Consider the following 71,706-nt stretch of genomic DNA (forward strand, 5'->3'; position numbering starts at 1 on the left):
CGAAAGGTAGTTATTGTCTTTTCTTGAACATCAAGACTTGCTATTCGACCATCAAGATTGAGTGGAGAACATGTGTGCGAAATTTGATGAGCAAGTTAAAAAAACGTGGGACTTAAAGACCAAGGAAGACGTGGGTGTCAAAACCTGGAGATCAGGATTCTTCATGGTCAAAGTAAGGTCATGGCTGAGAAAAAGGAGGAGCTAAGATAGTGATAAAAAGGTTCCATGACAAGTCTATCCCCATGCTCTATAAATAGGAGAATTATAGATCATCACATAACCTCATAAAATTTTCAGTGTCCGCGATGCAACGGAAGAATATGGAGTATAAGTGCATGTGAGTGTTAAAAGTCATTTTTTTTATCTTGTTTTCTTTTGTTTATTTTATTATTTTTCATTTATTTTCTTTGAATTTTGTTATTATTTTTTTTATCAATATTTTACATTTTTATTATCTTCTTTATTTAATTACTTATTCCTTTTTTGTTTTTTTCATAATTCTGTCATTAGTAATTTTGACATAAAATTGCTTTGACACCATAATTAAGTAATTTTCGAGTCGAATTCACTCTTTTTCAGAAGAGTCATATCTGCTCCTTGATACTTGAGATATTGATACAAGCGAGTGTTAGCATCGGTCAGAAGAGGCATGTAGCTTACCTAGGAAAATAATGGAGTGTTACATAAGAAATTGTAATACAAATAAAGCATATAACAATAGAAAAAGTATGACTACCATTGGAGAATCAGTAGAAGCCTGGGAAGCTACAGTCGATGATATAGGCTGAATTGGACTTAAGAAAGGCAAAGATACAATAACCTTTAGGGGTTGAGTAACTTCGACCTCGACACCAGATAGATCGACACCTGATTCGGAGTAACTTTGTGTTTTAGCTTGAGACTTCGAGCTACATGTGACAGGTTTCGACTAAAAGAAGAAGCCGATCATTACAGTATGAAAAAATTTAAGTCTATTATCAAAGGTGAAAGGTGCGAAAAATACCTTGATGAGAGGAACTGGATCAGATTTTTGTATTTTCTTAGATTTAGCTTCCATGAGAATATCGACAGTTCCCCTTTTTTCGAAGGTATAGTAGCCTCACTCGACCGTCCTCTACCTCGACCCCTTTTGGACTTTGTTTTCTTAGAGGTGGTTTCTTCATCCGATTCCCAGTTCTCCTCGACCAGTTTCTTCATCCGATTCAGTTCTCCTTGACCAATTTATGGTCAGGAGCAATGCCCACTAAGGTTGTTGGTCGAGCAGCTAGAACATAAAAAAGTTATAAGAGAAGTGAGGGCTAAAAAAGATTGAACATTTTGGAAAAAACATGGTACCTGGAGGATATCTAGCAATCTTCGTTCGACCATGAATTTTATCCCTGGTGCTTGAGTAATAGATGGCACCGGTTGTGTACTTATGTTTATACCTAAGGTACTGGATCTTTCTTTCGGAGTCAATAATCTACTCCCAAAGCTCCTTTAGGAGGGTCAGGTAGTTGATCAGTGAGACCAAAAGGGGCATTGGAAAAAGGAGAACAATGTTTTCATAAAATAATTTTTCTACACAAAAGGATCTTTAGATAAAGCTTTGAAGTAACGATCAAGACATCTATAAAAATGTGCCTCTTTTTTCTTTTTTCACACCTCTGAGACCCCGATAAAAACGTACCTTACATTCCTAAAGTGTCATTTTACCCTATAATATTTTCAAAGACAATGATTTCGTCGATATGCACTCCTTTAGTTTTCTTCGATGCAGCAACAGTCTGTGCAGAAGGAAGAACCAGGTTAGAAAGTGCTTGCTCAGTTGAGGGGTAATGAGATTCATAATAGTTTGACCACCATTTGTGAAAGTCAAGAGTCGAGAAGAAACAGAATTTGAGGTCATATCGTTGGTATTGGGTAGTTATTCTTTGATGGTTCAAGTCCAAAATTTGGTCGAATTCTTCCAAATCTGACACTCCGTAGTGAACCATTTGGGCTCCAATTTCAAGAGAAAGCGGAAAAGGTAATGCTTGTGCAAAACCAAATTACCTCGACACATATTGTGGAGAATAAATGAAGAGTTTCTTTTTCATAGCCATGTTCAACTCATGAGGTAGTCTGATAGGAAGGACTTGAAGAGTTAGAGTTTTTGACCATAGCTCATCAAGGGCTTCTTGGTTTTTCAGTTTGAGGCTGGTGAGAGAATGAAAAATGTAACCCACGTTACTCTTTCGACATGATAATGGGTTAGGATGATATGAAGAATCATTGTTGTCTTTTATATTGAGGAGTTGCTTAATAAAATGACAAAAGACATCAACAGAAGACATACTCTTTGGCTTCGACCACGAAAGAGTGGATAGACGAACACCTTCAACAGGAGTTTTTGGAAACTCAAAAGGGACAGTGAATTGAGGTTCAAACACCGATTTAAGCCATAGATTGACAATCCAAAGAGGACCGAATGGATTAATTGAAGATCCCCTCATCGAATCTCACTAACTAGTAGAAAAAGTGTTCCATATAATTGACCTAGAATAAGAGAGAAAAAGTTAATGTATTTTTTGTGGTGAAGCATAATGGCTAAAGAAAGGTAGTTACAATTTGGATTAATTTTGGATAAAAGACAAAGCATTGAGCCACAAGAGGAGTAATGCTACATGTTCTCTATCTGTAATAGGGTCACTTTCAGAACCCATGTTATTTTGAATGAAGCCTGACATAGAGGTTGAGTCAAAATTAATGGCATAGACATCTTCAAGACATGAGGTTGTCCAACAAACATCTTCTCTGTTGGGAGATAAATCAGTCAGAACTGAGATTCCATTAGGGTCAGACCCATCATCCCATAAGAAAAATAAAAATTATTTCTGGCTAGAAACTAAAAGTATAAACTAGCTCCAAGCAAAGGGGCAGTGTAGGAGAGGTCATGAGTAGAAAGTCAAAGAGCAGATACTATACTTAGAGACTTCCATAAAAATTTGTAAGTGGGAGAAAGTCTCTACATTCAGGTCGAAAAAGATGAGCTCGACTATTTTGGGGGAGCAGACTCGAGTGGCAAAGTTAGTAGCTCTAGTGTTCTTACAAAAAATTAAAGGAGGGTGTTCCGGAGGAGAAGGAAAGAAAGAAAAAATTAACTCGAGTTGTCCTACAGTGGAGATTGGATCTAAGAATGAGTATGTGACAGTGGAGACTTGAAATGGAAGTAGTACCTGGCTATGCCATAAGGCGGTAGTCTTGACATCAGGATTGGGAGCTCTTAGAGTCCCATCATCATTATAAAATTGTGACACGCTGGTCACCAGAGGTGGAGGACCTACGACATGAACGTCATCATCACCCTCTTGGGATGAAGAAGTGGGAGTAGTAGAGGCTCCATCTAGAGTAGTAGTAGTAGTAGCTCTAGCGGCAGAGATAGAAGCAGATGCCATGGTCGTCCCTGCAGTAGAGGTAGTAATGGGAATGTTGGTGGTAGTGATTGCAGCTATAGTAGTGGATGAAAATGAGGCAGCCGTAACAGTTGGAATGCTACTAGAATGAAGGCTAGATTGAGTAGCCATGGAATGAAATTTTCAAATAAAGAAGGGTTTGCAAGAAATTAAGAAAGTTTTAAGAAAGATGAATTTTCTGGGAAATGTTTGATGAAAGTAATGAGTAATGATGAAGACTTAGGAATATAAAAAAAGTTTGAATCAATGAAAGGCCGTTAAAGCCCATTGGAAACGTCAATATTCCCAGAAACGTACGAACAGTTTTATCTCTTTATAACCATTTTTAAAATTTTGAAAATTCAAAAGAAACATGTGAGGAGCACGTGATTTGGTAAAATTAATTTGAAACAATGTTTCAAAGGGAAATATTGGGACTCTTTGAAGTCAAAAAAGTTTTCGATGTCTTTTGAAGTCAGGAAAATTGTTGATAGCAATACGTACAGAATAAGAGATATAAAATAGTAGTCGAATCATGCAAATAAAAGGTAAGTGTCTCAAAAGATATAATTGTCACTAAAACAAAGGTGAAAAGGCTAAACAAAATAAGTACAAACAAGAAGGATAAAGTAAGCTCCTAAACATAAGTATCAGATCTTGTTGACGTTGGCCAAGGTTCAAGGACTCTTGCGCTGCTTCTTGGACATCGATGGCTTGAGTGACTGCTTCGACTAGAGAATCTCGACCTGAAAGTTTAGAAGCCCGAGCCTTTTCAATCATTTCCAACAGAAGAGAAAGGGCGGCATTGGTAGATGCAATCTTATCTTTTCCTAATTTTAGACCAGCCAAGTCTTTCTCTAAGGATGCGATCTTCGATGTCATGTGTTGTTCCTTTCCCCAATCTTCTGACAAAACCTCAGCAACCTAAGATTTAGCCGTATCGTATTTTGTTAGCTGAATATCATAGTCAGCTAAAGTTTCAAATGACCTGTTCAGTTTTTGGTCGGCCTCATGAATTTTGGAAAAATGGGAGGAAATGTCCTTAATAAATGAACCAAGAGCAGAACATATGTCGGAGGAAATGTATTGATCAAGAAAGGCAAGTGCGTCAATAAGTCGAGCTTTTAGGGCAATATGGTCATTAATATCCTCAATAGAATGGTTCAGGCAATCGAGAATGATGTTGATTCTATAAACAACTTGAAGATCTGGAACTATGAGTTCAGGAGAGGCAAGTTTTTCAATAACTTCTTCTCCTTTGGTTGATGATATCTGAGTCAATTTCTCAGCTTGAGGGGCAACGGTACTCAAATCTAGACCAAAAGACTTCGCCATAGTTCCTTCAGAGGAATAAATTTGTCAAGCTTTAGATAGGAGATTTTCCAGGTTAAAACTGACGTCATCAAAATTCAAATATCCCGCTTTTGGAGAATGAACATTAAATGGTGTTTCTATATCTTGATCGACGATTTTCTATGTCGACAGTATGGGAGTAGTGTCTTTATTGATGAATTTCTATGTCGAATGTCCAGTGACAGTGGCAGCAGTCGACCCTGATTCATATACAGGCCCAAATTCTTGGTAAGCTTCCGCGTCACAAGGAAGATACATATAGTGGATCTGAACAAAAGAGGTACCAGTGGAGAAAAGGTCGAAATATGAGATGTTGTAGTCGATGACGGATTTTGAGTCAGAATAGGATGAGTAGGCTGAAGGAATTGTTTCAGCAGAAACTGGTTGATCCATCTCTCGATCAGAAGGGTTATCAATGTTAGCAACTCGAAAGGAGGTCCTTTTCTGAGATTGCTTCAACTGCAATATGTTAGAAAAATTGAAGGTGCGAGTCGAAACTTTTGAAGAGTAACAAATGTCATTAAGTACATACCTTTGAGGTGGCAGGATGAACTTTTTGAGGCTTTAGTGTGTCAGCTCTTATCAGAACATCAATCGATCCACGCTTCTTGAAGGTAAGGGTTGCACCACTCGATCGTCCACTGCTCTGACTTCTACCTTGTGCATCCCAATTTTTCTCAACTGGTTGTGGGCCAGCAGCAACTTGAATAATAGGCATCTATCGAGTAACTGAAGGAATTAAAAAGATAAAGTAAGTTGAGTATCGAAATTATGCCTATGAAAGTACGTAGTACTTAGGAAAAAGATTTTTTTTATTTACCTCTAGTTTTCTTAGACGCCATCAGTGCAGGAGAGAAGACCAGATTCGAGAAGGCTTGATCGACAGATGTACAATGGGTAGAAAAATACTTTGACCACCAAGCATGAAAATCAAGAGTTGATAAAAAAATAACTACTGATATTCAGACGTTGGCATTGAGTCGACATCCATTGGTGGTTCATTTCTAACATCTCGTCAAATTCTTTTGTATCCGACAGTAAATCTTTTGAGCCTCAGGGTCGAGAGACAAAGGAGAAGATAAAGCTTGAGCAAATCCAAATTGTTGAGCTACATATGGAGGTGAATAAACAACTAGTTTCTTTTTGAGAGCCCATATCGACTCATGAGGTAAGCCGACAGGGAGAATTTGAGGAGTTAAGATCCTAACCACATATCATCGACTGTTACTTGGTTTTTTGACTGGGAGCTACTAAAAGAGTTAAGGCATGAAATAAAATTATGTCAAAATGTGAATGGATTTGAAAAATAAGAAATATTGTTATCTTCATTGATGTCAAATAGAACCCTAACAAAGTGTCGAAAAGCACTAATGTGAGACATGATTTTTGGTTTCATCCAAGAAAGTTAGGAAAGACGAATACCGTCAATTAAAGTGTTGGGAACTTTCGAGTCAGAGGTTGTGAGACGAGGTTCAAGAACAGCTTTGAGCCACAAATTTACAATCCAAAGGGGACCAAAGGGATTGATTGAAGGATCCCCTTGACGAATTTCACCAACAATCAAAGAAAGAGTTTTGTAAAGTTGACTCAAGATCAAGGCAGGAAGGTCGATGAGTTTTTTGTGATGGATCATAATAGCCAGGGGCAAGTAGTTGTTCTTTTCAATTTTGACTAATTTAGAGCAGAAGACAAAAGAATTAAGCTAAAGTAAGAGAAAACTACATACTCACTATTAGAAATAGGATTTCTATCACAACCCATATTGTTTTGAATGAAGCTCGATATGGAATTCGAGTCGACGTTAATATCAAAATCATCTTTAGGCAATCGGTCGACCATGACATGAATTCACCATCAACTGGTAAACTGGTTAGGGTCAAAATGTCCATCAGAGTCGGACCCATCATTCCATAAGGAAAATGAAAGTTTAGCTCGTAGTAAAGGAGCAATATAAGAGAGATCAAAGGTGGCTAATTCTAAGGCATGCGCAATATTTAGAGATTCCCAAATTGGCTTATATGTAGGTGCGAGTCGAGACATCCAGGTTAAAAAAAGAGGACTCAAATCCTCAGAGGGAGTAGTTCTAAAAACTCGACCAGCAAAGTTTGAAGCCTTGATATTTTTGCAGAAAATCAATGGTAAATGTCTGGTGGTGATAGAAAGAAAGAAGAAACAGAATCAATTTGTTCTTGGATTGCCAAAGGACCTAAGAAGGAATACAATACTCCATTAACTGAGAATGGCAGAAATACCTAACGACACCAGAGATTAGAGGTTTCAACATTTGGGTTAGGAGATCTCAAAGCTCCATCTTTATCATAGAACTACGCTGTTTCAGCCACTAATGGAGGAAGAGGAAGAGGAAGAGCTTTATCTCCTTCTTTGTGAGAATGAGAAGTGGAGGCCATGAGTGCTGAAGAAGAGAATGCGATGATGATGGTTGGCGTAGAGGTTGAATGAAAGAGCAATTGAGAAACTGAGGAAGGCATGTCGCTTGGAGAAAAAATGATTATGGTTTTCAAGAAGCAAGTTTCTTAGAAATTAGAGATGATTTAATTTAATTTGAGAAGCAATGGTGGAATCCTCTATTTAAGGAACGACTCATTAAAATAATCCAGGGGACATTATGTGTTCTTAGAAAAGTGCGCGTCATTTTAAATGATGCGTAACTGTCCTTTCAAATTTTGAGAATTTGAAAAGGCTCCATGTGTCTGACACGAGAAATATTAAAAACTTGTATCTTTGAATAAAATAACAAGTTTTAAAGGACAAATTGTTGGTACAAAAAAAAGGATTTTGCTCGACAAGAGGGCGTTTTGACTACCAAAGGTTTCGACTACAAAAACAGAGATGGGTAAGCTGAAATCGAAGAAAGATGGTACAAAGAGCTTTGAAGTCAAAAGATAGTTATTGCATTTTCTTGAGTATCAAGGCTTGCTACTCGACCATCAAGACTGAGTGGAGAACATGGATATGAAATTTGAGGAGCAAGTTAAAGAAACGTAGGACTTGAAGACCAAGAAAGACGCGAAGGTCAAAACCTGGAGATCAGGATTCTTCATGGTCAAGGTAAGGTCATGGCTGAGAAAAAGAAGGAGGTAAGATAGTGGACAATAGGCTCCATGACAAGTCTATCCCTATGGTCTATAAATAGGAGAAACTCAAAAGAGTTAGGAGACTTCAATCAAAAACACTAGATCATCACATAAATTTATAAAATTCCCAGTTGCGTCTCCGCAACGCAACGGAAGAATATGGAGTGCAAGTACATGTGAGCGTTAGAAGTCAATTTTTAACTTGTTTTCTTTTGTTTATTTGATTCGTTTTCGTTTATTTTCTTTGCATTTTGTTATTATTTTACTTTGATCAATATTTACATTTTTATTGTTTCTTTATTTAATTACTTATTCCTTTGTTGATTTTTTTATAATTCTGCTACTAGTAATTTCGACATAAAATTGTTTTGACACCATAATTAAATAATTTTTTGATTGAACTCGTTCTTTTTCAGAAGGGTCATATCTGCTCTCCAATACTTGAGATCTTTATACAAGCTCGTTTTGATACTACTTGTCGAAGTCGACCAAAAAATGAGTAAAACAAAAATATTTTAACATTTTGTACTACAGACACTATATTATTAGTAATAAATATTATGTGTGCAACGTAGCCTTTTTCATTCTAAAATCGAAATGGTAATGACAACCTGACAAGAATTCCAGATACCTGCATGTATTTGCATGGAAATTTCGATCTATATACATGGTGTATATTTTATACTTATAAACACATGTCCACTACTATCTCAACAATAAAAGTAGCGGTGGGGGAAAAAAACACATGCATGCAAGAGCATAGAAATTTCGGTCTATATGGTGGCTATTTTAATTCTAAACTCAAATAATAAAGGGTAAGAAATATCTTTGGTACTCTTGAATAAATTTGGGGATATTAATTAAATATTAAGGGCTATTTTTTTCCAACAATAATCGACTGAATTTTTTCCCCTTAAATATCTTTCTTTTTTTTTTTTATGTATAATAGCAACCATAATCCTTTAATTATTTCTTTTGTTGTTATGTTAGTCACAATCGCTTAAAAGTGCGTTTGGTTTAGTTTGGATTTTTATTTTTTATTTTTATTTTTATTGTAAGTGTAAACAAAATATTAAATTAAAAAAAATCAAGATTTCATTGTTTTTACAATTTTTTTATACAAAATTTTTAAAACAAAAATATTAAAAATAAAAAGAATACAAACCTAACTCACCTTTAGCCATTGTCATTTGTCGTTCCACTATTTTCAGTATTTTATAATAAGTTTTAGAACATGTCCCATGCTTTATTTCAATTTAATTTTATTTTAGGTTTTACAAAATATTATATTAGTATTTGTGAAACACATGTCATAAAAAATTATTTGAAAATAAATACAAGATTTATCACTTTAATATTTAGTTTTAATTTATTTTAAATTTATATAAGCTGACAAAATTTAATTAGTTCTTCATTAAAGTAAAATCATCTTTCCAAAGTAAGATCGATCTTATTTCATCTATCAAGTTTAAGGCAAAAAAAAATTTAAAATAATTTCACTTCATGGACATATATTTGAAACTCCATAAATGCTCTCCTTGAGTTGCTCTTATGGACTTCAAAAGAAGGCGCACCCACTTTATGCCTTCATCAACCTTAGTGGAATTGTCAAAGATTTATTCAACATGCTCAACAACCAAAGAAAGACTTATGTTATATGAGTAGTAGTCATGAGAAGATGGAATGAAAAGAATATGCGACATGCATGGGACACTTGATCCCTTTACTTGAACTATATATATACATGTAGGAGAGTAAGCCAACACAAATAATACTCCAACAACCAGTAAAAAAAATTGGCAATCATTAACCACTATATATATGGAGGAGGAAGTTGTTGAAGTGATGAAGAAAAGTAGCAGAGCCTCTCCGGCCATGTCTTCTACTACTCATGTGCATTCTCCATCCATGGTGGATTCGGCACCCAAAACTCCTAAAAGCCCGTTTGCAACTCGTTTTATGAACACTCCCTTGGCCAGCCCCATGAAGAAGGCCTTTGAAAACATACACGGTTACTTGGAAGAAGTTGGGCGCTTCACTAAGCTTGACCGTCAAGATGCCTGGCTTCCTATCACCGAGTCGAGAAAGGGAAACGCATACTATGCTGCGTTTCACATTCTCAGCTCGGGAATTGGATTCCAGGCCCTTGTTCTTCCCTTGGCCTTCACTAATCTAGGATGGTGGGTTTTCATGTTACCTTATAAATTTCTGCTGTGGTTATTTATATTGTAAATACCGTTTAAAAAAAAAAGGAAAAAAGCTACATAGCCAATAAAACTCAACCTTTATTCAGTTAATGATTAAGACCCATTTAAATGAATGTAAGAAAAACATTTGTTGCATATTTCCGTGACATAATAGTACTGTGAACAACAATTTAAGACTGTGTCGTATATGTTGATGCAGGATTTGGGGAATCATATGTTTGTGTGGGGCTTTCATGTGGCAGCTCTACACGCTATGGTTACTAATTCAGCTCCACGAATCGGAGAGTGGGGTGCGCCATAGCAGGTACCTCAAGCTTGCAATGGCAGCATTTGGTAAGCACTAAGCACAGTTATATTAGCTTTTTAGCGCACTAAATGTTATGAGCAGTGCTAGGCCAGCCAAATTTGTGATATTTAGCTATCAATTAGCCATCATCAAAAAGTGCTAGCTCTAAATTTTCTCAAATTTTATTTAATTTAATATTTAGAGAAAATATTATTCTCCTCCTTTACGAGATGCTAAAATGACATTTCTCTCTTCTCTATTTATAAAATGTATATTTCTCTCCCTTATAATTTTTAAAAAACCTCATGTAATCCATTTTAAATTTTTTTGTGTTAACTAATGTTAACTTTATCTATTTTTTAAAAAAAATTATTTTTTACAAAAATACCCTTAAGCAAAAATTTTATTTTTTACAATTAATATATATTTACATTGAAAAATAATTTTACTAAGTTTTTTTATTTAATGTTAAAATAATATATATTGATATCGAAAAATTAATAGTAAAATATAAAAATAATTGTTAACAAAAATTTTGGTAAAATTATAATTTAATAATTAAAAAATTATTGAAGGATACCTTAGAAAAAAATAATTTAATTATTAATTTTTAAAAAAAATATTTTAGTAAAAATATAATTTAATCAATAAAAAAATAATTTATTAAAGAGTATTTTGGTAAGTAAAATGTAATGATAAAAAATAAAATTTTTGCTAAAAGATATTTTTATAAAAAATAATTTATTTTTTCTTGAATTAACACAAAAAATTTAAAACGGATTAAAGAGAAAATATTTTAAAAGTTATAAGGGAGGAGAATATACATTTTATAAATAGAGGGGATGAGAATATCATTTTAGTATCTCACAGGAGAGGAGAATGGTATTTTCTCTAATATTTATTCTCGAGTTGTAGTCTTGTAGATCTTTGTTAAGTACCTATATTATACTTGAAACTATAAACTTTTATTTTATTTTTTTATCAGTCATATATAGTTGAACCCTTTTTTTTTTTTTTTGAAGAAAAAAGAGTTTTGTTGTAATATTTAATTATCCGTACATCTATTTAAAACTCTGCAAGTAAGGGGTACTTTAGCATCCACCAAAGTTCATTATAAGAAGTATTATTTTGAATAAAATTTCAGGAGTAATAATGCAATGTTTAATGGCTTGTACTCAATCATATAAACTGTTCAGATTAAATGACACACATGATGTTATGAACGAAATTGCAGGAGAGAAGCTAGGAAAATTGCTGGCACTGTTCCCAATCATGTACCTATCGGGTGGGACGTGTGTGACCCTCATCATGATCGGAGGTGGCACCATGAAGATATTCTTTCAGATTGTGTGTGGAGAGGGATGCACCCTAAGCCCACTCAGCACCACAGAGTGGTATTTGGTGTTTACTTGCACAGCCATTTTGCTTGCTCAACTTCCCAACCTCAATTCAATTGCAGGGGTTTCACTTATTGGAGCCATCACTGCTGTGGCTTATTGTGCTCTCATATGGATTGTATCTATGGTCAAAGGCACCCTCCCTCATGTATCCTATGATCCACCAAAGGGTCCATCAAAGTTCACTAGCACTTTTTGTGTGTGCAATGCTCTTGGCATTATAGCATTTGCTTTCAGGGGTCACAATCTTGTGTTAGAAATACAGGTAATGTTTAAAAGAATATACCTTCTACGTTTGTTAAATATCAAGATCGCTACTGACATGTACATGTTTTCTTGTTAAGATAATAACTAAAATATTGTTATGTTAAATAGTTTAGTCAAATATGTCAAGCCATCTAATAATTCTCACTATCATCTTCACATTAAGACATTTTCATGCGATTCAGAGTACAATTAAGTGTCATTGTTGCAGGGGACAATGCCTTCGGATGCTCAACAACCTTCCCGTTTGGCCATGTGGAGAGGTTGCATGTTTGCCTATCTAATAATTGCCTTATGTTTGTTTCCCCTTGCCATCGGAGGTTATTGGGCTTATGGAAATTCAGTAAGTGCATCCTACTATCTCATTCAATAATAATAGCTCATGTTTCCAATGACTGGCTTAACAATAGACCAATAGCTAAAATAAATAAATAATGGCGTGATCTTTGAAATCAGATACCTCCCGACCAAGGGATGTTGAGTGCCTTGTACAAGTTCCACCAACATGATACATCAAAGTTGATCATCGCTTTGACAAGCATGCTGGTTGTCATCAACAGCCTCAGTTCCTTCCAAATCTATGCAATGCCAGTGTTTGACAATTTGGAATCAAGGTACACAATCAAAAAGAACAGGCCTTGCCCCAGGTGGCTAAGAGTGGCCTTGAGGGGATTCTTTGGATGCCTCGCCTTTTTCATCGCCGTAGCTTTACCCTTTCTGCGAAGTTTGGCAGGTCTTATCGGAGGCATTGCCCTGCCTATAACTCTAGCTTACCCCTGTTTCATGTGGGTAGAGATTAAGAAACCAAAGATTTATAGCATAAATTGGTGTCTAAATTGGACGCTAGGAATACTTGGTATGGTTCTTAGTTTAATGGTTGTCACAGGAGCCATTTGGAGCATAGTGGCTCAGGGAATAAAATTCCACTTCTTCAATCCACAGTAAGAACATGAAATGTACCACCTCCCAGGATGCATGGCCAAGCATGCAGAGCTAACATTTGGGATGTTCCCAATGGCCGTTACAGATAAATTTCGAGAATCATTATACAATCATGGGAAAACTTCATTCTAGATGTTGGAAGTAGAATAAACTTAATATTTGGCATCGCCCTACAAATATTACATTTCGAAATCACAATCTGAGACAGGTCATGAAACAGACAAGGATAATTTCACTTCTATTCTTCATATATGGCCAACAAACCAGAAATCAACCTAGCAAAGCTCCAACCTAGTTACCTTACTGAAAAATAATACACCTCTAAAACTCAACTGTCTAGCACACATGTTGTCATTACACAAGAAATCATCTGATGGTATTTTAACTTCCAAATGTAAGACTTACAAGGGGTCAAAAGCTCAATAGTAACTTGCATTAGTAGCACTTTGTATACAGAAACGTGAAAAGAAAAATGAAATGCAAATATATAGATACTTGATGATACCCTAGCACTACTAAGTTACACCATCTCCCATAGTGATCTACATCAGCAAGTTGGATAAGCACATGTTGACACAAGATCGTCAATTATGTACTTGTTTGACTTGCTATAGGTTGAATCAGGAGTTACACAAATCCAATTATGAATATGAAGCTGAATCAATGGAAATGGTCAAGAATGGCCATGATCCCTACTCCAGGAAAAGGAGAGAAGGGACAAAAGGAAACATGCCAAAGATCAAGACTTGACACCATTTTACATTGACAACGGGAGAAGCATTCTTCGTTTCTTTTTCCTTGCTAGTCTTACTTGCTTTGTAATTTTCATGCATAAAAGCAACAACACCGTGATACAAACTAATATAAAAGCAAGCCGGATGTGCTTAAAGTACAACGAGACTACTGAGAAAACCAGGAAAGCTAAAATAACAAGTTCCCATATTACAAAGACCACGACATCCACCCTGTGTCACAATAAAGAAGAAACGAAAGGCATCATTATCATCATATAATGCTATGTGGGAAAAAGAATTGCATTGGTAAACAAACAGCAATTATCCGGCTAAAAATCTCTAAAAACGCAGATATTATATGTTTTCACTTTTCAACCCACATCCTCCACACTACAACGTTTCTTAAGTGCAAAAGGTAAAACATGATTGTAGGTTTACAATTTGCAAATTGCAATAGGCTGAACAATCATAATAAGCATTTTCGTTAGATAACTCAAGCCTGCAGCTTCCTAAAAAACTGGGCAAAACTAATCTTAACTCTAGAGTCTCCTTTAGAGAACCCATATATAATCTTTCCATATAAAGTTCACCAAAAAAAGGCAGTCCAATGCACAAGCATCCCGCATTAACACATGGTCTGGGAAGAACCGCACCCAAAGGATATATAATAGACAACCTATCCTAATAATTACATCCGTAGCAACCTACCTGGAGACAACTCAAGCGTTGCTCCAAGACTCCCCTTCATAAAGTTTACTAATCCGTACCATATTTTAGAGAAAGCCCATTTTTCAATAGCAGGCACAACCAAAACGATCCCCAAATCAAGATGTTAAATTGAACAGAAGATGGGCACGTGCCCTGTGAACAATTTGAATAAAGATTCAAATAAAAAGCCCAACTGAATTTCCCTGCATCTGCCTAATGATTTATTTTGTTATAACTTAATAATAAATTCTCCCTATCCAAATCATATTAGGAACAGTCTCCGGCGTAATCGCAACCAATTTTTTTAATTTAAAAAACATGAAGTAAGGGAAAAGCAGCAAAACGCATTGTAGCTAAAGAGGAAATCAGAAGATATTCAAGTAAGCGGTTGAAATAAGAAAATGACAATTGGTGTTTTGATTGCGAGTTACACCATATGTGCAATTATTGCGAGGCACAAACAACAAACAGGGAAAAAGAAAGGAGATTTGATTATAAAAGGCAAAATATTCATAATTTACAAATATATTTATTTTGAAAATTTAGAAAAGAAAAAAAAAATGTTGGGTGTTGGCATACCTGGAAGAGGCGAGATTAGAAGAAGTGGAAGAGAAGAACGAGACAGAGGCCCAGTCATGCTTGGATCGAATCTGATACTCCCTTAGCTGCTCCGCCAGATTCGATCGTGTAATCATGGTACCTTCTCTCCTTCTCTCTTTCTCCTCTCTCAAAGCTCTGATTCTCTCTCTCTCTCTCTCTCTCAAACGAGAACGATGACTATGGCGACCTCCCCTTCTTTTGGTCTCCTTTTTCTCTGCAGAGCCAAAAAACTGATGGAGTTTGATTTCATTTGAGTTTAGTCGAGGGCGAACCAACCAGGCAACCACCAAGCAATCTATTTTTATTTTTTTTATACTTCTCTCTCAAACGGGCCTTAGGCCCAATTATAACATATATTAGCCCAAAGAGATACCCAACCAAAAGGCCCAATGAGTTTGCATATTGGTATCCTCCGTGTAAGGAAGTGGCAGAGTGTAGTAGAGTGAGTTTACCAAAAAATAAAAAACAAAAACTTGTGTCGTAGAGTGAGCTGGTTGTAGATGGCTTCCTCAGGCGGCGGCGACGGCGTGAGGCCAACAAAGAGGCCGTTAGGGTTTATGAAGCACGCGATGGCAAGAAAGGACAGCTTCATTCAGTGGTTTGCGATGACTGGGATTCTGCTTCTGAGCATGAGGTCTTTGGGTCAGAAATACCGAATCCATAGCCTTCAGGAGGAAAACTATACTCTTCAGGAGGAGCACGATTTACTCGCAGAGCGCATCAACAACATCAAGCGTGATCTCCTTCATGAAGCTTCTGAAGACTCCACTGGCGCCTTTGCTTCTCGCCTTCGTCTTCTCTTCTCCGATCACCACTGATCGCTCTTAGGTTTTCTTCTTTCTTTCCCTTTTAATTCCTTTTAGTCTCGTCATTCTTATGAACTATCTGTTACTACCTCTTATTAGCGATAATGAATGGATTGTGTTGTGCTATTGGTTCATGTGTAATTTCAATTAAGAATGAACGGAATTGCACTGTTGAAAGCGCTTCCCAATCTTGCTGTAGAGGTGTTTGTCACTTTGTCTTTAGCTGAGTATTTGTATCTTTGTGAATTGGACTGAAGTATGATTTCGACTAAATTATGACTAGAGACCTGAGCGGAAATTTTTGTTCACGTCTAGCGATTTACTATTGCTTTAGAAATCAGAACCTTATTATTGTAAACTAACTTCTATAGGGTATTCTCCCAAGATCAGCATCTGCTTCATGGTTTGAGTTGAATGATAATGGTGGTGGTAAGGGCTAGCAAAGGTTGATCAACATCATGGTGCAGAGAATTAGAACGCATACCATAAGTTGATTTGTTGATTATGAACCTTTCTGGGGACTTTTGAAATTTCATACGGGATGGAGCTATCTATGTGTAATCGGTACTAAGGCTTACAACTGGGCAATTAGGACTATGATGATGATGATTTTTGCAATTTATGTCCAAAGTTGGATGTTGGACGTTGAATTTGGACATCTATTTGGAAAATAGGAAGAGATAGAATACTGAAACAGACAACATTCTCTTTTGAGTCTAATTGTTAAAATAATGCAAGAAAAAAATAATGATAAATAAATTTTTGTAGAAACAGTAAAATGAAGACAATAACCAATCTTAGATCCCACCATTTCGAGTCTAATGTAGGGAGAAAAAATAGACCCATATAATGCATCACCCGACACTCATAATGATAAAAGGGATGCCCGGAAGTTATAATGAAAAATATTTACTTATAGCGACGAAACACTAGCAAGTTGCACCCTGCCGCTGTAGTTTGATAAGCAATTTATTTCGAATAAAATAATTCTTTTTCATCTATATTTTCTGTCTCTGTCATCTATTATTTTTCTTAATCTGGATTTTAATTTTAATTTTGATCTATATCTTATTTTACCTTCTAGCCCGCAATGTTACTTTAGCATTCTATGATATGAACGGTGTTTGTGGTTTGTTTGATTTTGTTCAGTTGTAGCTTGCTCCGTAAAATGTAAACCACAATTGTAGGAACTTTATTTGGCATACCTTAAAAGTTTGCATCCACTCCTCACCCACATCTGTGAACAATTGACTTTGAGTGATAATGGAAACATTTAGTGGATCTGACTTTTGAGTGTAAAATGAAAAATCACAAAGTAGTTGAATGTGTGATATTGTGTTAACTATGAGCGCGATTGCTGGCCTGTGAATTTCTCTCGTGAAGCTATAGGAAACCTGCATTACCATATAGTTGGAATATGGAAAGGTATATTTTGTTAAAGAACAAATGGACGACGGACATGTTCTGACTTATGTTGGTGGAGAATTAGATTGAAAGCGAGTATCAAGAATGCGCCAACCAATGCATCTTAAAAATTGAAAAGTGAGTGGGAGATGCTGCTATGGCCATCGTTATTACTATAAGATAAATTGTTGGGTCTAGCAACTTTTTGTATTTTTGGCCATCATTTGGCCAACACAAACTAAATTGTTATTTTACTAATTCATGTGTGCAAATTTAACGTAGGTGCAAATTGTTTTGATTTATGGGTATAAAATATATTGATTTATGTGTGTAAAATTTTAATAAATATAAGTATAAATTATATATTTTTTGTGTGTAAAATATCTGTAAATATAGATACAAATTATTGTTGGTTAAGTGTTGGCAAAAAATGATAATATTTGCTAGTCATGTATCATTGCTTTTACTCTAAAACCCTATTATAGTCTATGGTTTACCCGTTTATATATTGGCCAAAAATGATAATATTGCTCTTACTCTTCGGTATGATCCTGTGGTAGATTTAACTCCTGAAACATGAGTAAATGGCCAATGACGCATATTAGTTAGTTATTTAGTTGACAGCAGCGATGTTTGATTAAATAACATTTAAAGATCATCATTTAGGCTATCTAGATTGGTCTATCTCTTACCCCCACTCTATTTTCAGATAAAAACAAAGCTCTTTTAATAAAGTTAAAAGACATAAATCTCTAGTCTGTATAATAAATTTGAGTAAATTTATGTAGTTGCAATATGAGGAGATTAATGATGTCTGAGTGCGCCTTGTAGCATGTCTTTTTTTCATGTCCAAAAGCTGTAGTTGTGTAACTAAATTAGTTAAAGCTAAATTAATTTTCAAAATAATAATTGGACATTGTTTCATTTATAGATTCTTTTTTGCAATAAAGTGATAATTTACCTTGCAAAAGGAGGATTCTCATTGTCAATACAACGAATTGATAATAATCATTGTGGGATTTGGTTAGCACTAATCTCTGCACATTTATATGATCGGTTTCCGACATGAAAAAACCAGCAGCGTGTGAATCACATTTTAACTTTTTTTTTTTTAATAACTGCTAAGATCACGTGAACCTTTACTAGCTGGGACACTTGTTTTATTTTACCATAGCACGACTGACTCCAAAAAGCAACACCTTTAGAGTTCGTTTGGATGCAAAATAGAAATTGGGAGGAAAGAAAATGGGAGGAAAGAAAATGAAAGGAAAAGTTGATTTTTTATATGTTGTTTGGATGGAGAGAAAATGAATGGAAAGAAAGTAGGAGAAATTTTTTTTTTGTTTGGATGAAAAAAAAATAAAGAGAAAAAATATTATAACTAAGTAAAATTACATTAATACCCTTCTCTATATATATAAATTATAATATACTAATATATGTAAATTGTTTTTCTAATAAAGGATAAATATGTAATTGTATATTTTTTATTCTTTTTTTTTATTCTTTTTTTATTCTTTTTTTCCCGTTGTTTTCTTTTTCTCCAAATTCCCTTGAAACAAACACTGCGTTAACTATTGAAAAATTTCTGATTTCTGATGCCGTATGACAGTTGTTTGTAATTTTAGGCTCACACGACCCAGACAATGGATTGGCTCAAATTTTAACATTTTAATTTAGGTGCATTCCTACTAAACATAAATATTACCAATTTTATTTAAAATGTACTTGTTCACTTTTAGGAATAGAGTAAGAAATCTAATGCAGGAAAATTATTGTTTCTATTCTTTCTCTTATGGGGCCCTGAGTAGTCCATGACTCTTGAATCAACCTTGTCGGCTCTGTCTGAACTCTGGATGATAGTAACCCATCTTAGGAGGAAAAATGCTAACTAACCACTTGCGAGGTTAATGGAATGAGCAAGGAGATGTCACAAATCACGTAGTGGGGGCATTTGGTCTTTATTTGTGTGAGAATACATGCTATCTAGTTATTTAAAATTCACATTTTAAACATATAGTATATTTTATACTTATTCAAACTCATTAACACACCAAATTGATCGTATAAGTTCAAACAAAGATTTCCCTTTCAAGGTGTCTTCACCATATTAGACAACGTAAGCATTAAATGATGCATAAGATGATAAGAATATCTTATATCCTTAACTACTTGACCAACCTCTTCCGTTGGAACTTTTGGAAGTATCGCTTGCTAAATTTTTATGGCTACGCATTCATATTATGCTCGTATTAGTTAAATACCACTTGAAACAGCATGGCAGCCCATTATTAGATATCTATGTTTCTGTCTATAGCTATAAGTAACAATTATGTTGGATTTGGATGACAATAAGATGCATAGACCGAGTCCGAGACTGAGATGAGGGAGGGAAACAAAAGTCCAGTTTAGAAGTTTAGGCTTGAATATACGGGCGCAATTAAAGTTAACGAAGTGAAATGGAGTCCAATTGATTCTTAAATCAAACAACCATATGTGATTATTTTCCTTAAAAATGTGTAATTCAAAAAGCATACAGTGATCACATACGTTATTTAATTCAAAATTGACGAATCAAATTGTTTTTCTGCACTTCCATGAAGGGCGGCAATTAGAATCGGTAAGTGCGCAGTGTGTGATTCATCCAAGCCGCTGTACTGAATTCTGAATATGAACCGACTTTAGAATAATTCAAGAAGCAAAGCAACAAAGAGGGCCCTCTGCTCCTCCTCCTCACATGTGAGGGTCCTGGAAGCTGTAAACAACAAAACAAGGTACTTCACTCCTCCCCACCCACATCCACATTAGTAAGCGCAACAAAAACTAACCCATGTGGGAGACAACAGTACTAATCCTGATCCTATTTACTTAATTAACCTCCCTCTCAGTCTCAGGACCCCACGACCGACACTTATTTTCCATTCCTATTTTATTTTCGGTTCTAAGTCCCCCTAGATTTTCCCTCCTTTTTTTATTTTAACATTTTAAAGTTAAACACGGCTACTATGGTAGCATTACACATGCTAACATCACTCCTTCCCTCTGTACCGCACTAATGTGTCCCCATTCCTAATCATTTTATGACATCTCCCCTCTCTCACTCACTCACTCTCTCACTCTCCTCCCTTTTAAAGTCTCTCCCTCTCGGTCTCTCCTTTACTAACCACAACAAATAGAGTAAGTACAAAGTAGCATGAGAGAGAGAGAGAGAGTAAATAGAGGGAAAGAGAAAATGCCGCTCAAGTTAGGAGGAGGAGCTGCTGCTTTTGGCGCCTTCTTAGTCCTATGTGTTGGTTTTTCTCTCTTTGCAGTTACCTTGGCTGAAGACCCGTACAGGTTCTTCAACTGGAACGTCACTTATGGCGATATTTACCCCCTTGGAGTTCGCCAAAGGGTACGTACTTGTCAACATTTTTGTTCTCTTAATTACGTTACATCAATTACATTATGGATCTGATTCAATGTGATTAATTCATGAGATCAACACGTGAACAGGGAATACTTATCAATGGGCAATTTCCCGGTCCAGACATTCATTCAGTTACCAATGACAATCTCATCATCAATGTCTTCAACAGCTTGGATGAGCCTTTTCTCCTTTCCTGGTACATTTCCATTTCTCTCTGTTGAAGCATTTGCCACTTTCCGCACCACCTTCCGATCTGCTCCTTCTTTTTCTTTTTTTCCGGGATCACAATACATAAAATCAAGCATAATGACGAAAGTGAAAAGGAACTACAAGCATGTGATTAGAGTGCTTTGTTAAAACAATTAATTAATTAATTCAGCTTTGTGTTGTGATCCTCTGGCCACTAATAAGGAGTATGTCTTTATTCTCTTGTCGCTTGCACAATTCTTAGTACACTTCTCTAACACTATGAGAAGCCACCGCATTTCACACGGTGCTGGACCATTTGTTTGGACACGGATCTAGATCTGGCTCATTCACTATTGGTATTATATTATAATATTATAATAATATTCTGAAAGAGAAAGAAAAAGAAAAAAGCAAGATTTATTTAGCTATTACTTCTGGAAAGAGCAAACTAAAGTTACATGGATGATTATTGATATTAGGTGGCGCATCATCTACGACATAGACATAGACATGGAAGCCTGTTGTTATCAGCAAGCTCAAAGCTAAGTCATAATTTGGGGTAATAAGAAAGCGACCAACGTTAGTAGTAATAAAAGGAAGAATTAAGAAAGGGAAAGTTTCTAGAATTAATGTTTGAATTTCTGTTATGCAAAAGTAAGGTGAACAATAATTAAATATTATTAGGGTCCATTTCATTTCATTTCTCTTTCTCGCTTTACTGTCTTCAAGCAAGTATGGCCTATCAACTAATAAGAGTAGATCAATGTCATATAACATAAATCACATGCTTAATTTTTTTTTTTTTTCAAGATAAAAGAATGAGAAATGATGGCTGTATCACTTTTTATGTACACATTTCTTTTACGGCATAATTTTTTTTTCTCACTTCTAATACCAAAAGTGAATTAGTGAAAGGTGTACAGAGAGAAAAGTGATGTATATAACATTATTCTAAGAATATAATCAAGATGGAAGAAGGAAAAAAAAATAATTGAATGAGTTGCATGAGAATTTCATTCCAGATTTGTATGAATTGAAAATACAGGAATGGGATCCAGCAGAGAAGGAACTCATTTGAAGATGGAGTGTTAGGAACAACATGCCCAATCCCACCAGGGAGGAACTTCACATACATTCTACAAGTGAAGGATCAGATTGGAAGCTTCTATTACTTCCCATCTCTTAATTTTCATAAAGCAGCTGGTGGTTTTGGAGGAATTAGGATCCTAAGCAGGCCTAGAATTCCAGTTCCATTCCCTGATCCAGCTGGTGATTACACTGTTCTCATTGGAGATTGGTACAAATCCAACCACACTGTAAGTGTTACACTAACACTACCTGTTAATACTTCATTTCATTTTCCATCCAAGTTTAATTGAATATAGTACAATAGTATTACAGTGGGATGAATAACAAACATTTGACTTTTCTTGTGGGGCTTTCGTGGTTGGCAAGTGATTGATGATTGATGATTGATATCTCCAACTAATTTCGCTCACAGATAGTAGCGCAAAAGCAAGAAATAAATGACACCATCGCCCCACCCTAAAATAAAAGACACACTAGCTCACTCTTTTCCTTTATCTGATGTGGCCTAATCGCCACCTCGCGTATTTTTAGGTGAATAGAAGTATAGAACATTCAATTCAATATTCCAAAAAAAAAGAAGAAAGAAAACGTTACTATGTCATCACTCATCAGGGTTTACAAGTGGGCATTGCAGCTAGTACCAGCTGACTCAGCATCATAAAGAGAGACAAGGGAGTAAGAAAAGAGTATAATGAAGAAGAAAAATTGCAATTTACTACTCCTACTTTAAAAGAATGCTGCTACAAGTCTGCTATCTCCTGTAATGTTAAACTGACTAGGTAGAATCTTTAGTTTTGTTTGTATTAGTAAGTCAAGAGTGTTGAATTGCGACAACCGCCAATAGGTCCAATGAGATGGGTTTGGATCCTTGTAGTCATTAATTGCATTTGTGACTTTTAAATGCATATTGATCCTCGTGCCAAAGAGATAACCTTCATTGAGGAATGAGGATCAACCCCACCTATCCAATTACTCGCATCTTCTCAGCCACGGGGTGATCTCGCTTTTGCGGCGGTGTCCACGTTTCGTGCAAATTATTATCATAATCATAATAATAATACTACAATAATGAAGACATTATTTCTTCAATGTTAGATCAAATTTTTCTAGTAAATGCATACTAATATTTCTAGATCAACAGATACCGGTCTTCCACCAATTCAATACTTGAATAGTAGTACTACATATGATACTTCTTTTAAAACAAATAAATGATGCAATTAGATCTTTTTGTCCTTTTGAAGGGAGCACTTAAATAGTTAAAACTTTTGCTATTACTATATAATGACATTGAGATTTAACTTTAATAATCCTATTTGTCAGTGAATTTTAACAAAATCATTTCCTCTAATGTATTATGCAGACGTTGAAAGCTCATCTTGATAGAGGTAAGAAGTTGCCTTTGCCTGATGGCATTCTCATCAATGGTCGTGGGCCTAATGGAGCATATCTCAACGTCGAACAAGGTATGCACTTGTTCTAATAATAATAATATTGCATAGATAGAAATGAGGAGTAATTTTGATGAGGTCGATCAATTTGAATGGTCTTGTACAAACAGGAAAGACTTACAGGCTTAGAATATCAAACGTGGGGTTGCAACATTCGCTTAACTTTCGCATACAGAACCACAAATTGAAGCTGGTAGAAGTGGAAGGAACACACAGCCTACAAACCACATACTCCTCCCTTGACGTTCATGTGGGACAATCTTATTCGGTTCTAGTTACTGCAGACCAACCAGCACATGACTATTACATTGTTGTTTCCACTCGATTCAACTACAAGATCCTCACCACCACTGGAGTTCTTCACTATAGCAATTCTGGGGGCCAAGTTTCCGGTCCAATCCCTGGTGGACCTACCATCCAAATTGATTGGTCTTTGAACCAGGCCCGCTCCATAAGGTATTACAGAAGTGTTCGAATGACAATAAAAATCAATTCCTTAATTATATTTATTTTATTTTATTTTATATTTTTTAATTAGTGTCGGAATAATCGAGTAAAAATTTAGATGTGTAATTATAAATATTACGTATAAATATTAAGTTCACTTTGGGTTATTTGTTTCCCTAGCATAACTTAAGGTATTACTATTCATTCTTCCATAATCTTATTCTATTAGTTTATCATTCTCTAAATTCTAGTAGATATTGCTGATTGCTCACCTTGTAATAAATGCATATGATGAACTGAATCTCAGGACTAACCTTACGGCAAGTGGACCAAGGCCGAACCCTCAAGGATCATACCATTACGGTTTGATAAACACAACCAAGACCATAATTCTGGCAAGTTCAGCTGGTCAAGTGAACCGCAAGCAGAGATATGCAATCAACAGCGTGTCCTATGTTGCCCCAGACACTCCTCTTAAACTCGCCGACTACTTCAAGATCTCGGGTGTTTTCCGTGCTGGAAGCATCTCTGACAGACCCTATGGTGGTGGCATATACCTTGATACCTCTGTATTGCAAGCTGATTATAGATCCTTCGTTGAGATTGTCTTCCAAAACAACGAGAATATTGTTCAGAGCTATCATCTTGATGGCTACTCTTTCTTTGTAGTTGGGTGAGTCATCACATTCACATATGTCTATACATATATGTTTTTCTTTAGTCTTCTTATATTGGTCAATAATTTGTTGGCCTGAAGTTATTTCAACTATAAAATGTAGTATGGATGGAGGACAGTGGACAACTGCTAGCAGGAACAGTTACAATCTTAGGGATGCAATTGCACGTTGCACAACACAGGTGAGCCAATAATTTTAACAATTGTTAATGTTAAATTCAGAAACATTCAAGTGGTGGTTATGATTTATGAATGTTTATGCAACATGAATTAAATATACTCTAATGCAGTGTTATATTCATATTTGATTGTGAGCAGGTATATCCTTATTCATGGACGGCTATATATGTTGCACTTGACAATGTGGGAATGTGGAACTTGAGGTCTGAGTTTTGGGCACGACAATATCTTGGTCAACAGTTTTACTTGCGGGTTTACACAGATTCAAACTCAATTAGGGACGAATTTCCAGTTCCAAAGAATGCACTTCTTTGTGGTAAGGCAAGTGGAAGACACACACGTCCCCTTTGAGCTAGAAAGGATTATTTGATGGATCCATCCAGGTGTCCAAGGCATTCTAGCTTTAGAATATAAAGAGTAGCTAAATTATGTGCTGCTAATTTTATTGTTTGAGTGCTTTCACTTTTTTATGATATGCTCTGCTGGAATGTTTGAACATGTGTAATTTTATCTTTGTATGACCCCAGCTCGAGGTCACATTCTTTCCCAGGAAAAAGAAAGAGACAGAGAAAGAGAGAGAGAGAAGAGAGAGAGAGAAGCAATATATTTTATATTTTTATTCCCTTTGTATTATCTCGATTTTTACTAGCATTAAAAAGTAAGGTTATGCAGATTGCAGCAAGTTACCATTTGCATTTTGACATTGATTGTGTATGATTCAACTATTCAAGTCATTTTTCTGGATTTTAGAAGAGAAACCAGATTTGCTATAAAATATCCAGATTAAGATTGTCCGAAGAAAAGACGAACTCTCAAATCTTGTGTTCAGAAGTTGTATTAAAAAGATCTTTCGAATTTAAACATCAATATTAAGATTTTTAGGCAATCTTTTCAAATAAAAGGTTGACTATCCTTTATGTCATATTTAATGGTTCTTGGAGGTAAAATTAACCATCTTCTTAACTTGAGTTTTGAATATCAAATAAATCAACTATGATATAATTATATTTGTAAATTACAAGAGATTTTAAAGAACCATCAATTTGTAATTTTTCCCCCCTTTTTTTCAAAAGTAAAATCAAAAGGCAAAACAGGGAACAAGAGAATTAGGCATTTTATCGATGGTTGCAATATATTCCATGTTCTATTGAAGCAGAATTATAGAAGTTATGATCACTTGCTATAGTTAAACATTTCACATGCACTATGATACACACTAATTTTGTTAAGCTACAATATGTTGCAACCTATGAAGCACGGATACTTCGCTGGGTTATCGTGTCCGCGTGTCAAACACATTTCGGACACGACATTCACCGACACTCGTCCGACACGCATGTTTGCTATGTCCAACTGTGTCTTAATAAAAAATAAAAAATTCTTCTCCGGACACGCCTAGACACACCTAAATATCATCACGTGTCTGCGTGTCCAGTCTTATTCTTAACATATATTCTTAAAATAAATTTAAATATAGTATATATTATTATTTATTAAAACAAAAAATATTTTAAATACTTGATATAATTAAAATAAGACATTAAAAAATAATTAAAAATTTTATTTATATTTTAATATCAATAAAATATCAAAATATCATTACAATTTATCTAAAAAATACTTTATATTTTATATATATGCGTGTCTCCGTGTCATATAAAATTTTAAAATTCGCGTATCGCCGTGTCCCGTGTCGTGTCGTATTCCGTATCCGTGTCAGTGTCTGTGCATCATAGATTGCAACCATATTTTCAATAAATGTCTAATTCCCTATTCTACGATTTGGTTTTTCTTTTAATAGGTTCTTTTTTGCTTTTGACGGTTTTTATGGGTAAAAGGAAAACATTATAAATTGAAACTTCTATCAACATTTTGGATATAAACAGAAATTGGTTAAGAAAATATATATTTTGTATTTTTTAATTGATCAATGATTGTAATTATAGACTATATTCAAGAAAAAAAAATGTACATCTCATCATATCTTTTCAAATCTATCAAAACTTATAAAAGGTTCATAATATTAACGGAATGATATTTGTGTGGTGAGTTAGCACCTCTAAAAGAAAGTAAGAAAAGCGTGAAGAATAAGTGAAAAAAAAAAAAAAAAAAAGAGAAAATTGATTATTCCTTTTGAACTTTTGTATGATCTAAATATTGCTTGTCTTGGGACAAAGATGGTGACTGGTCCATATGCTCTAACTTGGATAAATTGGGATGAAAAAATTGGTTGGTAGGAGATTTAGTGAAGATGTCCGTCATTTGTTGTAGAAGGAGCAGAGAGCAATTTTATTATCCAATTTGAATTTTTTTTTGGTAGACAAAATGGCAATCAATTTTAGTGTGTTTGTAAAAAAATAAGATTTGTAATAATACGAAGAGCACTCTAATAAAAAAATAAGACAGATGGATAAGCATAAGAGATATTTAGGGCGTGTGTGGTTGAGGAAATTATAAATAATTTTTAAGAATTTTAAAATGAAAATATCATATGTTCATGTTTGGTTTAAAGTTTGAAAAATTATTCTCAAGCAAATTTGATTTCAGGGAATTAAAATACCATCATTTCAATTCTCACATTTTTCTTGGGTATATATGATTGCCATGGAAATAAAATTTTTATAACAAAATAATACTTGAACCACATACATCCTTAGGTAGGGGTGTCCGCAGATCGGATCGGATCGGATATGGCCGAAAATTCGATCCGATCCGCACAATTTCCATCAGATCGGATCGGATATGATATCCGCACTTTTTAGTGCCGAATCCGATCGGATCCGATCCGCACATTTGCGGATCGGATCGGATATCGGATATCGGATATATCCGTATAATTAAACCTTCTCTTTTTAATCATATTTCTATGTAAAAGAATTCGATAAAAATATTTCTTTCATACTTTTAAACTTATTTATTCCTAAAATATTTTTAATCAAACTCTCTCTAAATAACAAAAATAAAATAATACAATATGTGAATAATAGTTACTAACTAAAACATACAAACAAGTAAATATAATACCAAACATATACATATATATATATATATATATATATATATATATATATATATATATTAATTATTATAGTGCGAATCTGCGGATCCGCGGATCGGATACGCGGATGTAGAGCAGATATCCGCGATCCGATCCGCAAAGGGTGCGGATCCTATCCGCAAAAGGTGCGGATCCGATCCGATCCAATCCGATCAATTTGCGGATCAGATCGTATTCGCAATTTTTGGATCGGATGCGGATATTTACCGCAGATCTGTGGATACGATCCGATCCATGAACACCCCTATCCTTAGGAACCTTAACAAGTTCAGAATCCAAAGTAGCTCACAAGTGATATTGGCAAGTGTACAATTTCTGTTTTAGTGGAGGAGCGAGCAACAATTGTATGCTTCTTGGACTTTTAAGAAATCAATGAGTTCCCCAAGAAGAAACGGTAATTGGTCAAAGAACGACGAATATCTAGACATCCTACTCAATTGGAGCCACTGAAGCTATATATTTGAAGAGCAAAATTTTTGGAAAAAATTAGATCACTTCCTAGACTATTTTGCAAATACCTAAGAACTTGAATGGCTACCTTGTATAGTAACTAAGTGGCAAATGTTATGAATTGACTGAGGTGTTGAGTGGCACAAGTGATATTAGGTTGGATGCTGATGAGGTAAATAAGGCATCCAATCAAGTAACGATAAACAAAAGGATCAGACACAAGAGAACTAAAATCCTAATAAAGATTGGTGGTGCTATCCACAGTGGCAGATTTGACTCCTAAAAATCTTAGAGAGATGCCTTAAGTTGAGTGAGCTTCTTCAGTTTTTAGAAAATATCTCAAAGTACCAAGATTCTTAATTTTAAAATGGGCATCTAAAGTTCTTTATATAGTTGCTATTTTAGAAATAGAATTTTGAATAATTCCAATATCATCAACATACACCAACAAAATAGCGATTTCATTATCCAAAATTTTAATTAAAAGACAGTAAAAAATAATCTACTAATACCCACATGAAAGAAGAAGAATAAAAATCTATTCATACCATATCCTACTAGATTATCTCAATTCATATAAGAATTTAAGATGATAGCAGTATCGATTTGTACGGGTTATAATGAGATAAGGGAGAAGATCCATGTAAACAGTCTCTATTAAATCACCATATAAAAAATATTGTTGACATCTAACTGATAGATTAGTCATTTTTTGATTGAGGCTAATGCTAAAACTATTCTAATGGTTACTGGCTTGACTATTTGGGAGAAAATTCCAAGAATTCACCCCTTCTATCTAGTCCCCTTCACCACCACACAGACTTTGTACGATTCAATTGAACCATTCGAGTGGCACTTGATTTTATAGATCCATTTACAACCAATATGTTTTATCTTTGGGGAGATATTTGATGTGAGGATTATCGTCGGTTAGGAATTTCACACAAATAATTCCATTGCAAATATAGTCAAAACCATGGTTGTCAAACTCGCGAGTTAACTCGTAAACTCGTACGAGTTTACGAGTTTAGGTAGTGGAATCGAGTTGACTCGGACATAAACTCGTTTCTGGGTAGACTCGGGTTGACTCGGCTAGACTCGGATAAAATCGTGCAAACTCACGAGTTTGCTAGCGAGTCAGCGAGTTTAATTTCGTTGTCCATTTTCGCCAAAACGGCGTCGTTTTGGCCCAGAAAAAAAAAGCCTTACAGAAGCGGCTAACCCAAACCCGCAACCTAAACCCACACCCACTAATGAAGGAGTGAACTAAAGTTCGAAACCCTAGTGACTCCCTCAACCAAACCCTCACGGCCAGCCTCACTCGTCACACCCTCCACCATCTAACGGCGGCGTTGTCTATGCCGCCACGCAGAGGCCAGACGCCAGAGTCCAGACGGACCCCTCGCCTTCTCACCTCCCCTCGCCTCATCCCTCGTCCCCCACCGCTCACCCACGCAGCGTCGCAGAGCCCAGTGAAGGACTACCATGCAGAGTCGCATAGCGCCAGAGCCCACCACCAGTCCACCACGCCATTTGCCTCCCCTCCCCTGTTCTGCCCTCGTCGGCCTTGTTCTGTTTTTCTTCACTGAAGCACTGCCAATCTGCTTCAAGTGATAAAGTCTATCCATCTCCAAGGTAATTTTGTTAAACTAATTCAAATGCTAACAATTTTGGTTGCAATTATTCAATTCTGCAAATTTATTAAGGCCCTGATCTGCGTTTGATCTGTTGAAAATAAATTAATGTGTGAAAAAAAACTGATGCTGCTTGCTTGCTTCTGTAATATGTACTTCATGCTTCATGCTTCAATCATGGTTAAAATGTGTGGATAGTGCTTCTGCTATATATTTTTTTTTCTTTTGTTTTCTGCTTCTGTTATGTAGTTATGTTTAGTCTTTAGTTTATTGAAATTCTGAAGTCTGAATTAGTGAATTGAAACTCTCAAGTCTGAATTGTTAGTTAGTGTTACTGACTTACTGTGTTAGTTTAATTGAAAGTCTGAAGTCTGAATTGTTAGTTTAAATGAAAATGTATCTGTTGTGTGATAAAGTGAGTATTGGAGTATTGGTGGTTGACTCTGGTTGCCATTGTTTTAATTTGTTTGTGCTTGATCATATTGATGACCTCAAAGGGGGTTCATATGACAATGAGAATGGACTTTTGGGTTAACTCATAACTGGGTGGTATATTATTCCGAATCACAAAAGTATTGCTTGCTGTACTGCATTTGGAGTGATGATTATTGATTAAGTCTTATGATGCTGAAAATTTTTCATCTTTTAAACATTATTGTTGTAAGTGTAGCTGAAACTAGTGTTAGTTATGAATTTAGTTAGTGGATAATCTGAATCTAAATTTAGTTAGTGGATAATCTGAATCTGAATTTGTTGTTTGGGTTGTTGATTTTTAGGGATAAAAATACAAAATGTCTGAGAATGTTGGTTCAGGGACAGGGTCTTCGCTTCCTAGTATTCCTAGACCTACACCTACTGTTTCTAGGAGAAAAAATGCAACTGGAAATAGAAGTGATATAGGATGGAAACATGGGATTGATGTTCAAGGCAATGGTAAAAAAGTGAAGTGTAATTATTGCTCAAAGACTATAAGCAGAGGGATTTATAGATTCAAGCATCATCTTGCCGGTACTAAAGAGGATTCAGAGCCTTGTGCTTCAGTACCTGAAGAAGTGAAGGCTGTGATGTTGAAAGTCTGTGTGGAGGCTAAAGAAGCATCATTGAAGAAGAGAAGATTCGGTGATGATGAGGATTATCCTGAACAAACAGAAAAGGAGAAGGACAATTCTCAACAAAAGGGGAAAGATATTCGCAACTTTGTTACAAAAGGAAAAGGGGCTCAAGTTCAATCAACAATAAATCAAATGATGAAGAAGGATCTAAAGGAACAATGTGATCAACAATGTGCCATATTTTTCTATACAAGTGCTATTCCTTTCAATGTTATTAAGAATCCTGAATTTTTAAAGTTTTGTGAGATGGTTGGGAGATATGGAATTGGCTACAAACCCCCTTCTTACCATGAGTTAAGAGAAACCCAATTAAAGAAAGCAGTGAACAATGTTGATGAAATGCTTACTGAATTTAAAGCAGAGTGGAAGAGAACTGGTTGTTCAATCATGTCGGATGGATGGACTGATAAAAAAAGGCGTAGTATTTGTAATTTCTTGGTGAACAGCCCTAAAGGAACAGTTTTTCTTTATTCATTGGACACTTCTGACATCTCGAAAACAACGGATAAAGTTGTCAAAATGCTAGAAGATGCCGTAGAATTTGTTGGTGAAGAGAATGTAGTCCAAATTGTTACAAATAATGCTGCTAATTATAAGGCTGCTGGAGAAAGAATGATGGAGACTAGAAAAAGTTTGTATTGGACACCATGTGCTGCACACTGCATAGATTTGATATTGGAGGATTTTGAAAAGAAGCTAAAGGTGCATGAAACAACCATAAAAAAGGGAAGAAAAATCACCACTTTTATCTACTCTCGGAGTATGCTCATTAGCATGTTGAGAAATTTTACAAAGGGAAAGGACTTGGTTCGGCCAGGTGCCACAAGATTTGCCACTGACTCTCACTTGTCTTCATGATAATAAAGGACCGTTGATGACTATGTTTACTTCTGCTGATTGGAAGACAACTAAGGTTGCATCAATGCCTGAAGGAATAAGAGTCCAAAACATGGCCTTGGATAGTAGGCTATGGAAGAATATTGTCATATGCCTCAAGGCTGCTGCTCCTCTCATTACAGTCCTTCGCTTGGTTGATTCAGATGAAAAACCAGCCATGGGTTTCATCTTTGAAGGCATGAAAAACGCCAAAGAAACAATCAGGACTAACTTCGGTTGTGTTAAAAAGAGGTAATCTTGAGTCTTGACTAATTGAAAGCTTTAATATTTGATTATCAATGTATCATGTTACCATGTTTTCTTTTTATATTCAGTTATTTATTTAATTTTCTTATTTTTATTCATTTGCATTGTTATTTTTAGTTACGAACCTATATGGGAAATTATTGATGGAAGGTGGGAAAGTCAATTGCATAGACCATTGCATGCAACTGCGTATTATCTTAATCCTCATTATCACTATGAACCAAATTTCATGGTTGATGATGCTGACATTAAGATTGGTCTATATAGTTGCTTGAAAAAACTGGTTCCTAACCAGGAAGAAAGGAAAAAGGTTGGTCTACAGCTTCCTGACTTTCATTATGCTAGAGGCCTCTTTGGTAATGAAACTGCAAAGAGTAGTAGGAAGACCATGCTACCTGCTGAGTGGTGGGACTTCTATGGAGATAGTTGTCCAGAACTAAAGAAGTTTGCTATCTGAGTTCTAAGCTTAACTTGTAGTTCATCTGGTTGTGAGCGTAATTGGAGTGCATTTGAAATGGTAATTCCTTATTCCTTACTTCCTTAGAACTATTCATTATTTATTTTAATTTTAATTTTTGTATTTTTATTAACTATTGGCACTATATGTTTGTAGGTTCATACAAAGAGAAGAAATCGGTTGCATCAAAAGAAAATGAATGATTTAGTGTATGTGATGTATAATTTAAAGTTAAAGGACAAGCAAATTAGAAAAACTCCAGAACTTGAATTTGATGCAGTGCATTCTGATGATGAGTGGATAACTGAGGATGTTAATGAAAATATTGCTGAAAGTGTTGAGCATTCTCACTTGCCAACGAATGACAATACTAATGATGATCCAAATAGTAATGAATTTGCTATTCCAGATATGAATAGTAATGAATTCAACATGGGTGAGGGAGGTGAGAATGAGTTTATTGGGGGATCCATAACAAAATTTAATAGAGGAAGAAGATGAACATGTGAATGATGATGAAGATTTTGTTGGTCGTGTTGAACCTGAGGTTGAAAGAAATGATGTTTCTGATGAAGATGGTGAAGATGATGATGTTGATGCCATGGAAGATGAAGATATTGGAGGATTTGAGTTTTAGAGTTTATTAGAAATTTAATTGTTGCTTTGTTGTTTTCTTTTGTGTTTTGGTTATGTCTTATGAACCTTTGATTGTGTAATTGTGTGTTTTATGTTGAACTAGATAAATACTTGTGAAGGATTTAAATGTGTGATCCAAAGTACTTGTTGTAACTTGTAATTTTAGTATTAGGTTAATTTATTATGTGTTTTGATGTTGAAATTGTTAGGTTTGAATGTCTATATCTGAGTAAATATATATATTATACATGATATATATATATATTTTTAAAAATGTATAACAGGTAAACTCGTACGAGTCTACGAGTCGAGTCTAGATCAGCTCCACGAGTTTACCTAGACTCGCGAGTTTGACAACCTTGGTCAAAACTAACAAACAATTCTCAATTAAAGTTTAATTTTTTGTTGTCACAAGTTTAACCTAATAAAAATAACCGAGAGTATTATTCCCGAATCGTTCTACCTAAGAATTACAATCGAGTGCTCAATTATTGGTTGAGTTTCACAGGTTGAGTTGATAAAGAAGCGAAAATTTAAATGACAATAAAATAAAGAAAATAACTAAGGAAATCAATTACTAAAAAGAGGCATTCATGGCAAGGATTGAGAATTAAGGCTTTTTATTCTAGTCATTAATTATCATATAATAGTTGTCAAGAGCTAATTCTATTAAGTTATCTCCAACATTGGAAGAAGGTATAATGTTATCTTCACATTGAGAGAAAGTCAAATAGGACTAGTTAATCCCAATCCATAAGTAATGTTAATGGACACAAGACTAACTAATCACTCTAGATTGCTAACATAAGTTGGGTATTAATGACTCAAGATCACCAACTTTCTCTTTTCAAGTCAAGAATGCACAAAATCTACTTTAAAGTCCAACCAAGTATTTTGTCAAACACTTGGAAGGCATAAAAGGAAAATCATATTAAATTGCAAGAAATATAAAATCTACTACTACCAAATGTAAGAAATTAATAATAACAACTCAAATAAACAACAATAACATGAAAACATAAAATTGCATTGAAGGAAATGAAAATTAATAAAAGTGTTCATAAACTAAAAAGAGGCATAAAAGAGAAATTATCAAGAGAGCTAAGAAGATTGAAGCAAATCAACAAGGAAAAGTAAATGAAACTAAATCAAAACAAGTAATTAAACCTAAATCTAAAAGAAAATTAAACTAAGAACCCTAATTTCTAGAGAGAAGAGGGAGCTTCTCTCTCTAGAACTAACCTAAGGCATGTTTCCTACACTACACTAATTGCTCTCCCTTGATCCTTCTTGATTTCTATATCAAATAACCTCATAAATGAGTTGGATTTGGTCTCGAATGGTTCAGAAATCGCCCCAGCATATTCACTTTAACGAGGTCACGTGACTAGCGTCACGCATATACGTAGGTGACGCGTGCGCGTCGATGGCAAAATTCCCTCGTCACGCGTACGCGTGGGTAGGGGTGGCAACGGGGCGGGTAGGGGCGGGTTTTTGCTCTACCCGACCCCGCCCCGCCTTATAGAAAACCCGCATCAAACCCGCCCCGCCCTACCCGCGGGTTGTAAAATGTTAAATCCTAACCCGCCCCTGCGGGTACCCGCCCCGCCCCTACCCGCCCCTATAATTATTAAATCCAACAAATAAAATAAAATTTTAAAAATTATATAACCACTATTTACATACATAATATAAATTAAAGTAAAAATTTATATATGATATAATATTATTAATCATTTTACTAATTATTTTATATATGTTACGTATATTATATATTAAAAATATATATATTTACATATATATTATATATACCGGGGCGGGTAGGGGCGGATTCAACCTAAACCCGACCCCGCCCCGCTCCGCCCCGCCCAAGAACCCGCTCCATTAAAACCCGCCCCGGTGTGGGAGCGGGTAATTACCCACCCCGAGCGGGTAGAGGCGGGGTGGGTACTCGCGGGTTCGGGTAGTGTTGCCACCCCTACGCGTGGGTGACGCGTGAACGTGGCCATGAATCCTCCAAATGTTCATTTCTTCATGAATTCTCCACTTTGCATGCTTTTCTCTTCATTTCTTCCGTCCAATCTTTGCTTTATAAGGCTGAAATCACTCAACAAATATATTAAGGTATCGAATAAAATTAAAGTGAATTAAATTTAGCAATTTAAAGGTCTAAAAAGCATGTTTTTCACTCTTAAACATAATTTAGAGAGAATTACAAAAGAATGCTATTTCATTGAATAAATGTAAGATAAATTGATAAAATTTCTTAAATTCAATACAAGATAAACCATAAAATTGGGGTTTATTAATATTCCACCGTAGGTTAGATTTTGTTCAAATTTAAAGCAGCAAGCTCTTCTTCATGGAACAACGCTAATGAAAAACCTGATTAGCTTCTAAAATGATTTTGGTTCATGCTAAAATTAAAGGAATGAGACGAAAGTTGTGTGATTATGAGAAAGAAGAAAGAGATAACGGAAGAAAATGAATTCCAACACAATGAGGTAAAGGTTGGTGAGGAAAGAGAAGACTTGTAGATATAATCTTTGAAAGTGGATAGGAGGCTTGGTGGTGCGTTGGCTCTAGCAAGGATGAGAGATGTGAGAGATCTCAACAGTAAAAGGAATAAGGGAGGTAGGTGGTGTATCTTGGCCAGAAGAATGAGAAGGTAGTGAAGGCTGGTGTGAGTAAAGAGGCGAGGAGGCAGTAGGTGACGCAATGCCGGTGAAAGGCGTTGAAGAGGAGATCAAAGAAGAGATAAGGATGGTCCATGGTAACACAGGGACATGGGATTGTCGAGTTAAAAGGGGTTGGTTGAATGAGAGATAAATTGGGTGATGGGGAGGTTTCAGGTGGGTCAGCAAGGGGTGGAGGTCCAATAAGAATAGAAAGTTCATGTTGTGTAGCACGATTGTTTATTAGTTGTGGACTTGCAGTGTGTGGACAAATTATTTGGGTTTGGAGAAGGTAAGATGGAATTTTTTTTTGCCAAAAAAATATTGTTCATAAAATATTATATTTCTAGATACCATGATTTTTTTTCTTCTAAAATATAAATAATATACCCTTTAAAATCATATTAATAACAAAAGAAAATGACATTTTGTACTCTAAAATCAAATTTTAGAATGATAAATTATGAGAGTAAAAACATAACATAAACAACCAAAAATTTTAATGTCATAATAATTAATCAAATTTGTAAATAAAGTTTTTCAAAGGAGTTTTAAAATTAAGAACGAAGATGGAACTTTATTTATGAAATAAATAGCATGATGAATGGCATAAGGCTAAAAAAGTGAGAAATATTTTATTAAAACATAAGGTACAAATAACAATTAAAATATGTTGATGTTTGTATTGGACTCTCCTATTTTGTTGTTGGAAAATTTTAACATAATTATGTTGATGAATAATTCTCTTTAAAATATTGATGAAAAATTCAGCTCCATTATTTGAAGGAATGATTTTAACTTTAGAATTAAATTAAGCTTCAGACTAAAGTAATAAAATTCTTAATATATTGTGAGACTTCACTTTTTTATTTTAATAAAATAATAACCTAAGTGAAAAGACTAAAATCATTAATAATGGTTAAGAAATATTTACTATTATGAATTGAATTTTGATGAAAAAAATCTTATATATTTAAATGAAATAATTAAAAATGGCATTAGCTTTATTTAAATAGCTAGAGAATGAAAGTTTTTTTTACTTTAAAAAATGACATACATCACAAGCCTCCTCATGATTTAAGAAAATAAAAAGATATTGCTTATGCAAAATATTGAGTCTTTGTCTAAAAATGTGTTATAATATGAAATGTCACAAAGTTGAGGGAAAGATGAAGATAAGGTGTATATAATTTATTGAGTCTTTTGATAACAGTTTATTGTTGTGAAAGACTTTGTCTAGGATGTTCAACCTTGCTGTTAGCCAACCCAAACCAATCACCCTCAAGCTCTTAGATTCATGTAAAGTACATGAAAATTGAGAAAAAGTGCATTAACAAAAGAGTGTGAAAGTAAGCTTAGAAATAGAAATCGAAATCAAATTAAAATAAAATTGAGGCAAATATAAGATATAAATAAAATTAAAGATGAAAAAATTTGTCAATGCCCTTATAATGTGCAACAACTTGAGACCAATTAGGCATACGAACAATCACGAGTTTAATTTTAGAGTAAGAAATAAAAAAAAGTTTGAAATAATATGATTAGTTGCACTCGAATCAATAATTCAAACATCATTAAAAATTAAATGTAAAGAAATTTTATTTAAGATTGAAAAAGTATGAGTGGAACAAAAGAAATGAGTATCCAAATTGGACTTGGAAATAGTCCAATTTGAGAAGAACTATTGGCCTTTTCATCCTTATTTTCTAAGGTGGATACTATAATGAAGATGGCAAAAATATTTTCTTATGAAGATGCTTTGGTTAAAAGTGTGGTTTATTTATTTAGTCACACTTTAAACAAAAATAACACTTCTATAAATATCAAAATCTAACCATACAATCTATCATCTAAGGGTAAAAAAAAAATATATTCACATAAAGACAATTATACCATCTTCATTGTAGTATCCACCATTTTCTAAAGCATGTGTTTCAGTCCATTTTCAAAAACATAAAAAGGTGTTATGCTGTTGTGGAGTCAAGCCCATAAGAGCTTATGATGAATACCCTTGTGCAGCCATTTCTTTTTACACTAGGGTATGTGAAGGTTAAAAAAGTGCAAATGATGTGATTGCGCTGTTGGTAGAAGAGGGGACGTGATCATGGAAGCGGAGGCAGCTTGGGTATCTTGGGTCGTCCTGTGGATAACTGTGTTTGCCATAGCAAACATCTACCGTGTGGCCCGCATGAGCACAATAGGTGCACCACTTGACAAAACTGCCATGTGTCCAGTATTGAAAGAAGGAGCAGCATGGCCCCGTTAATAGGAAGAGCATCAAGTCTTCATGGTGCGATCAAAATATGCTGGTCATCAAGGATTGCTAAGGTGAGTTGCAACTATCGTTCATGTTTAATAACTAGAGCAAAAAATTTGTTTATTGAAGGAAAAGGGTCGAGCAACAAGTGTTGACAGCAGACGACAGCAAATCTTTCATCGAGTCCCTTTAGAAAGTGGGTGATAAAGTCTTGATTTTGGTATCTCTTAGTTGGACAAGCACAAACAAAAAGAGGGCATAAATTATCCAAATGCTCTCACAAAGTTTTTAGAGAAATATAAAATTCTGTAACAGAAAAAATGCCTTGTTTCAAAGCATACATCTCCTCTTGTAATTCTACAATGCATGAGAGATCGGATTGTGAGAACCGTTTTCAAATATTAACAAAGATAGATGAAGCAGTTGTTAGGCATATGACACTCTGAGTTATGGATTAAAAAAGAGAATGAAAAAATCATGAGAGGTCCAAATTTTTGTATCTCCCAAGTTTAGAAAAGAGGATCATTAAGGGAAGGAGATGTAATAGTGTTTGTGAGGAAGTCATATTTATTGTTAGAAATTATAGCCATGGAGAATGAACGACTCCAAAAATGATAATTATTCCTAGTGAGAACATGTGTTACTAGGACAAAGGTAGGACTCTTAATGAGTGGATATCTTATACGCTTTTTGGCATTATTTTCATATAGTTTTTGTTATGTTTTATTTAAGTTTTATTCTATTTTCATATGTTTTAGTGAAAAATTGATATTTTTAGATTCTACTTTGAGTTTGTGTGTTATATAATGATTTCAGGTATTTTCTGGCTGAAATTAAGGAGTTTTGGCAAAGTCTGATGCAGAGACAGAGAAAGAACTGCAGATGCTGTCAGATTCTGACCTCCGTAGACTCAAAGGAGCATTTCTGGAGTTATATAAGTCCAAATGGTGCGCTCTCAACGGCTATGGAAATCTAACATTCAGGGCTTTTCAGAAATATATAATAGTCATACTTTTCTCTAGAAATAAAGGTCCAAAACTGGCGTTCAACGCCAGCCACCAACCCTATTCCTAGCGTTGGACGCCCAAAAGGGAGAAGCTGACGTCAAACGCCCAAAAGGGAGTCCCAAGCCAGCATTTAATGCCCCTAAGGAGTACTAGCTCGTGGAGACACCCTAAGCTTAGCCTAAACACTCACCAAGTGGGCCCAAAAAGTAGATTTTCGCACCTCTAAGTCTAGTTTATCATATTTCTGTAATTCTTAGTTATTAGATTAGTATATATAGGAGAAGATCACCCATGTTTAAGATCTTCTTCCTCCCCCATTCGAATACTTTACTATTTTTGTAAGCTATGAGTCACTAACCTCCTAGGTTAAGGTTAGGAGCTCTGCGGATTCTTATGGATTAATAATATCATTGTTCTACTTCAATCTATACTTGACTCTATTCTAAGATGTATCTTCGCTCTTCATCCTAATGAATTGGGAGTGTAACTTGAGTACCTGACCGTCATCCCTATTCTGCATGGGTTCTTTTGAGTCCTTGACGGGATAGTATTGAACCACAAGCTTGATTATACATCTCTTAGATGGCTGACCCACGACTTCGTTGGGGACTTCTCGAGACATCAGTTCAGCTGAAGTACAGGACGATTAGGGCCTTTGGCCCTTTGTGGTATAGGCTAGAATCATTGGAGTAGCGTTCTCTGATCCGGTAGATCCGACCTTGTATGTGGCACTTTGAGTAGGATCACCAAGGGAATGGACTGCTAGAGCTTCACCCTCGTTCAGATTGGATGACCGCTGACCCGGCATTTGATCTGAAGTAGAGGAGATTAATGACCACTGACCTGGCGTTAGTCACTTACAGCCTTTCATGGAATGAATCAATTAGAAGTTGGAGTAGACATTGAGAAAAGTTGATCCAGAAGGAGGAAGCATCTCCAAAGTCTAAACCGTTCTCCCATCATTGATTCCAGACCAATTAAGTAATTCTGTTTTATTCTATTTTTATGCGTTTTTCGTGAATTTTCTATCCACCTGACTAAGATCTTTAAGATAGCCATTGCTTGTTCAAACCAATAATCTCCGTGGAATCGACCCTCACTCACTTAAGGTATTACTTGAATGACCTGGTACACTTGCCGGTCTATCTCTGCGAAAGTTATGGAGTCAATTTCGTGCACCAACTCTCACTATAGTGTATATATAAATGACTGCTAGAATTTTAGGAGAGATTGACAGTGGATTCCTTCATTGTAGATAAGAAGGAAAGGACTAATTATTTGGATTAGAAATTATGGTCATATATGGGTATTACCAGAGCTTACTAAGCTCTGCTACCATATCAACTTTCTGGGCAGAGACAAAAATTGATTAAGAAAATGTATATTGTGTATTTCTCATTATATCAATGATTGTTATTACAGATTATATACAAGAAAAAAGAATACAACTCATCGTATCTTTACAAATCTTTCAAATTTTATATAGGATAATTCTATGGTGATGAAAGAGAAATTCATCCGCACCCAAAGAAAAGCAGTGTCAAGACCTTAGACCGAAGCGTGTCCCAAGATAGCAATTTCTGTTAGACTCCTGTTATACTAGAAGTAGAAGGGGAAATCACATTTCAAAGTTTTTTTTAACATATTAATTATTCTTTAAGTTAGGCACTATAATCTCATAATAACATATTTGAAAAATCAATTTAATAAAACTCACGGTTGGCCTGTTATGCGAAGTTTTGTCCTGTTATGAATCATAAAAAATTACTAACAACACACTAGAATTCAGTTTTCATAATACATCGCATTTATAACCAATTTTACAACACTCTTAGAACATGAATCATTGTGTCTTTATCGCTCCCAACCAATAACCTAAGTGTAAATCTTGAAATATTTTACTTCAATAAGTTTTAAATGATAATTATGAGGTAAACTATGTCTATTATGAGTTTCTATTTTAATTACATCATTGCTATTTGACAATAACACATAGCACAAGTATCCAATGTATCATGAAGTTCAGTTCTTTTTATTTTTGGACAGGATAAACTATTAAAACCATCTCCATTTTTTGAAATGTTGACAAAAATATTCCTCACTTTTATTTATGACAAAAATGTTTTTAAAATATTTTAAAACATGACAAAAATACATAATATTAAATATATTATCAAAAAGTGCTTTAAAAATTAGATTTTGATGTACCTTTTACAAATATTATTAAAAAATGAGATATTTTTATCGTAAAAATTTGGTGATTTTATACTAAGTAGATTTTTTTCAATACTATTAAATGATAACAAGTATTCTGGAGATTAAATTTTCGTTTGGTTCTTTGTATATACTTTCTAAATAGTTATCCAAACATTCCTACAAAATTTTGTATCAAGAACATAAGCAGTTTATCAAATACCAAAGTTGTGTACCACTTATAAAATTTTTTGTTATTTTTGTCGCATTTTAAAATATTTTGAAAAAATTTTTGTCGTTATCGAAAATGTCAATTATTTTTGTCAATGTAAAATCGGGGGCGATTTTAACAATTTAACATTTTTGAACATATTAAATTTCTCACTTTCTCTCTTTTTTTTTTCTTCATTTTCTTAAGACTTGTTTGGAACTCCGCTTGTGTTATACTTGCAGTACATAGTCGATCCCAAGTCCGGATAAAGGAGGAGGATTGTGTTAGGTCTTCGACAACCAACCTAAAAAAACTTAGTTGAATCTTCATGACATGAATCAAAGACATTATTGCACTAAAGTTAGGTCGTTACCCGGAAGCAACGCGCTGTATGGCTCGAGTACAATGTCAAATGAGCAAGCGCCACTGCATCAGTGCCCGGATGTAGTGTTAAATGAGTAAGATTTCCCGCATTTTCGTGAATGGACGACGGTAAATAAGCTAGTTCACAAAGTAAAAGGTAAAGGTCGGAGCGACAGAAAATTGAGATTTGGGACATGAAACATAGGCACTCTAACAGGAAAATTCATGGAGGTGGTGGACACCATGACAAGGAAGAAGATTAACATTATGTGCCTACAAGAAACAAAATGGGTTGGTGCAAAGGCTAGGGAGTTGGATACTTCCGGATTCAAACTTTAGTATATATAGAAAATAGGAATGGGATTGGTATTATTGTGGATAAGCAGTGGAAGAAGGACATAGTGGATGTCATGAGGGTGGGAGATCGGATCATCTCTATCAAACTTGTGGTGGAGGAAGGTGCTTTTCATGTGATTAGCGCCTATGCACCGCAAGTGGATTCGAACGAACAACACAAGATAAGGTTTTGGGAAGATATAGAGAGTTTGGTCCAAGACATACCTTCGGGATATAAGATTTTCTTAGGAGGAGATTTAAATGGTCATGTTGAAAGAGAAGTGACTGGGTGTGGAAGTATTCACGGAGGCTATGGTTTTGGGATGATCAATGCCGAGGGTAAAACTATTTTGGACTTTTCATCAACCTTTGACCTTCTCATCGCAAATACATGTTTTAAAAAAAGAGATGAACATCTTATAACCTATAAGAGTGGCATGAGAAGCTCTCAAATCGTGTTCTTCTTGTTAAGGAGAGTCGACCGAAAATTTTGCATTAATTGTAAAATTATTCCGGGAGAGAGTTTAACAACACAACATAGGATGCTCATCATGGATTTTTGCATTGAGCAAAAATCGAGAAAAAGACATCATACGAATAACCCAAGGATGAGGTGATGGTAGATGAAAGGTGAGGAACAAAGAAGCTTCCTAAGATGGGTAGGAGAAGAGACAAAGTGGAATGGGAATGGAAGCACAGAAGAGATGTGGAGAGAGATGGCAGAAGTTACTGGAAGAACAGTAAAAGAAAGTTTTGGTGAATCTAAAGGGATAGGACCAAGAGATAAAGAGCCTTGGTGGTGGAATGCAAGTGTACAAGAAAAGATAAAGATAAAAAAGGAGTGCTTTAAAGAGTGATCTTTGTGCCGTAATACAGATAATTGAGAAAAATATAAGGCGGCTAAAAAAGAGACAAAAGTGGCTCTAAGTGAAGCAAGAACAAGAGCATATGAGGGTCTCTACCAGTCTTTGGGAACGAAAGAAGGAGAAAAAGGTATTTATAGAATCGCAAAGACTTGTGAAAGAAGAACGAGAGATGTGGATCAGGTTAAGTGCATAAAGGATAAGGATGGAGAGATGTTGGCTCAAGAGGAGAAGATTAATGAAAGGTGGAAGAGCTACTTCTACGAGTTATTTAATGAAGGACATAAGACTCTTCCGAGCCTTGATCGGTTATGCACAAGGGAAGAAGATCAAAACTTTGACTACTATCGAAGGATTTGAGACTTCGAGGTAAAAGAGGCTTTAAAGTAGATGAAAAATGGCAGGGTAGTAGGACTTGATAATATCCCGATTGAGGTTTGGAAAGGCTTTGGAGGAAAAGGCATCAATTGGTTAACCATGCTTTTTAATGAGATTTTAAGGTTAAAGAAGATGCCTGAGGAGTGGAGAAAGAGCACCTTGGTACCTATTTACAAGAATAAGGGAGATATACAAAGTTGCGAAATCTATAGAGGGATCAAGCTCATGAGCCATACCATGAAGTTATGGGAAAGAGTGATAGAACGGAGGTTGAGAAAAGAGACACAAGTAATAAAGAACCATTTTGGATTTAAGCTAGGCAGATCCACTACCGAAGCGATATACCTGTTAAGAAGGATGATGGAGAGGTATCGCAGTAATAAAAGGGATCTACATATGGTGTTTATTGATTTGGAAAAAAGCATATGATAAGGTGCCAAGGGAGGTCTTATGGAAGGTTTTAGAAAAGAAGAGAGTAAGGATCGCATATATTTGTGCAATTAAAGACATGTATGATGGGGCCACAACTAGTGTGAAGACTCAAGGTGGTGTGACAGAGGAATTTTCTATTGGTATAGGATTACACCAAGGATCAACCTTAAGTCCATACCTTTTCACATTAGTCTTGGAAGTACTCATAGAGCACATCCAAGAGCCTGTGCCATGGTGCATGCTTTTTGCCGATGATATCGTCCTTATAGGAGAGTCAAAGGAAGACCTAAATAAGAAGTTGGACTTATGGAGAGAAGCTCTCAAATTATATTGTCTGTGCAGAAGCCATAGCAAGACAAAATATATGGAATATAGGTTCGGTCTGAGAAGGAAAACTATAATATAGATGTGAAGATTGGAGAAAACATCCTACAAAAAGTTAAAAGTTTTAAGTATCTTGGGTGCATCATACAGGATAATGGAAAGATTGAACAGGATGTAAATATAGGATTCAAGCAGGTTGGTCAAAATGGCGGAGTGCATCTGGTTTTATATGTGACAAAAAAGTGCCTTTAAAACTTAAAGGTAAATTCTATCGCACTGCTATAAGACCGGCTATGCTTTATGGTACGGAGTGTTGGACAGCCAAAGGAGAGCACGAACATAAGCTAAGTGTGGCAGAGATGAAGATGTTGTGATGGATAAGTGGTCATACGTGATTGGATAAAATAAGGAACGAAGATATAAGGGAGAGTGTTGGAGTAGCACCCATTGTGGAAAAGAGGGTAGAATCGCGTTTCAGGTGGTTTGGACCTGTGAGAAGAAGACTAACAGAACACCCAGTCAGGAGGGTGGATGAGATGGAAGATGGACAAGGGGTTAAAAGCAGAGGAAGAGCTAAGAAGACCATCCATGAGGTGGTCAAACAAGATCTATATGTAAACAGTCTCTTTGTAGATATGATATATGATAGAGCTCAATGGCTTCATTTGATTCATGTAGCCAACCCCACATAGTGGGACAAGACTTTGTTGTTGTTGTTGTTGTTGTTTTCTTAAGACTTGATTGGATGAGCTTCTACAAAAATATCTTTTTAAAAGTAATTTTTTTAGAAGATCTTTAAAAAAAGTAAAAATAATTTTACGTTTAGATATTTCATATAAAAATATCCTTTTATCTAACAATTATGCTTGGGTATAATAATATAAAAGTAATTTTTAATTTATTATATTAAAAATATTTTTTTAATAAAAAATATAAATTATAACTTCTAAAAAAATATATTTTTTTATTTTTTTAGTATTTTTATTTTTACTATTAAACTTTGGCCAAACACACTAAAAAAATTTTTCATTAAAAAAAATTCTTTCTTCCAACTTAATGGCATCCAAAAAGTACTTATTCCTGAAGTTTTCTGGTGGAGATCAAATTATTTTTCAATAGCATATCTTCTTGAAGGCCCAAAACTAAAATCAACCTTAAATGCCCATCGACCTTTTTTTGGTAACTTTGTTGGCCTAAATACTTATTTATTTCTTCATCATATGCATGACACTGCCATAAATTTTTTTTTTAAAAATTACAAAATACATTTTCACCAAGAAATTAAATTGACCCAGTTATGTGAAAGTGTCGCTATAGTCATTTTTAAAGAAAAATCCTAATCTTTTGAAGAATGGACAAAAGTACACATAAATTTTCACATGGTGGACAAATGTATACTCTAATTTTTTAGTAAGTCATGTGTACACATCAATATCAAGCTCCGTTGGTCATTTCTATCCTTCCTTCACCTGAGTAACATTTTCGACAGTAGTGGCTGCCAAGTGGCACCTTCTTTGCCATGATGGCTTTGTACATTATGTGACGTGGCCCTTTTGATGACACAGTAAAAAATAAGTGTTAAATGTTTGAATTTGTCAAATTAGAATGAAAAGAAAAAACTTTACAAGTTATAATGTCTCTTCATTCTTTCCATTCTCATAAGTTACTTCGAATATAACAAAGCCCTAGTAGAGAGTGAATGATGAGAGTGAATTGCTGAAGTCTTTGCATTTGAGTTTATTGATTATAGTTTGTGATTTTTGTTCTATGAGATTAAAATAAAACCCTCTTTCTAAACCTTCTTCATGTCTCTTATAATAGGAATTTGTAAACCCTAAGATACCAAAATATCATAATCTCAACGAAGGAAGAACATTGAAGAAAATCTCATGCCCTAAGCTGTTCACACTGTGATGTTGATGGTTTGATGAACCAGAAGGGATTAAGAGAGGGAGAGAAATAAGTTCTTCTCATTTTTGAAGAGAATGAAAAATCCCCTTAGAAAATATTTGATGAGTTATTACACCTTATATACTATGTACTCTAACTAAAAAAATAATTACAATGGTAAGCCTATTATTGATAAAGAAATAATTTAGGTAACACTCTCCCGCAAGCTAGAATTGTGTAAATCTAGCAATCCTAGCTTGGAAACATTAGCAAGAAAAGGACCCGGTGGCAGAGCTTTGGTAAGAAAATCAGCAAGTTGATCCTTGGAACGAACTGGCATAAGATGAATGAGACCAGACAAATACTTTTCACGAACAATGTGGCAGTCCACTTCAATGTGTTTAGTTCTTTCATGAAAGATGAGATTATTGGCAATGTGAATGACTGACTGGTTGTCACAGAATAGAGTGATATACTTTTGAAGCGGCAAACCAATAAAATCCATTAAGAAAGATAACTAACTAGCTTCACAAGTGGCAACAGCAAGAGACTTATATTCAGCTTCTGCAGAGGACTTGGCAACTATGGTTTGCTTCTTACTCTTCCAGCTAATGAGAGAGTTCCCAAGCATGAAGCAATAACCGGAAATAGAGCGACGAGTATCGGCACAGGTAGTCCAGTCAGCGTCGGCAAATCCAGTGAGATGCATATTAGAAGTAGAGGAGAAGAAGAGACCAGTTGCAGGTCGGCCTTTTAAATATCGGAGGATGCGAAAAGCAGCCTGTAGGTGAGAAGTGGTTGCACAGTCCAAAAATTGGCTCAAACGTCCCACATCATAAAAGATATCGGGTCTAGTGTTTGTGAGGTAAAGGAGTCGACCAATGAGCTGTCTATAAACAGTGTTGTCTATTAAAATGGTACCTGATTCCTTTGAGAGTTTCTGACTATAATCAAATGGGGTAGAGAGAGGCTTGCAATCTAGATAACCAAAATCCCTGAGAAGGTCCATGGTGTATGAAGAACGGATGCTTGACGGTTTAGAATTCAGAATAAATTCCCGTTGCAAGTATAGTTTCTAAACCAAGCAATCATCCTTTCTTACAAACGTTTTGGTTGTCACAAGTAACAAACCCAATAAAATTTATAAACCGAAGTATTCAAACCTCGGGTCGTCTTCTCAAGGAATTTCAGGGAGGTGTTCTTATTATTAGTTATGAAAAATAGTATTTTTGGATTTTGAAAGGTTTGAATAAGGAAAATAAGTTGTAGGGATTAATAAATTAATATCTAATAAAACTCTTGGCAAGGTATGAAAATTCGAAAGTTCTATCCTAGTTACTCTTATGAGAATTGAGTTTAATACCACTTAGTTAACCTTTACGAAAGCAAGGGAAAGTCAAGTGAACTAATTAGTTAGATCCCCAAGTCCTAGCCAACTTCTAAGGAAAGACTAGAGTTAGTGGGATTCAATTCAATTAGAGAAATTAATTAACAATCACGATAAGTTTGATAACTCAAGAACCTCTAGTTAATCAATTAAAGCCAAGAATATAAAAAAGCTAAATAAGAATCATAAATCTGAAATACCTCAATTTGTATCAAATAAAGAAAATCCTAACATGAATGGTTCATAAGCCAATTTGGCAACATAAGTAATTAAATAAAAGCATTAAAGTATCTGAAAGTAAAAGAGAAACATAAAGTAAAAAGAATATTGAACTTGAGAGGAAGTTGAAATAATAAAGTTGAAATAATAAGAAATCCTAATTCCTTTAAGAGGAATCCTAATCCTAAAACCTAAGAGAGAGGAGAGAACCTCTCTCTCTAAAAACTACATCTAAATTATGAAAAGTGAATGATGATCGACTCTCTATGAATGGATGCATTCCCCCACTTTATAACCTCTAATCTGTGTTTTCTGGTATTGGATCTGGGCCAAAAGGGCTTCAGAAGTCGCTGGGGGCATTTTCTGTAGTTTCTGGTACGTGGCGTCTGTCACGCGTTCGCGTGGTTCACGCGGTTGCGTCATCTGGGGGTTTTCCTTATCACGCGTTCGCTTCGCTTACGAGTACGCGTCATTTGCGTTCTGCTCAAGGCACACATCCGCGTCAGTCACGCGTTCGTGTCGCTGCCTTTTCGTACTAGGCACGTGGCCGCTTCGTCCATGCTTTCGCGTCGCTGCCCTTTTCTTCAAAACTCCATTTTTGTGCTTTCCTTCTATTTTTGTATGTTTTTTTTCCATCCTTTTAGTCATTTCTGCCCTATAAAGCCTGAAAGCACTCAACACACAAATCACGGCATCGAATGGTAATAAAGGATGATTAATTTTAATATTTCTAAAGCATAGGAAACATGTTTTTCACATATATCACTCAATAAGGAAGGAAAAGTAAAACCATGCAAATTACATGAATAAGTGGGTGAAGGATTGAATAAATCACTTAAATTGAGCACAAAATACATCATAAAATATGGGTTTATCAGTGTACTTCTGTTGATAAATGTGAATTCCAGAGTTAGAGCGTGCTACTTCCATTCCCAAGAAGTATTTAAGATCACCAAGATCCTTTATTTTGAATTTGTCATCCAAATTTTGCTTGAGGGAATTGATTTCACCAATGTCATTCCCGATTAAAACCAAGTCATCAACATATACAAGAATGGCAGTGAAGCTTTCAGATTGTTTCTTGATGAAGAGTGAATGATCATAAAAAACTGCTTATAACCAGCATCCACAAGAGTTTGAGTGAGCTTAATGTTCCATTGCCTGCTTGCTTGCTTAAGCCCATATAGAGATTTTTTCAATTTACAAACCAAACCTGGTTGTGACAGCCAAACCGGGTGGTATCTTCATATAAACTTTCTTGTCCAAATCTCCATGAAGGAAGGCAGTGTTGACGTCCAGCTGTTTCAAATGCCATTTCTTCGCTGTTGCTAATGCTAACATTACTCGTAGGGTAGTCATTTTGACAACTGGACTAAGTATCACCATAATCTACACCTTTTACTTGAGTGAATCCTTTTGCAACTAGCCTCGCTTTGTGCCTCTCTATGGTGCCATCGGGATTGAATTTTACCCGAAAAACCCATTTGCAACCTATAACCTTCTTGTCTTTTGGGAGTTCAGTGAGACACCAAGTTCTGTTCTGATCTAGAGCTGTCAATTCATCTTGTATTGCCTTTCTCCAACATTCATGTGCAGCCACTTCCTCATAAGTGCTAGGTTCTTGATTTGAGGTGATGGCTAGAGAAAGTGACTTATATTTTGGGGTTAGTTTATCATATGACAAGTGTTGTGAGATAGGATATAAAGAGTTAGAATTGGCAAAGTTACTAGAGTGAGCTGTGTGGGTTGTCATACAATGATAGTCCTTCAAATAAGCAGGCGGTTTCTTGACTCTTTCAGACATTCTAGTAATGTTGTCATGTGTGATGTCAGAGTGTTGTGATGCAGGTGCATTAGTAGTGTGTGGTGTGGTAATGGGTGCAATGGTGTATGAGAAAATTGGTGAGTGCATTGAGCTTGAGAAATATTCATTTGAATCTGTGAGTGTGGTATGTGTGGGTGATTGTAAATGATGTGTGGATGGTGTATCATATTGAAAAAGATCAATGCATTGTGGAGTACGAATGGGTACCACAGAAATGTCAGTGCTAGTGGAATGTAAAAATGGACATAAAAAGTTACATTTCTGAAAATGAAAATTTCCTTTGATTTTAAATCAATAAGTCGAAAACCCTTTGTTCCTAATTTAAAACCAAGAAAAGCTGTTTTTCTGGCTCTTGGGTCTAATTTTGTTCTTGAATTTGTTAATGTGGAGGCATATTCAAGAGAACCAAATACTCTTAAATATGAAAGGTCAGGTAAGTTACCATACAAAAGCTTGTAAGGACAAGCATTATCCAGGTTAGTGTTGGGCAGCCTATTAATTAGGTGAATGGTGTGAGCAACTGCGTATTGCCAAAAACAATGTGAAATTTCTGATTGAAATAGCAGTGCTCTAGCAACACCTAAAATATGCTGGTGTTTTCTCTCTACAATCCCGTTTTGCTCCAGTGTTTCTACACAAGAAGTTTGGTGTAAAATTCCAGTTGATGCAAAAAAGGATTTTAGAGTGAACTCTGGCCCATTGTTAGTCCTTATACACTTAACTTGTTTTTCAAATTGTATTCTGACAAAATTCACAAAATTAATAACCAATTGTGATGCTTCAGATTTGGTTTTTATAAAAAAAAATTCAAGTGAATCTGCTCTTGCCATCCACCACAGTACCTATGTCCTTCATTGGAAGGGACAGAAATAGAACCCTAGATATCCATATGAACTAAGTCAAAACAATCTTTTATTTTAGTTGTACTAAGATTAAAAGATAATTTCTTTTGTTTTGCAAAATGACATGAATCACAAGGAAGTTTTGAAGCAATACAATCTATAAAAGGATAATACTTCTTCAGAAAAATCAATTTATGCATGGGTATGTGTCCTAATCTAAGATGCCAAATGTTGTTGTGCTCACTGTGTGAAGGTGTGGTGGGATGAGTAGTAGTTGTAGTTGCCGCCAATGAAGCTTGCTTTGTTGGAAAAGGGGAAAAGTGAGAGAATTCTGGTTCTCTACTCATTGTATATAACCCTTCTATACACTCAGCAATGTCAATCATCTTTGATGTGGATCTATCTTGTATCTCACAACACTTATCATTGATTAATAGTTGACAATGTAAGTTTGAGGTTAACTTTGACACAGATATCAGTTTAAAATCAAAAGAAGGAATGTATAAAACATTTTTGAGAAAAAATTTTTAGAGAATGTGATTGTGCCAATGATGGTGCTAACAGTTTTGGTCCCATTTGGCAATATCACATTGATTAGAGCAATATTTTGAAAACTTGCAAAATCTTTTAAGTCAAAAGTCACATGATCTGTTGCACCAGAATCAATGATCCATAGTGTAGATTTTGGAGTGATAATACTCATAATTCTCGCATTAAAATATAATGCAATGGTTTTACCTGGAGTTGAAGTCTGAATGGAATTAGTCAAAATTTGATTTGCATTATGAGGTTGTTGCTGCACACTTTTGTCTTTCATCAACTCTAACAAGGCAAATCTTTGCTCTGGAGTGAACCCAGATCTTGATATTCCAGTGTTCTCTTGGGAACAATTGAGCTGGGATTGTTTGTCATTGAGTATATCATCATGCCCCTCAGTGATCATGTGATTGATGGTGGTGTTATATTGCTGCCGTTGATAGAAATGGGAGGAGTACCCATGCTTGTTATAGCATACATCTTCTGTGTGGCCTTGTTTGTTGCAATGAGAGCAAGCCAATGTAGCTCCACGACCTCTACAATGGGAGGATTTGTTTACCATATTTGCCATTTTGAGAAATCAATGAATCATAGAGTAATAAAGATTCAGATCTTCTTCCTTCTAACTCATTGATCGGAACAGCTATGTTCACCAAGAAAGAATCTTGCGAAATAGCCTCTCATCAAACTCTATTGGATGAGTTTGAAGGAAGGGGTAAGAATGGGGGAAAGAAAATGTCGAAAGAAAAATTAGGGATAAAAAGAAAATGGCAAAATTGGATTGATCTTAATTCACAACTTTTTTTAAATTTGATTCACAGCTTGGTTGCTCTCCACGCTCACCGCACCATGAAGAAAATCTCATGCCCTAAGCTGTTCAAGCTGTGATGTTGATGGTTTGATGAACCAGAAAGGATTAAGAGAGAGAGAAATAAGTTCTTCTCATTGTTGAAGAGAATGAAAAATCTCCTTAGAAAATATTTGATGAGTTATTACACCTTATATACTATGTACTCTTTATGTACTCTAACTAAAAAAATAATTACAATGGTAAGCCTATTATTGATAAAGAAATAATCTAGGTAACAAACATACCTCATACTTGTGCGAGTGGTTGTGGTGGCTCCTCTTTTGCCCCAACGAATACAAAGAAGAAGAAGTTCGATTACAACAACGGCAAGTGTCTGCATAGACTTGATGCAGTGGTGCTTCAGTCTGTGACAGAGTGGAATCTAGGGAGATTGTTTCTTCGTTGTCCAGTTTGGGAGGTGACGAGCGCTAAACACCAGTTTAGAATATTCACAAGTTTAAACCTCAAGATTCGTTGTAGCTCTAAACCAAAAATCAGCACTCTTCAAAGTTTAGTGAAATTGTCACAAATTTAAACCAAATACCGGGAGTTTAATCCCGTCATTCTCCCTATGAATTGTAATCGATACACTATCATTGGCTATGAAAAAATTGGGGGCTTAGATCATAATTAACGAGAATTTAAGTAACAAAAAATTAAAGAGCAAGCAATATCTAAATGGACTAAAGAAATTAAACTAAGAACACTTAATAATTAACTAAAAAGTAAAAGTAAATTTAAATGCTAAAAAGATTTTGGCAAGGGTTGAGGGTTAAGCATCACTATCCTTGTCACTAACCACAACATGATAATTACAAAGAGCAACTCTAATTCTTCAATCTTTTCAAATAAAAAAAGTCAATTAAACTTAATTAATCTGAATCCATAAGTCCTAACTAACTTACTAATTAAATTAGTAAAAGATTAGCGTCAATGGAAATAAGATTAATTAACATCTATAAATTATTAATAAACTTAGACATTAATGACTCAAGGTCACCCAATTTCTCACCCAAGCCAAGAAAGGAAAATTCTACTCTATAATTAAGTGAATCATTTTATCAAACACTTAATGCAAGAAATTGATGATAATAATTCAAGTAAGTAAGAATAAAGTATAAAAGATCAAATTCATTAAAGGAAAGTAAGGATTCAACAAGAGTTCATAAAACTAAAATAGCGTAATAGAGGAAATAACAAGAACTTCTAAGAAACTAGAGTAGCAAAACAAAATATTATAAACTAAAACTACATTTAAACAAAACTAAAACCTAAAGCTAGAAAGAAAATCCTAAGAAATCCTTGAATTCTAGAGAAAAGTCAGGACTTCTCTTTCTAGAATTCAAGGTTTCAACCTAAAAAAAAAAGAAAGAAAAATGAATGTATGATATTGTGTGTCTTTGTCCCCTCCATGAACGGCCTTTAATATGGCTTCTAGTGATCTAAAATGGGCCAAAAAGGCACCCAAATTGCGAGTCACATGTTATTTTAAATGGCACGTGACCAGACTTGTGCGTGTTCACACATGCAAAAATCTTTAACTGTGTGTGCATACACGTCTGAATTCGTTTCTCCTTCGTTTCTTCAGGAAATTTCCACTTCCACATGCTTTTTTTCTATTTTTTTAAGTCATCCTTGCCTCCTAAACCTTAAACAACTTAAACAAATATATCAAATCATTGAATAGAATAAAAGTGGAATTAATTTGACACTTTTGTAGAATAAAAAGCATGTTTCAATCAATTAAGCACAATTAAGAGAAAATTCCCAAAAGCATGCATTTACAAGGAATATGTGCAAGTTAAGTTGATAAATCCCACTCATTTCAATCCAAAATCATTATAAAATATGGATTTATCGACTCTCTCATACTTAAACAAAAGCATGTCCTCATGCTATACATTAATGAAAGAGGAAGTAAGGGGTACCAACACTCATTAAATGCAAACTGCCTAATACTCATTCAACTATTCTATCTAATTCTACCTACTATGACCTACTTGGTTAAAAATAAATCAATTTCCAAGAATAGATATGAGCATATAGGACCAAAAGCAAAATATCAATTAATTCCATCCCATTTATAAATTTGAGTTCTAAAAGAAAAACAAACAAACATGCAAGATAAGATTTTTATGAGGAGGGAGAAAATAGATTGAGCTCTTGAACCCTCATTGGACGTGTTTACTCTCTTATCGCTTTAGTGTTTGGAATTCAATATATCATTTCTCTTCTAATCTTACATTCTTAATTTTTAAGACTTGTTCTCCTTCTAACAATCAACAAATATTTAATGTATGCATATAAATATCAAGAGGATTTTAGAGGGTTGTAATGGGGTTAGGGACAAGGTGATGATGCATTTAGTTAAGTGGACTGGAAATTTGAACCTTTGATTAATTTAAACTTTCACTTAATTTACAACAACCTATTCAACTTTAATGTAAAACTTTACAACCCATTATACTTTTCTTTTAACTTGTCACATATTCATTTATTCTTAATTAATTCACATCACATAAGCACTTACTACTCCTAGAAATGCCATATGGAACAATATTTATTGCTTTCAAACAAATTTTTTTCTTTTTTTCATACACAATTTTTTTCTTTTGTTTTTTTTTATATAAATGCATATGCTTTTACAATGTAATGCATGTATGTGTTTATCCAATTCCCAAAATTTTCAGTAAACCCAAAACACTTTTTTTTCTCTACCACAGTTTTTTAAATTCTCCTTTCCCATATTTACATGATGCATTCACCACTAGCCTAAGCTAATCAAAGATCAAATTAGGAGCATTTATGATTTTCGCTTAAGGCTAGTGTTCGGTATAATTAAGAAGAAAGGGGATAAAAAAGACTCAAATTTGGCTAACAATGGTAGACTAAGAGGTGAAGTTATTCGGGTAAGTGAGCTAATGTGAAGCAATAGCCTTAATTATATAAATGCATGCAAACATAAAATATCGAACATCAAGAATCAAACAAGTATAATATTACAATTATAAAGGGAATGACACACATAAAAATAAAATAGTGGTTAAAGATATGTAACCACAAATTAAAGGCTCAAATATCACTAGGTTATGTGCTCTAACTCTAATCTATGTTCCACAAATCCTTATTCAAGCAAGTTTCAATGAAAAGCATTAACTCAAACTAATGGGGTGCCTTAAAAAAATTTTTCTTTCTTGTAGACTTACTATTTTAACCAAATTGCTTAAAAAGAAATTTTTTTCAAAAAAAATTAGATGAGGATATAATTCTAAGTTTTTTTCTATCTCAACTATGATTCTTAGTTCTCAACATGCATAAGGAAAAAATCTAAATCCTATTATATTCATTCATCCAACAACTAGAAATAAGAAAAAGAAAAACAAAATATGTACAAACCCAGATAAAGTGAAAGTAAACTAAAATAAAAGAAAAGAAATTCTAAGTTATATACACACCAAAATAAAAAATACAACTAAAACAAATTCAAGATAGTCAAATAACACTCAAAAGTCTAAGAAGCATAATAACAAAAATAAATAGTGTTTGAAAAAAGAAATATTTACAACCAAAAACTGTTTTAAGCCTCCCCTACACTTGAATGTTGCACAGTCCACTATACACTTACTACGAACCAGGATTGGAAGCTTCACCAACAATTACTCATCACGAGTGTCCTCCGCACTTGCATCCATGGCCTGACTGTCATCCTCGATGTCCTCTTCAATGGCCTCTCAGGAGTTAATTGGGACGGGTCTGCGATCTCCACCCTTGAGCTTCGCTGCAATCCACTAGAATCGTCACAAATTGCGGCGCTCCTTCCGGAAAACCTCCTGAAGCAGCTCCTGGACCATGTAATATAATGGTTGGGCAGGAGGTGCTTCTACTGGTGGTGGTACTGATGAAGAAGTCTCACCGACCTTCTTCCTTTTCGAACCTCCCAATTCTGGCTTTACCCATTTGTCATGTGGAATAAATTTCTTTTCGACTGAAACATGAATCAGGACATCATTTGACCTCCTAGGGACTCTAACTGCATTTGCTAACTTCATGATGAAGGATGGGAAGGAAAGATTATATTTTTGTATCTGATTCACCTTCCACATGAGCACTCGCATCAGTCGTAGAATGTAGACTTTCTGATCTTCTCCTCCAAGATTGCCTAAACTAGAATAACCACTTTCACCCAGATATGTGTCTCATGGGTGCTTGGCAACATATAGTTACACACTATCTATTGCCACACCCATAACTTAGGAATCAAGTCTCCCAACGCTATGCTTATTGGCACAAGTATGTCCCCGACACTAAGGACCCATCTTCAATACATTGTTTAGATGGGGTTTTCCTTTTCTGTAGTATGTTATTATCTTCTTGTAGGCATTTTGACCCAGGCGGCAAATGTGGAATATCCAAAAAATCTTGGCAAGGGTTGAAGGTTAAGGATCACTATCCTTGTAACTAATCACGACACGATAATTACAAATGGCAAATTTAATTCTCAACCTCTTCAAATCGAGAAAAGTTAATTAGGCTTAATTAATTCTAATCTATAAGTCTAAAATAACTTACTAATTGAATTAATATTAGTATCAATGAAAATAAGATTAATTAATATCTCTAAATTATCAATCAACTTGGACATTAATGACTTAAGGTCACCCAATTTCTCAACCCAAGGCAAGAAAGGAAAATTCTACTCCATAATTAAGTGAATCATTTTATCAAACACTTGGAAGACATATAAACAAAACTTTATAAATTACAACAATAATCAAATATATAACTACTCAATGCAAGAAATTGATAATAAGAATTCAAGTAAGTAAGAATATTAAATTCATTAAAGGAAAGTAAGGATTCAACAAGAGTTCATAAAACTAAAATAGCATAATAGAGGAAATAACAAGAACTTCTAAGAAACTAGAGTAGCAAAATAAGACATTATAAACTTAAACTACAATTAAACAAAACTAAAACCTAAAGACAGAAAGAAAATCCTAAGAAACTCTTGAATTCTAGAGAGAAGTTGGAGCTTTTTTCTCTAGAATTTAAGGTCTCAAAACCTTAAAAAAGAGAAAAATTGATTTTATGATGTTGTGTGTCTATGTCCCCTCCATGAATGGCCTCTAATACGGTTTATAGTGATCTAAAATGGGCAAAAAATCCCCCCAAATCACGAGTCACATGCTATTTTAAATAAGGCACGTGACCAGACTTGTGTGTGCGTACACGTATGAATTCCTTCCTCTTTCGTTTCTTCGTGAAATCTCCACTTCCACATACTTTTCTTGCATTTTTCTAAGTTATCCTTACTTTCTAAACCTTAAAAAACTTAAACAAATATATCAAGGCATCAAATGAAATAAAAGTGGAATTAATTTGACACTTTTTGTAGCATAAAAAGCATGTTTCAATCAATTATGCACAATTAGGAGAAAATTCACGAAAGGATACATTTAAAAGGAATATGTGCAAGGTAAATCTCACTCTTTTTAATTCAAAATTCATCATAAAATATTAATTTATCAGAAGATATATGATTTCTTGTTGTTCTATTTATGATTATAAATGCTATGCATCTGATGTGAAAAGGCTGAAATTGTCCTCATATTCATGAATGTAGAAGGTTGAATTAAGCTGTAATTATTTCGTTTGGGCTGATGAAGTTGTTGATGTTGGAAAATACTGGAAAATTTAGGAGTAGGGTGAAAAAAGCCAATGAGAGTTTATAGAAGAAAGCAAATGGAAGGTTGAAGAAGAGATGAAGAAGATGCTGCAGACAATTGATGAGATTAATCAAGAATTAAGAGCATTAGAAAATGGGTGCAGTGTATATGCTTAAGAATAAGTATTTGTATTTTGTGGTTGTTTATTAACACTTTTATTAATGATTGTAATGCCATGTAAATAGAAGAAGTGAAAATATGTGATAAGGTTGTTTTGTAGCTTTCATTTGCATCAAATTTTAACAGAAATGTTAGTTTCTCTTTCTAGAATAAGTCCAGTTCAATAAACAGGGAATTGCTAATGCATAATAATCAACACTTGATTCACAATTGGGTGCGCAATAAGTAAGCATAACTAGAAATTGTCATTAAAAATCAACTAAAACACAAGTCATGAGGATAAAAGCCTAAACACTAAACTACAATTCATATTACAAAATAGCAAGCAACAAGTCTATGCTTATCATCATCAAAACAGAGGACTAAATCAAAACAACAATTACCTAAGTCCAAACCACACAGGTGCATGTCTAAATTATAACACCAAAATCATAGGCCTAAATCACTACAACAAAGCTGCAAGTCTAAATCATAACACCAATTATCCTTTTCCAATACAAACAGCAACACCAAAGCTACTATTTCTAAGTTGTAGCCCTTGGTCCACCTCCACTTGCTGATTTTGTTCTACCTCTTATTTTTGCACTTGATCCACTTTTTGCACTTGTTCTGACTTTTGTAGTTGAGTCATGCTTTATCATTGGATCAATTTTTATACTTGAACCAGTCTTATCACTTGAACCTTTTTTGAGACAGGATCACTTTTTACAGTTGGATCATCTTTTACACTTGGACCACCTTTTGAGCTTCTACCACCTTTTGTACTTGGACCACCGTTTGCACTTGAACCATTTTCAACTAGGCCACCCATACTAGGTGCTAGTGGTGAAGGTCTTGGGACATTGATGGTTTGTTGGGTTAGGTTTGGGGTGAACATAAATTTTATGAACCTTTCTCTCATTGAAGGGCTTGTAGCATTAATTGTCTCAACATTAACAATTGGCTAAACCCTAATACTTGAACCTAAATTGTAGATGGAGGTGGGATTTCATTGACCTGTTGTGCTGCCTCTATAGTGTTATGAAAAAATAACATATTTAAGTGGTGAGATAACAGGTGATTTAGTGCTTTTTATATGAACATTATATACCATCTCACCTGAGGTTGTTGGTTCTGTGGATTTGCTGCTATAGGTGCTACCTCTGCTGTCATAGCTATTTCATCATCTAGAATATTATCCTTTTTTGTTGACAAGTCCTACTGTTATGACCAAACTACAAAAATAAGTTCAAGTGAGTAGATATGGTTTTAAACATATGTTTAAGAAATCAATAAGATTCAAAATAAAAGTTTTGGTTAATAGTCATACCTCTCCATAATATTTGTATATGGTTACACCATAATTTCTTCTTAGCTTGTGAGGGTTGGAATTTGATTTTGGCTCATTCTTATCTCTTCTTCTTTTTTTGGTAGGCCTACTAATTGGCTTTTTATAGTGGGGATGCAATGGAAGATAGTCATCTGTCTTGTTCCAGAATTCTCTGCTTAGCACAAGATTGATATTGAACTGATGAGTGGTGTTGTATGCCTACATTCTAAGCCAATTGTGCATCTACTCTGTAACACCCTACCACACAGAGCTTTACACCTAGGATGTAAAACAGAGGTGCCGAGGCACTACGACCTCTAAAAATAAAATTTAAATATACATAATATAATAGTTGAAGAAATGTAGTATACTAGGAGCCTTGAAGAATAGGTAAACAAATCAAAAAATTTAAAAGCGCAACTCTGATAAATAACATAACTTGCGTAAGAAGAAACTACGGTTCTTAAATATATTTATATGAACAGTAAGAGTAGAGGATCCAGATACAAAATATCAAGCTCCGAACTCAGCCTGCGAAGCTAAGGCTGGCCAGAGAATAGTTATATATATATATATATATAATCCATAACCCATATACATAAAAGAAACCTAAGTTCTCCATAAACCTCTATGAGATACAAAAGTAGAACCTATATACATAGAGAGAATCTATACATATATATAACAAAATAGAACAAAAGTATAATCCCAAAATGCCCATTTTGCTGCGAAAAACTCCAGACGCCTAGTGAGGTGCCTCTCGATCTCCATATGAAAAACACAACATTGTATGGAATGAGAACTGGGGGTTTTCAGCATGGTAAAGGTGCCACGCACATAAGATATAAGGTCTTGAAAATGCTAGAGGCAATCCTAGAACGCCGACACTCAGATATTAAAACTTAAAGAACTAAAACAGAAACCAAGAATTAGGGTAGTTCTCTAAGGCTTTCTAAACTTAACCAATTCCGTAAATCTAACTAAAACTTAGCTAGAGTCCTAACTCACTCTGTCTTTCCTCCGTTCCTCCATCTCTGCTGAAGTTGCAAAGACAAACAAGCAGACAATGGCAAACACAGGTAGGATACAAATAATACAGATATCAAATAGAACAAATAGCATATTATAATCACTTAGGCAATCCCAATTAATGCACAAGCAAGCAATTCAAGCAATATGCATATGATGCATGCCTGTCCTATGGCTGATGAGTCTCATCTATCGGTTATCAAGCTAACCCGATAATTCCGGCTACTAAACCTTGGACTATCCCCCGTCGCGCATCCCCAAGAGTCAATCATAGATTTTTCACACACATATATCAAATTGCTCAATGGGGGTACCATTCCCGGAAATTTATACATGTCCGGTCACCCTTACGACGTAAGGTCAACAGAGTATCGAGTCTCAACCTGGAACACGTGGTGGCAAGCCACGGTACTTTACCTAGGGAAACTCGTATCTCAGATAATCATTTCATATTCATTCATAAACATTTCATATAAATTAATTATGGCCATATCATCACTTATAGATCAATAATTGCAATTTTATACATACTCATCATAATCCGGAGCAAGTGGGGGCAAAACCACAACCCTTGCGTCTACCCAGGGAGCCTCTATACTAACCAACCTGGAGCAAGTGGGGCGAAACCACAACCCTTGCGTCTACCCAGGAGGTACGTTCTCATATGCCCAGGAGGAACAAAGGAGGGGATCCTAACCTCCCACCATCTCGCTGGTGGCGATTATACAATACTAGGAGGAACAAAGAAGGGGATCCTCACCTTCCACCATCTCCTGGGGTCGCACTTACGAGAAAGAGTACTCAGATACAACATTCATTCTTTTCTTTAGCCAGTTGATGAGCGGATATTTTATACACTTTTTGGTGATATTTTCATGTAATTTTTAGTATGTTTTAGTTACTTTTTATTATATTTTTATTAGTTTTTATGCAAAAATTAAATTTCTGGACTTTACTATGAGTTTGTGTGTTTTTCTATAATTTCAGGTATTTTCTGGTTAAAATTGAGGGACCTGAGCAAAAATCTGATTTAGAGAATGAGAAAGGACTGCAGATGTTGTTGGATTTTGACCTCCCTGCACTCGAAATGGCTTTTCTGGAGCTGAAGAAGTCCAATTAACGTGCTCTAAATTGCATTGGAAAGTAGACATCTTGGGCTTTCCAGCAATATATAATAGTCTATACTTGGCCCGAGATTTGGTAGCGCAAACTAGCGTTTAAACGCCAGCTCCTTACCCTTTTTCTGGCGTTAAACGCCAGAACTGGCATAAAAGTTGGAGTTAAACGCCCAAACTGGCACAAAAGCTGGAGTTCAATGCCAGGAATAGCCTATGCACGTGAAAGCTTCAGTGCTCAGCCCAAACACACACCAAGTTGGCCCCGAAAGTGGATTTCTGCACTATCTATCTTAGCTTACTCATTTTCTGTAAACCTAGGTCACTGGTTTATTATAAAAACCACTTTTAGAGATTCATTTTGTACTTCATGACATTTTACACTTTATATTGTATCTTCTACGGCATGAGTCTCTAAACCCCATAGGTGGGGGTGAGGAGCTCTGCTGTGTTTCAATGGATTAATGTAATTACTACTGTTTTCTATTCAATCACGCTTGATTCTGTTCTAAGATACTCACTCATACTTCAACATCAAGAATATGATGATCCGTGACACTCATCATTGTCCTCAACCTATGAACGCATGCCTGACAACCACTCCTGTTCTATCTGAGCTCAACGTAGTCATTGGGCGACAGCTTGAGTGCGTATCTCTTGGGTTTCTAATTCACGGACCGAGTCCGGAGGTTAGAACCTTCGTGGTATAGGCTAGAACCAATTGGCAGCATTCCTGGGATCCGAAAAGTCTAAACCTTGTCTGTGGTATTCCGAGTAGGATCCGGGAAGGGATGACTGTGACGAGCTTCAAACCTGCGAATGTTGGGCGCAGTGACAGTGTGCAAAAGGACAATGGTCTTATTCTGACGCTAGCGGGAACCGACAGATGATTAGCCGTGCAGTGACAGTGCATATGGATTTGTTTTCATTCGAGAGGATCATACAGCTTGCCATTGAAGGAAGCCATGCGTGTTTGGAGAAGAAGACAGTAGGAAAGCTGAGATTCAGACGACAGAGCATCTCCGGAACCTCAGCCTGTTCCCTATTACTGAATAACAAGTACTATTTATTTCATGTTATTTATTTTTCATAAATACAATCACTCTTATCATTAATCTCCTAACTAAGATTTACAAAATAACCATAGCTTGCTTCAAGCCTACAATCTCCGTGGGATCGACCCTTACTCACGTAAGGTATTACTTGGACGACCTAGTGTACTTGTTGGTTAGTTGTGTGGAGTTGTGAAAAGTGTAATCACAATTTCGTGCACCAAGTTTTTGGCGCCGTTGCCGGGGATTGTTCATGTTTTGAAAACTGACGGTTTATTTTGTTGCTTAGATTTGGAAAAATTTTTCTTTTTGGTTTAGAGTCTTCTATTATTGTTTTAGTTAAAATTTTAAAATCCTTATTTTATTTTTCTAAATTATTTTCGAAAGTTTTCAAAACCAATAACTTCATAATTTAGTTTTCTGTTTGAGTTTAGTTCCACATTGTAAGTTTGGTATCAATTGCATAAGTTCATTTTTCTTTCATTTTTTTTCGAATTATTAGTGCTCAGAGTATAAAAATTTTTAAGTTTGGTGTCCTTTGTGTTTCTATTTTCTTAAATTTTTTTCAAAAATTGCTCTCAGTGTTCGTCTTGATATTTAAGGTTTTTTTGTTTGTTTTCTTTGTTTTGATAAAAAAAATTCTAAGTTTGGTGTCATTTTACTGTTTTTCTCTTTCCTCATTAAATTCAAAATCCCTTTCAAAAATCATATCCAAAGTTTTTCAAATCTTCTTAATTAAGTAATTATTTTAGTTTTTAAAATTTATATTTTAATTTCTAATTATTTTATTTTATCTTATTTTTTTCGGTTTGTTTTTTAAAATAAAAAAAATTTAAAAATATATTTTATTTGCAATTCACATCAATTCCCTTTTCTCCATCATGGACCTAAGTGGAAATGAACAGTCCAGAAGGACTCTGGGTTTATATGCTAACCCCATTACGGCTGCGTATGGGAGTAGCATCTGTATACCTCCCATCAAAGCAAGCAGTTTTGAGCTAAATCCTCAACTCATTATCATGGTGCAGCAAAATTGCCAGTATTTCAGTCTTCCACAGGAAGAACCTACTGAGTTTCTGGCACAGTTCTTACTAATTACTGACATAGTACGTGATAAAGAAGTGGATCAGGATGTCTATAGATTATTACTATTTTCATTTGCTGTAAAAGATCAAGCTAAGAGGTGGTTAAATAACCAACCCACAGCAAGCATAAGAACATGGAAACAGTTATCAGATAAATTCGTGAATCAATATTACCCTCAAAAGAGGATGACACAGCTAAGGCTGGACATCCAAGGCTTTAAACAAGAGGATGATGAATCCCTTTATAATGCCTGGGAGAGGTACAGAGGGATGCTAAGGAAATGCCCCTCTGAAATATTTTCAGAGTGGGTGCAGTTAGACATCTTCTACTATGGGCTTACAGAAAAAGCTCAAATTTCTCTAGATCACTCAGCTGGTGGATCTATACATATGAGAAAGACAATTGAAGACGCTCAAGAGCTCGTTGATACAGTTGCTAGAAACCAGCACCTGTACTTGAGTAGTGAGTCCTCCCTGAAAGAAGAGGCTAAAGCAGTATCCACTGAACTTAGTCCTCAAGAACAAGTTACTGAACTCAATCAGCAATTACTTTTTATAACAAAATAGTTAGCAGAATTTAAAGAGATGCTACAAGACACTGAAAAGGCTAACAAGAATATGGAAGCACAATTGAATCAGACAAGACAACAGTTATCTAAACAGATAACAGAAGAGTGCCAAGCTATTCAATTAAGGAGTGGGAAGACATTAAATGTCTCAACTCAAGGCAACAGAAAGTCAAGGAAGGAACAACTAACAGAGGATGAGCAGACCACTATCCAAAATCCCTCTGAGGACAGTAAGAGCCAAGAGAGGAATAATTCTGGCATTCAAACGCCAGAAAAGGGTGAAAAACTGGCGTTAAACACCCAATCCATGTCCAGTTCTGGCGTTCAAACGCCAGAAAAGGGTAGGAATCTGGCGTTAGACGCCTATCCATCCCCCTATCCTGGTGTTCAAACGCCAATGAGGGATCAGACACCTGCAAGTGCTGATAATAACTCCCTCAAGAATGCTTCTCAACCTGCCTCTGTAGGAAATAAACCTGCAGCAACTAAGGTTGAAGAATATAAAGCCAAAATACCTTATCCTCAGAAACTCTGCCAAGTGGAACAGGATAAACAATTTGCCCACTTTGCAGACTATCTCAGGACTCTCGAAATAAAGATTCTGTTTGCAGAGGCACTTGAGCAAATACCCTCTTATGCTAAGTTCATGAAAGAGATCTTAAGGCATAAGAAGGATTGGAGAGAAACTGAAAAAGTTTTTCTCACTGAAGAATGCAGTGCAGTCATTCTAACAAGCTTACCAGAGAAGCTTAAAGATCTCGTAAGCTTTATGATACCATGCACATTAGAGGGTACTTGTACCAAGACAACTCTATGTGATCTTGGGGTAAGCATCAACCTAATACCTGCATCCACTATCAGAAAGCTTGGCTTGACTGAAGAAGTCAAACCAACCCGAATATACCTCCAACTTGCTGATGGCTCCATTAAATATCCAGCAGGCATAATTGAGGACATGATTGTCAAGGTTAGGCCATTTGCCTTCCCCACTGACTTTGTAGTGCTGGAAATGGAGGAGCACAAGAGTGCAACTCTCATTCTAGGAAGACCCTTCCTAGCAACGGGACGAACTCTCATTGATGTCCAAAAAGGGAAAGTGACCCTGAGAGTCAATGAGGATGAGTTATAGTTAAATGCTATCAAAGCTATACAGCATCCAGACACAGCAAATGACTGCATGAGCATTGATATTATTGACTCCTTGGTGGAAGAGATCAATATGACTGAAAGTCTCGAATCAGAGCTAGAGGACATCTTTAAAGATGTTCAGCCTGATCAGGAGGAACCAGAGAAAACGGAAGAACCTCTGAAAACTCCTCAGGAAGAGGAGAGGCCTCCTAAACCCGAGCTCAAACCACTACCACCATCCCTGAAATATGCATTTCTAGGAGAAGGTGACACTTTTCCTGTAATCATAAGCTCTGCCTTAGAGCAACAGGAAGAGAAAGCACTACTTCAGGTGCTAAGGACACACAAGACAGCTCTTGGGTGGTCGATAAGTGACCTTAAGGGCATTAGCCCTGCCAGATGCATGCACAAGATCCTATTGAAGGATGATGCTAAGCTAGTGGTTCAACCACAGAGGTGGTTAAATCCGGCCATGAAGGAAGTGGTGCAGAAAGAGGTTACTAAATTACTAGAGGCTGGGATTATTTATCCTATTTCTGATAGCCCCTGGGTGAGCCCTGTCCAAGTCGTCCCAAAGAAGGGAGGAATGATAGTGATTCATAATGAAAAAAATGAACTGGTTCCTACAAGAACAGTTACAGGGTGGCGTCTGTGTATTGACTATAGAAGGCTCAATACAGCCACTAGAAAGGATCATTTTCCTTTACCATTTATAGACCAGATGCTAGAGAGACTAGCAGGTCATGAATACTACTGCTTTTTGGATGGCTATTCAGGTTACAACCAAATTGCAGTAGATCCTCAAGACCAAGAGAAAATAGCATTCACATGTCCATCTGGAGTATTTGCCTACAGAAGGATGCCTTTTGGTCTGTGCAATGCACCTGCAACCTTTCAGAGATGCATGCTCTCTATTTTCTCTGATATGGTGGAAAATTTTCTGGAATTCTTTATGGATGACTTCTCAGTATTTGGAGACTCATTCAGCTCCTGTCTTGATCATCTTGCACTTGTTCTGAAAAGGTGCCAAGAGACTAACCTGGTTTTAAATTGAAAAAAATGTCACTTTATGGTGACTGAAGGAATTGTCCTTGGGCATAAAATTTCGAACAAAGGAATAGAGGTGGATCAATGTTAAGGCAATCAGAAGCTTTCTGGGACATGCATGATTCTACAGGAGGTTTATAAAGGATTTTTCAAGAATCGCAAAACCTCTGAGTAATCTGCTAGCTGCTGATACACCATTTGTCTTTGACACAGAGTGCTTGCAGGCCTTTGAGACTCTGAAGGCTAAGTTAGTCACAACACCTGTCATTTCTGCACCAGACTGGACATTACCATTCGAATTAATATGTGATGCCAGTGACCACGCTATTGGTGTAGTATTGGGACAAAGGCATAACAAGCTTCTGCACGTCATTTACTATGCCAGCGGTGTTTTAAATGATGCACAGAAGAATTACACAACCATAGAAAAAGAGCTGCTTGCAGTGGTTTATGCCATTGACAAGTTTAGATCCTATTTAGTAGGATCAAAAGTGATTGTGTACACTGACCATGCTACTCTCAAATATCTACTCACAAAGCAGGATTCAAAACCCAGGCTCATAAGATGGGTGTTGCTTCTGCAAGAGTTTGATATAGAAATAAGAGACAGAAAAGGGACAGAGAACCAAGTAGCTGATCACCTGTCCTGGATAGAACTAGTAGCAGGGGCGTCTCTTGCCCTAACTGAGATCTCTAAAACCTTTCCGGATGAGCAACTCTTTGCCATTCAGGAAATACCATGGTTTGCAGACATTACAAACTATAAGGCTGTGAGATTCATACCCAAAGAATACAGTAGACAGCAAACGAAAAAATTAATTTCTGATGCAAAGTACTACTTGTGGGATGAACCATATCTCTTTAAGAGATATGCAGATGGAATGATCCACAGATGCGTTCCTAGAGAAAAGGCACAGAAGATCCTATGGCATTGCCATGGATCACAATATGGAAGACATTTCGGAGGTGAGCGAACAGCCACAAAAGTTCTCCAATGTGGCTTCTACTGGCCTATCCTCTATAGAGACTCCCGAGAGTTTGTACGTAACTGTGACAGTTGCCAGAGAGCTGGTAATCTGCCTCATGGTTATGCCATGCCTCAGCAAGGGATTTTAGAGATTGAGTTGTTTGATGTATGGGGTATTGACTTCATGGGGCCTTTCCCACCATCATACTCAAACACTTACATTCTGGTGGCAGTAGACTATGTATCTAAATGGGTAGAGGCAATTGCCACACCCACTAATGATACTAAGATAGTGCTGAAGTTTCTCCAGAAGCATATCTTCAGTAGATTTGGTGTCCCTATAATACTAATCAGTGATGGAGGGACTCATTTCTGCAATAAACAGCTTGACTCTGCTCTAATCCGATATGGAATTAACCACAAAGTGACAACTTCATATCATCCACAGACAAATGGGCAGGCTGAAGTCTCAAATAGAGAACTAAAACAAATCCTGGAACAGACTGTAAGTACTCGTAGAAAGGATTGGGCAAGGAGTCTGGATGATGCTCTATGGGCATACAGAACTGCATTCAAAACTCCTATAGGGACCTCTCCATACCAGCTTGTGTATAGAAAAGCCTGTCACCTGCCAGTGGAACTGGAACACAAGGCCTACTGGGCAACCAGATTCCTAAACCTTGATGCCAAGTTAGCTGGAGAGAAAAGATTGCTCCAGTTGAATGAGCTAGAGGAATTCAGACTCAATGCTTTCGAAAATGCAAAAATTTACAAGGAGAAAGCAAAAAGGTGGCATGACAAGAAACTGTCATCCAGAGTCTTTGAGCCAGGACAGAAGGTTCTGCTATTTAACTCTAGGCTCAGATTATTCCCTGGGAAATTAAAATCCCGGTGGAGGGGACCATATGTGATTACATGTGTGTCACCATATGGATATGTAGAGCTTCAGGATATTGACTCTGACAAAAAGTTCATTGTTAATGGACAGAGAGTAAAGCATTATCTTGAAAGCAATGTTGAGCAAGAATGCTCAAAATTGAGACTTGATTAAAGCTCAGTAAAGTCCAGCTAAAGACAATAAAGAAGCGCTTGCTGGGAGGTAACCTAACCATTAGCAAAGTTTATTTGTTATTTAAATAATAATTATAGGAGTTTGATATAAATTATCTTCAAGGTTAATTATCAATTACAGGAGTTCACAGAGTTACAGAAGGATTCAGAGCATAAAGCAGAGAAAAGGAGCTCACTGGCACGAAAATGCCAGTAAGGGGGTATTTTGGGCGTTAAATGCTAGAATGGGTACCATTCCGGGTGTTTAACACCAGTAAAGATACCTTCCTGGGCGTTAAACGCCAGAATGGGCACCATTCGGGGTGTTTAACGCCAGAGTTTCAGCATCCTGGGTGTTTAGAAAAATGCCCAGTGATAAAAGATTTCTGGCGTTTAACGCTAGCCAGGGTACCTGGCTGGGCGTTAAACGCCCACAATGGCCAACATATGGGCGTTAAACGCCCAAAATGGTATCCATTTTGGGCGTTTAACGCCAGAAATGGCAGGGGGAGGAGATTTTGTTTCCACTTCAAATTTTTTCAAAATTTCATGTTTTAATTCATAATTTTCTTCATAAACATGTTACAAATTTTCATCACTCACACTCAATTTTCAAAAATTTAACAATCTTCTAAATCCCTTTTCAATTTTCTTTCAAATCCCTTCCAAATCTTTTTCAAAAACTCATTTATCTTTTCAATTCCTTTCCAAATCTATTCCAACTCATCATATCTTCTTTTAATTCTTAGATGCATCAACAAATTTTCAGACTTAACTTCTTTATATCTTTTTCATATCTTTTGAATTTTAAAATATCATCTTTTTCATATCATGATTCATTTTTTTACCAATCATATCTTTCTATCATATCCTTTTTCAAAATTTTCAAAACCCCACCCCTCCCTTTTAAATTCACCTTCGGCCACCCCCTCTCCTCCACAACTCGAATTTGACTCTCCTCATATTCCTCTCCTTTCCTTTCTTTTACTTGAGGACAAGCAAACCTCTAAGTTTGGTGTGTTTTTCCGTGATCACCGAGCTAAGACTTATTAAGATCATGGCCCCTAAGGGAAAACAAACCACTTTAAGAGACATGAAAGAGAATACTCCAAAGCCACTTTGGAATCAAGAGAGGTTCTTAACCAAAGAACATACAGACCATTACCACAAAATAATAGGTCTGAGGTCAGTGATCCTGGAAGTTAAATTTGATCTGAAAGAAGACGAATATCCGGAGATCCAAGAGCAGATTCGAAACAGAGGCTGGGAAATTCTAGCTAATCTTGAGACAAAGGTGGGAAGAAACATAGTTCAGGAATTCTACTCAAATTTGTGGTTAACAGATAAATAGAGAATGACGGGAATTGCCTTCCATACCTTTCGAACCATGGTCAGATGGAAGATTATTTACTTCCACCTTGACAAAATAAGAGAGGTCTTCAAACTGCCTCAACTACAAGAAGATCCAGAATCCTTTAATAGGAGAATGGTGAGAGTAGATAAGCTTTTGGACCAAGTTCTAGAGGACATATGCTTCCTTGGAACTAAGTGGATAACCAACTCAAAAGGTGTCCTAAACCAACTCAAGAGAGGAGACCTCAAACTAGTCGTTAGGGGCTGGTTGGACTTCATTGGGCATTCTATACTGCCCACTAGCAACCGCTCTGAGGTCACTGTCAAAAGAGCAGTGATGATTCATTGTATTATGCTAGGAAATGAAGTGAGATTCATCATCTGATTTCTTGTGAGATCTACACAATTGCAAATAAGAACTCCACTGAAGCCAAATTGGCCTACCCAAGCTTAATCTCTCTGCTATGTAAAGATGCTGGGGTACAGATGGGAGTGGATGAGTTCATCTCAGTCGAGCATCCAATCACTAAAAAGTCAATGGAGGGACAACAAGTACACGACAACTCCATCAAGAGAAGGGCACAGGAGTTCTTCCCAGAAATCCCTCAAATTGACTACTGGACCCGCCTAGAAGCATCTGTCACCAAGCTGTAAGAAGCTATAGATCAACTTAAGGAAGAACAGCAAAATCAAAATAGCATGCTCTGCAAATTGCTTAAGGATCAAGAAAAGCAAGGGCGTGAGCTACAGGAGCTAAAGCGCCAGAGGCTCTCCCATGAGGGACCAGACACTCCACAGATTGAAGGAGCATCCATCTCCCAAAATAAAGGTTGTTGAGTCCTAATCTTAACTCTTTGATAACTTTTATTATTAGAAACTTATCTTAAGAATTATATGAATATTAGTAATTAGGGTCTTTATTTTTAATTTTATTTTTATCTCCAAGTAAGCTATAATTTATTTTTCTCTTCATCATTAAACATGAATAAAATAGTAGATCCTTTGAGTAAAGATGCAATTATTTCGAGTTTTTAAGAGAAGAATTCAAAATTATTTATTTGTGGTGGCAATACTTTTTATTTTCTGAATGAATGCTTGAACAATGCATATTTTTTATAGTGAATTTTATGAATGTTAAAATTGTTGGCTTTTGAAAGAATGATGAAAAAAAGAGAAATATTATTGATAATCTGAAAAATCATGAAATTGATTCTTGAAGCAAGAAAAAGCAGTGAAGAACAAAGCTTGCAAAAAAAAAAAAGCAGAAAAAGTCAATAGCCCTTTAAATCAAAAGGCAAGGGTAAAAAGGATCCAAGGCTTTGAGAATTAATGGATAGGAGGGCCTAAAGGCATAAAATTCTAGCCTAAGCGGCTGAATCAAGCTGTCCTTAACCATGTGCTTGTGGCATGCAGGTCCAAGTGAAAAGCTTGAGACTGAGTGGTTAAAGTCGTGATCCAAAGCAAAAGAGTGTGCTTAAGAATTCTGGACACCTCTAACTGGGGACTTTAGCAAAGCTGAGTCACAATCTGAAAAGGTTCACCCAGTTATGTGTCTGTGGCATTTATGTATCCTGTAGTATTACTGGAAAACAAGATGCTTAGGGTCACAGCCAAGGCTCATAAAGTAGCTGTGTTCAAGAATCAACATATTAAACTAGGAGAATCAATAACACTATCTGAATTCTGAGTTCCTATAGATGCCAATCATTCTGAACATCAAAGGATAAAGTGAGATACCAAAACTGTTCAGAAGCAAAAAGCTACTAGCCCCGCTCATTTGATTATAATTTGAGCTTCACTTAAAACACTGGGATTCTATTGCAACTTGATCCATTTTTATCCTATTTTATTTGTCTAGTTGCTTGAGGACAAGCAACAGTTTAAGTTTGGAGTTGTGATGAGCGGATATTTTATACGCTTTTTGGTGATATTTTCATGTAGTTTTTAGTATTTTTAGTTACTTTTTATTATATTTTTATTAGTTTTTATGCAAAAATCACATTTCTGGACTTTAGTATGAGTTTGTGAGTTTTTCTGTAATTTCAGGTATTTTCTGGCTGAAATTGAGGGACCTGAGCAAAAATCTGATTTAGAGGCTGAGAAAGGACTGCAGATGCTGTTGGATTCTGACCACCCTGCACTCGAAATGGATTTTCTGAAGCTACAGAAGTCCAATTAACACGCTCTCAATTGCATTAGAAAGAAACATCTTGGGCTTTCCAGTAATATATAATAGTCTATACTTGGCCCGAGATTTGGTAGCGCAAACTGGCGTTTAAACGCCAGCTCCTTACCCTTTTCTGGCGTTAAACGCCAGAACTGGTATAAAAGTTGGAGTTAAACGTCCAAACTGGCACAAAAGCTGGAGTTCAATGCCAGGAATAGCCTATACACATGAAAGCTTTAGTTTCAGCCCAAACACACACC

The 71,706-nt window shown here is 35.6% G+C and overlaps 7 protein-coding genes across 7 annotated transcripts; 5 read left to right on the forward strand and 2 right to left on the reverse strand.

The window, feature by feature from the left end:
• Window positions 1-9,427: 9,427 nt before the first annotated feature.
• Window positions 9,428-13,754, forward strand: LOC112764228 (lysine histidine transporter-like 8). Its single transcript, XM_025809779.3, has 5 exons — window positions 9,428-10,041; window positions 10,268-10,401; window positions 11,589-12,016; window positions 12,227-12,358; window positions 12,472-13,754. The coding sequence occupies exons 1-5, from the start codon at window positions 9,683-9,685 to the stop codon at window positions 12,958-12,960; spliced, it is 1,542 nt and encodes a 513-aa protein (XP_025665564.1). The 5' UTR covers window positions 9,428-9,682; the 3' UTR covers window positions 12,961-13,754.
• On the reverse strand, window positions 13,312-15,303 carry LOC112764230 (uncharacterized). The gene is made up of 2 exons (XM_025809780.3): window positions 14,979-15,303; window positions 13,312-13,922 (listed from the first exon to the last, which is right to left on the reverse strand). The coding sequence occupies exons 1-2, from the start codon at window positions 15,092-15,094 to the stop codon at window positions 13,715-13,717; spliced, it is 324 nt and encodes a 107-aa protein (XP_025665565.1). The 5' UTR covers window positions 15,095-15,303; the 3' UTR covers window positions 13,312-13,714.
• LOC112764231 (uncharacterized) lies at window positions 15,250-16,455 on the forward strand. The gene is made up of 2 exons (XM_025809781.3): window positions 15,250-15,827; window positions 16,177-16,455. The coding sequence occupies exon 1, from the start codon at window positions 15,500-15,502 to the stop codon at window positions 15,815-15,817; it is 318 nt and encodes a 105-aa protein (XP_025665566.1). The 5' UTR covers window positions 15,250-15,499; the 3' UTR covers window positions 15,818-15,827; window positions 16,177-16,455.
• Window positions 16,456-19,348: 2,893 nt separating this feature from the next.
• On the forward strand, window positions 19,349-25,332 carry LOC112767447 (L-ascorbate oxidase homolog). The gene is made up of 8 exons (XM_025813306.3): window positions 19,349-20,603; window positions 20,705-20,814; window positions 21,853-22,123; window positions 23,260-23,362; window positions 23,458-23,803; window positions 24,102-24,467; window positions 24,574-24,652; window positions 24,789-25,332. Exons 1-8 carry the CDS (start codon window positions 20,403-20,405, stop codon window positions 24,999-25,001), a joined length of 1,689 nt encoding a protein of 562 aa, XP_025669091.1. The 5' UTR covers window positions 19,349-20,402; the 3' UTR covers window positions 25,002-25,332.
• A 5,251-nt stretch (window positions 25,333-30,583) lies between these two features.
• Window positions 30,584-31,762, forward strand: LOC112763606 (uncharacterized). The gene has a single exon (XM_025809234.1). It carries the CDS (start codon window positions 30,584-30,586, stop codon window positions 31,760-31,762), a length of 1,179 nt encoding a protein of 392 aa, XP_025665019.1.
• A 16-nt stretch (window positions 31,763-31,778) lies between these two features.
• LOC112763607 (uncharacterized) lies at window positions 31,779-33,141 on the forward strand. Its single transcript, XM_025809235.1, has 5 exons — window positions 31,779-32,032; window positions 32,165-32,452; window positions 32,525-32,564; window positions 32,661-32,949; window positions 33,026-33,141. The coding sequence occupies exons 1-5, from the start codon at window positions 31,779-31,781 to the stop codon at window positions 33,139-33,141; spliced, it is 987 nt and encodes a 328-aa protein (XP_025665020.1).
• A 13,445-nt stretch (window positions 33,142-46,586) lies between these two features.
• LOC114925649 (uncharacterized mitochondrial protein AtMg00240-like) lies at window positions 46,587-47,078 on the reverse strand. The gene has a single exon (XM_029294290.1). It carries the CDS (start codon window positions 47,076-47,078, stop codon window positions 46,587-46,589), a length of 492 nt encoding a protein of 163 aa, XP_029150123.1.
• Between the last annotated feature and the right edge of the window lie 24,628 nt (window positions 47,079-71,706).

This window comes from Arachis hypogaea, chromosome 17, assembly GCF_003086295.3.
Source record: "Arachis hypogaea cultivar Tifrunner chromosome 17, arahy.Tifrunner.gnm2.J5K5, whole genome shotgun sequence".
Lineage (NCBI taxonomy): Eukaryota > Viridiplantae > Streptophyta > Magnoliopsida > Fabales > Fabaceae > Arachis > Arachis hypogaea.

Excerpts from the sequence above, each read along its gene's own strand:
- LOC112764228 (XM_025809779.3), top strand. The coding sequence starts at position 9,683 with ATGGAGGAGGAAGTTGTTGAAGTGATGAAGAAAAGTAGCAGAGCCTCT. Across the intron at positions 10,402-11,588 it reads GCTTGCAATGGCAGCATTTG|GAGAGAAGCTAGGAAAATTG; the intron begins GTAAGCACTAAG and ends ACGAAATTGCAG. Across the intron at positions 12,359-12,471 it reads ATTGGGCTTATGGAAATTCA|ATACCTCCCGACCAAGGGAT; the intron begins GTAAGTGCATCC and ends CTTTGAAATCAG.
- LOC112764230 (XM_025809780.3), bottom strand. The coding sequence starts at position 15,094 with ATGATTACACGATCGAATCTGGCGGAGCAGCTAAGGGAGTATCAGATT. Across the intron at positions 13,923-14,978 it reads TCTAATCTCGCCTCTTCCAG|GGTGGATGTCGTGGTCTTTG; the intron begins GTATGCCAACAC and ends ATTGTGACACAG.
- LOC112764231 (XM_025809781.3), top strand. The coding sequence starts at position 15,500 with ATGGCTTCCTCAGGCGGCGGCGACGGCGTGAGGCCAACAAAGAGGCCG.
- LOC112767447 (XM_025813306.3), top strand. The coding sequence starts at position 20,403 with ATGAGAGAGAGAGAGAGAGTAAATAGAGGGAAAGAGAAAATGCCGCTC. Across the intron at positions 20,815-21,852 it reads GAGCCTTTTCTCCTTTCCTG|GAATGGGATCCAGCAGAGAA; the intron begins GTACATTTCCAT and ends TTGAAAATACAG. Across the intron at positions 23,804-24,101 it reads AACCAGGCCCGCTCCATAAG|GACTAACCTTACGGCAAGTG; the intron begins GTATTACAGAAG and ends ACTGAATCTCAG.
- LOC112763606 (XM_025809234.1), top strand. The coding sequence starts at position 30,584 with ATGTCTGAGAATGTTGGTTCAGGGACAGGGTCTTCGCTTCCTAGTATT.
- LOC112763607 (XM_025809235.1), top strand. The coding sequence starts at position 31,779 with ATGACTATGTTTACTTCTGCTGATTGGAAGACAACTAAGGTTGCATCA. Across the intron at positions 32,453-32,524 it reads ACCATGCTACCTGCTGAGTG|TTCATCTGGTTGTGAGCGTA; the intron begins GTGGGACTTCTA and ends CTTAACTTGTAG. Across the intron at positions 32,950-33,025 it reads ATTCAACATGGGTGAGGGAG|ATTTTGTTGGTCGTGTTGAA; the intron begins GTGAGAATGAGT and ends ATGATGATGAAG.
- LOC114925649 (XM_029294290.1), bottom strand. The coding sequence starts at position 47,078 with ATGGACCTTCTCAGGGATTTTGGTTATCTAGATTGCAAGCCTCTCTCT.